Raw genomic sequence first — 72089 nt, forward strand, 5'->3', positions numbered from 1 at the left:
AGTTTTATCACAGCCTGATGCATGTCTATGGAGGGCAACATCCATCAGGGCTCTTTCTGTGCAAATCCAAAGACCCGCTGCCTCTGGATCACTGGAGTCAGATTGGACCAGGTATACACAGAGCCTTGATCAACACACACATCAGAGTGCCTTTGCTGAAAACTCAGTCAGCAGCTGTTCATGGAACTACCCCCATTAAACCTGATTATTCGAGAAAATAAAAGTGATTAAACTGTTTAAAAAAGGAAGAAGCTAGAAGTGTAATTTCCGACTGTTGCATTCAATGGCAGTCAAACGGCAAACCTAGTTTTATATAAAACACTCCTAGATTTGGTGGTGCACCACCTAGCAGTCCTTCCAATTTCAAAAAGTATGGTCAAAAATCATGAAAGAAAATGACAGGATTCCATACACACAGAGAACACAATAATCGACAGCCTCCTTAACACTAAAACTCAAACATATATTTGCATTATCGGTTTTGCTGCACGTGAGATAAAAATGCACTTACGTGTGATGAATCAGAGACAATTCCCATAGAAAACCTAGCCGGGACCCTTCGTATGTGATGAGGGAAAGACAGACGTTTCCTGATCTTGACCCTCGGGGAGGGGGATGTTCTGTGGGAGGATCACATGGAGGGGAGGGAGGTCAGGAGGAATGGGAAACCCCCTTTCATAACTTTACCAGGGATCCTACCACTCTAGTGGCCTATTGTAAAATTGAGATTGTGGAAAAGAGTAATTTGAACATTGGGGACTTCAAGTCCCACGATGCCCAAAGTACTTGGATGAAGAAGAGGGATGCAGAGGCATCAGACTGCAAGTTGCAGCCTATTAGTGTTAATGACCCATACCTGAGGGAGACTGGGAGGCATAAAAGCCCCCCTCTGGTGCAGGCCATGAAGAGTAGTAATGGGAGTGGTAGTAGGAGGTGGAGTGATTGCAGTACCTCCACATTACAGTTCAAGCTGAAGGAGAGCAGAGATACTGGAGCCACTGTCGTTTGTCGAACAGATACGGTTCTGAGAGGGTCTCTACCTTCAAGACCTTGGGCCTCATTACGAGTTTGGAGGTAGCCATGGTGCTATTAGCGCCATGGCTGCCGCCAAACCCGTGTCCGGGTAGTCGGAATGGGGACTTACCGGGTCATTCCAACCTTGGAGGACCCGGTAAATCCCTATTCAAAATACCCATTCCTATTCGAGGCCCCATAGGGCTTAATGGGAATGGGGAAGGAGCTAAGGGAGGCTGGTAAAACCAGCCGGCCTTAGTGGGATCCGCTAAGGGACCTCGTAATGCGGTGGTAGGGGGTTAATGGCACCGGCATCCTTACCGGTGCCGTTAACCCCTACCGCCGTACTCGTAATGAGGCCCCTTGATTTCAGAGGTTGCGCAGCAGGAAGTGCTGTTTAAAGAAGCTTTCCTCCCGAAGACCGTAGCTGCAGAGGTTGCACGGTGAGAAGCGTGAAGTTAAGAAGCTTTCCCCATTGTGAGTCGGGCCTCGGTGGCAGGCGAGCACTGGAGAGCCCTAGGAGTGAGGAGCGCTCCTTTTCTGACCTGTGTGGCCCGCAGAAAACAGAGAAAAGCAGGTTGCCAAGCAAAGCAGAAGAGGCAGAAGACCCGAAAGCAGCAGAGCAAGCGGGTGCGTACAAGAGAACCAGTGAGTTCCCTAGCATGTTTTGACCCCGTAACGCTCCCTGAACGCCCGCTGGCCAGGTCTTGGTACTTTGAATATACAACTGATGTAAAGAAAGTGAAGTAGCAGAATAATACACATTTTGCATACTGAACTGATATAAAGCAGTATAACAATCATTTTGAATACTGTGAGAAACCTGAGGTGTTTCTCCCAGGCTATTCCTGGGATCCTTTGTTCAGGTGCCCATGGGAGGGCCATCGCTTTTGGATCCCAACCCTGGTGGTGGACGAGCGAAGGAGGATCACCTCGGCAAGGGGTCCTTGGAGACTATGGGAAACACGCCCTCGAGCGAGACACACCCCAACCCGACATCCCTTCAGTTGTCATGGGATATTGTCAGCAGAGTCCCAATATACCCCATTACATTTATGTAAGAAAAAGGAGAAAACAACCAGGGAAATTAAAACCATCTATAAAATCCCAAGAACCCAATAGAAAATCCATTCACCCGCCACAATACATTTACCCCCTTCATCCTGACAAAAACCTTCATTGGTTTTCCATGATCTCTGGAAAAACCTACAACTCCCACAATCCCTACTTCCATTCTAGAAGTCCAACTCCTTGGACGAAGAGGATGCAGATGGGAGCCATGAGGATTACCCATAGGAATCAATGGGCACTGGATTCCTATGGGCAGTCTCCATGTTGTCCCGATAATGAGGTCAAGCAGAGTCAGGTAGGGAGGGACTACTACCCACACCTGACTCCAATTAAATCTAGCTGGGAGTATAAAAGCAGCAGCGAGAAACAACATTTTGAGCGAGCAGGGGATGCTGAAGGAACCGTGAAGACCAGACGGAAAAGTCAGCAGCTGGGAGAACCTTGGGAAGCCAGAAGGGGGATGGACTGCCAAGACACCGAAGCCTGTGTGTACAAAGGGAGCTACAGTGTGACAGGGGAGCCGTGTCCCAGGGAACCAAAACTCAAGCTATACTTTTCAGGTAGTGTATAAATCAGTATGTGCGCCCTGGGTGAGTTCCAGAAACCCAGGTAGTTGAGGGGCAGGTGCTGAGTCCCTGACCTGAAGTGAATCCCCATTGAGGACCCACTAACACCTTGTCACTGAGGGTAAAAGATGGAGGCCCTGTGACTCGAGGGAAGTTAAGGCATTATAACCTGTTGTGTCAAGAACTTTGTGTAAATCCCAAAAGTGCCTGTAACTGGCGAAGTGGGAACAAAACCTTGAATGTGCATTCTGAGACTTGTAGTCCAAAAGAGCAAAGCTGTTAGACAGAGTGGTCCGGCACCATGTGTGCACCCAATTTAAGGTCTCTGTAAGGTATCCAGCTGAGAAGTGGTAGAAGTGAAAGTTAAAGAATTGTAAATCGAAGTGGCCCTGCAACGGGTAAAGCAAAATTCTGTGCACAGTCGAAAGTATTTGATTCTTGTGTGAAAAGGGATCTGAGCCCGAAAGAGGGGGATCCATTGTCCGAGCCCGGATGAGGGAGACCAAATTGTAAACATTGTGTGAAAAGCGATCTGAGCCCGGACAAGGTGGATCCATGGTCCGAGCCCATATGAGGGAGACCAAGTTGTGAATTGTGAACATTGTAGAAAAGGGGTCTGAGCCCGGAAAAGGGGGACCCGTGGTCCCTGCCCGAATGAGGGAGACCAATCGTGAACTTATGAATGTGAGAATCTTGGCAAAGGAAAGGAACCTTTGTGTTTAGTTTGCTACATCAGACCCACTTCAGTAAGAGACTTTGAATGGCAAAGAGACTTTGGCACAGATGGTCCTGATACTGAGATATTGAACTGTACCAGTAACAAAAGGATCTACAAGTACCAGAAGTCACTGGGAAAGAAGGTAACACTGTGTGTTTTGATAAGTAAAGTGAACTTCTGTTTCAAGGCGGAGGAAGCCTGTATTCTGACAAAGGAAATCTCTGTTTGACAAGCAAAGTGAACTTTGTTTCAAGGATTAGGAAGCCTGTGTATTGACGAGAGACGTTTCTTTTGAGAATCCTTTTTGATTCTTAAAGACTTTGCCAGAGTGGTGTGAGACAAGCTGAACCTGTGAACTGTGTCCTTGTGCCGAGGAAGCCAGAGTGTGACCGAGGCTTGAGCATGCTGCCTTGTCCCGTGCTGAAAGTGTGGCAAACTGCTCAACTGTCCTGACATATTGTTTCTTGAACACTTTTCCTTTTTTTGCATACACTACTGTCCCACACCATTTGTATTTAGTAGTAAGGATTGGCAATAGGTTTAATATCATAGACCCTTTTATTTTGACAGACTCGACTAGGACTGCGTTATTATTATTTGATGGTTGTAGCTTGCTCCCATCCTTAGATTTAGTTTTAGATAGGTGTTTAACTAACCCTTTAAAGTTCAAGCTGATTGAAGAGATTTAGTTTTAGATAGGTGTTTAACTAACCCTTTAAAGTTCAATAAACACCCTTCAACTGTGTCCCATTTGTGTCGGTCTCCATTGATGATAGCAAGTCTTTCACTACAATACTGAGCCGATAGAAAGAAGATAAAGTGGCAGAATGAGAACTTGGTGAATAGACAATAATGGTGTCATTGTACTTCTAGAGGTCAGAATACTTGCCAAAGACAAAAAAAGGGCAATATTGCAAGAAGCCAATACAAACTAATATTGTCAAAGCCAAAAGAGGGCCATATCAAGGCAAGTGAATAAGAACCAACATTGCCAAAGCCAAGAGGGAGCAATTAAGAAGCAAGCTGTTTGTAGGCCACATTGCCATAGTGAGAAAAAAGCAACTGCGGGAACTGACCTGAACAAGTATTGTCTAAGCCAAATAAGAGCAGAGAAAGCGATTATAAGCACTTTAATACAAGAATTGGAAAACAAGAGCGGCAGGAGAGCTGCCCTCTGACAGAAAGTATTCCGGAGGAGAGGAGTGTGACCTGCATTGCATGTGACAATCATAAGGGTTGGACAAACAGCACCAATGTGTTTCATGTCTTCCCAGAAGAAGTGGTTAAATTGATGTTGTGGAAAGAGGACAGACTTTAAAAGTTGTTTGAAGCAAATTGTACCACAGAAGTACTTGTAGTAGCATTAGTAGTTTCATTAGTCCTGGCAGGCGAGTACACCAGAGCAAGGGACCTTGTAGTGATAGACCTGGCAGGTGAGTGGACCAGGTGGAAGGCATTAAAGTACAGCAGTGTGTTTAAAAGCATTAAAGAAGAAAAAGTGGCAAGACCACTAAAGTATGGCTCCACTAAGCTTCACGGCCAGCTCTATCCTGAGCCCTACCGGGTGGTTACACTATACTTAGGTGTGATAGAATGGATACCGGAGGTGGAGGTGTTGCTCTCATTTCTAAGGAATACCTTCTAATAAGACCATCCAGTCATTCTACAGATGGTTACTGTGAACGCCTTGCTATTAAACTTGCAACCTCCCCCTCATACTCCATCTCTCTGCATATTATCTATCATCAGCTAGGCCTAATAGCCATGTTCGAAGAAGACCCCATACACATCATGGGCGAAAACATTAAGCCAACTTCAAGATTCTTTCTTTTGGGGGATTTAAATCTTGGTTTACGTGACCCAGTTGACGCAGGAGCTACAGCAGTATCTAAGGCTCTCTCTGACCTTGGTTTTAAACACTGCGTATCCTCCCCAACCCACAACAAAGGCAGAACTTTGGATTGGGTTGCAGACCTGAGTAGCCAGATTTCCATCACAGCCAACACCTCTTGTCCATGGTCTGTCCATCATATCCTGGCCTTTAGCTTCCCGTCACTAAAACAAGCATCACCACCCACGCCCTCAATACCACCCTCCCTGGCTCGCAGTTCACAGAACATTTCCAAAGAGTCTATATCTCCCTTCCTCTCCCCCTTATATCGGGGACTCCCAGACACCTCTGACCCACAAGTACTAGCAGACATCTATGCAAGCACCCTAACCAAAGCAGTAAATACGATTGCCCCTCTCTTAACAAGAAAGGCCAAACGGGCAAACCACTCCAACCCTTGCTTCACCACAAACCTCCAAGCCTTGAGGGCCAAAAAGAGACAGGTAGAAGCCATCTTGAGGAAATACCCCACAGAACTCCCTAAAAGGGCCTTTAAGAAGATTGTGCAAGAATATAAACAGGCAATTATGGCAGCTAAAGCAGAAATCTACAACGCTAGAGAATTAGAGTCCCCAGCCACTCCCCCTACCGCCATAGATAAAGACGAGACATGGTGTGCCAGTATCCAGAATGCCATGCGTTCCAGAATAGTATTACTACAACAGAAAATAGAAACGAAATTAGCCATAGCATGCCTTCATAACCTCCCTTCCATCACAAAAGTTCACACCATACCACCATTCCAATGTAGAGAAATCTCAGAACTAGAAACAGACAAAATTCTCAAACCATCAAGATGTAAAGAGGATACCTGCCCAGCGACCACCATAAAAGAATGCTCAGAAGTCCCTTTCATTACAAAATATATTAACGCTTCCTTCTCCTCAAGTTCGGTCCCGGCCAGTTTAAAAGAATCCTGGTCCTCCCCCTCTTGAAGAAACCCCTTCTAGACCCAAAGAACTATGGCCCGATCACTACAGTACCATTCTTGCTAAAATTCCTGGATAGAGAAGCCTATAACCAGATGCAGATCTACCTGGAATCTAATCACATCTTAGGGACACAGCAATCAGGCTTCCGACCAGGCCACAGCACGGACCTCAAGATCCAAGTAGATTCCTTCAGAGACTAAGGCAAACCAGCTCTTCTCCTCCCACTAGCTCTATCAGCCACCTTTGGCCTATAGACCACAAAACCCTGTGCCACCACCTCACTAGTTCAGCTAACTTCTCTCAAGATGTGTCCGCTTGGGTATCCTCCTTCCTTGAAGACAGGTCCATGAGGTTTTTTTCAGACACCCCGAATGCTCCACCTATCCCAATCTTGTGCGGTGTTCCACAAGGTTCCAGCGTCTCCCCTTCCCTCCTCAACATTTTTACCAAACCCCTATTCATCCTCGGATGACATTGGTATCTCATATAGCAACTATGGCAATGACACCCACATCCTCACACCTCTATCAGGCTCCTACAAAGAAGACTACCATATTGCCAATAAAATCTACTCCATAATCCAGGCCTGGATGGCAACTAACCACCTCTACTTGAATGACGACAAAATGGAGATCCTGCTGGTCGACCCACCGGGTATGCTAAACATACTGAGCCCCCAATTCACCACCTTAACCATAGATGGAATCTGTATCCCGTTTTCAGCCTCTGTAAAAACACTAGGTGTCTACTTGGAATCCTCTCTCTCCCTCACTAAACAAGTGAGCGGTGTGGCCTCATCAACAGCATACACGACCAAGCTCATCAACGCAGCCAGACAATTCCAGACAATTCCTGACCCCAGAGAGCTGCCTGACTATTGCCAGAGCAGTCACAGATTCAAGGCTGCACTATTGCTATGCCCTTTTTGCTGGGACTAAACAGAACATCAACAAACTACATATAATCCAGAACAATGCCCTTTGGGCAGCACTGAACATTTAAAAAAGAGACCACATCACAGAGGCCAGGAAGAAGGTTCACTGGCTGCCAATCAGTATGGTCAAAAATCATGAAAGAAAATGACAGGATTCCATACACACAGAGAACACAATAATCGACAGCCTCCTTAACACTAAAACTCAAACATGTATTTGCATTATCGGTTTTGCTGCACGTGAGATAAAAATGCACTTACGTGTGATGAATCGGAGACAATTCCCATAGAAAACCTGGCCGGGACCCTTCGTATGTGATGAGGGAAAGACAGACGTTTCCTGATCTTGACCCTCGGGGAGGGGGATGTTCTGTGGGAGGATCACATGGAGGGGAGGGAGGTCAGGAGGAATGGGAAACCCCCTTTCATAACTTTACCAGGGATCCTACCACTCTAGTGGCCTATTGTAAAATTGAGATTGTGGAAAAGAGTAATTTGAACATTGGGGACTTCAAGTCCCACGGTGCCCAAAGTACTCGGATGAAGAAGAGGGATGCAGAGGCATCATACTGCAAGTTGCAGCCTATTAGTGTTAATGACCCATACCTGAGGGAGACTGGGAGGCATAAAAGCCCCCCTCTGGTGCAGGCCATGAAGAGTAGTAGTGGGAGTGGTAGTAGGAGGTGGAGTGATTGCAGTACCTCCACATTACAGTTCAAGCTGAAGGAGAGCAGAGATACTGGAGCCACTGTCGTTTGTCGAACAGATACGGTTCTGAGAGGGTCTCTACCTTCAAGACCTTGGGCCTCATTACGAGTTTGGAGGTAGCCATGGTGCTATTAGCGCCATGGCTGCCTCCAAACCCGTGTCCGGGTCCGGTATGGGGACTTACCGGGTCATTCCAACCTTGGAGGACCCGGTAAATCCCCATTCAAAATACCCATTCCTATTCGAGGCCCCATGGGGCTCAATGGGAATGGGGAAGGAGCTAAGGGAGGCTGGTAAAACCAGCCGGCCTTAGTGGGATCCGCTAAGGGACCTCGTAATGCGGTGGTAGGGTGTTAATGGCACCGGCATCCTTACCGGTGCCGTTAACCCCTACCGCCGTACTCGTAATGAGGCCCCTTGATTTCAGAGGTTGCGCAGCAGGAAGTGCTGTTTAAAGAAGCTTTCCTCCCGAAGACCGTAGCTGCAGAGGTTGCACGGTGAGAAGCGTGAAGTTAAGAAGCTTTCCCCATTGTGAGTCGGGCCTCGGTGGCAGGCGAGCACTGGAGAGCCCTAGGAGTGAGGAGCGCTCCTTTTCTGACCTGTGTGGCCCGCAGAAAACAGAGAAAAGCAGGTTGCCGAGCAAAGCAGAAGAGGCAGAAGACCCGGAAGCAGCAGAGCAAGCGGATGCGTACAAGAGAACCAGTGAGTCCCCTGGCATGTTTTGACCCCGTAACGCTCCCTGAACGCCCGCTGGCCAGGTCTTGGTACTTTGAATATAGAACTGATGTAAAGAAAGTGAAGTAGCAGAATAATACACATTTTGCATACTGAACTGATATAAAGCAGAATAACAATCATTTTGAATACTGTGAGAAACCTGAGGTGTTTCTCCCAGGCTATTCCTGGGATCCTTTGTTCAGGTGCCCATGGGAGGGCCATCGCTTTTGGATCCCAACCCTGGTAGTGGACGAGCGAAGGAGGATCACCTCGGCAAGGGGTCCTTGGAGACTATGGGAAACACGCCCTCGAGCGAGACACACCCAACCCGACATCCCCTCAGTTGTCATGGGATATTGTCAGCAGAGTCCCAATATACCCCATTACATTTATGTAAGAAAAAGGAGAAAACAACCAGGGAAATTAAAACCATCTATAAAATCCCAAGAACCCAATAGAAAATCCATTCACCCACCACAATACATTTACCCCCTTCATCCTGACAAAAAACTTCATTGGTTTTCCATGATCTCTGGAAAAACCTACAACTCCCACAATCCCTAATTCCATTCTAGAAGTCCAACTCCTTGGACGAAGAGGATGCAGATGGGAGCCATGAGGATTACCCATAGGAATCAATGGGCACTGGATTCCTATGGGCAGTCTCCATGTTGTCCCGATAATGAGGTCAAGCAGAGTCAGGCAGGGAGGGACTACTACCCACACCTGACTCCAATTAAATCTAGCTGGGAGTATAAAAGCAGCAGCGAGAAACAACATTTTGAGCGAGCAGGGGATGCTGAAGGAACCGTGAAGACCAGAAGGAAAAGTCAGCAGCTGGGAGAACCTTGGGAAGCCAGAAGGGGGATGGACTGCCAAGACACCGAAGCCTGTGTGTACAAAGGGAGCTACAGTGTGACAGGGGAGCCGTGTCCCAGGGAACCAAAACTCAAGCTATACTTTTCAGGTAGTATATAAATCAGTACTTGCGCCCTGGGTGAGTTCCAGAAACCCAGGTAGTTGAGGGGCAGGTGCTGAGTCCCTGACCTGAAGTGAATCCCCATTGAGGACCCACTAACACCTTGTCACTGAGGGTAAAAGATGGAGGCCCTGTGACTCGAGGGAAGTTAAGGCATTATAACCTGTTGTCTCAAGAACTTTGTGTAAATCCCCAAAGTGCCTGTAACTGGCGAAGTGGGAACAAAACCTTGAATGTGCATTCTGAGACTTGTAGTCCAAAAGAGCAAAGCTGTTAGACAGAGTGGTCCGGCACCATGTGTGCACCCAATTTAAGGTCTCTGTAAGGTATCCAGCTGAGAAGTGGTAGAAGTGAAAGTTAAAGAATTGTAAATCGAAGTGGCCCTGCAACGGGTAAAGCAAAATTCTGTGCACAGTCGAAAGTATTTGATTCTTGTGTGAAAAGGGATCTGAGCCCAAAAGAGGGGGATCCATTGTCCGAGCCCGGATGAGGGAGACCAAATTGTAAACATTGTGTGAAAAGCGATCTGAGCCCGGACAAGGTGGATCCATGGTCCGAGCCCATATGAGGGAGACCAAGTTGTGAATTGTGAACATTGTAGAAAAGGGGTCTGAGCCCAGAAAAGGGGGACCCGTGGTCCCTGCCCGAAGGAGGGAGACCAATCGTGAACTTATGAATGTGAGAATCTTGGCAAAGGAAAGGAACCTTTGTGTTTAGTTTGCTACATCAGACCCACTTCAGTAAGAGACTTTGAATGGCAAAGAGACTTTGGCACAGATGGTCCTGATACTGAGATATTGAACTGTACCAGTAACAAAAGGATCTACAAGTACCAGCAGTCACTGGGAAAGAAGGTAACACTGTGTGTTTTGATAAGTAAAGTGAACTTCTGTTTCAAGGCGGAGGAAGCCTGTATTCTGACAAAGGAAATCTGTGTTTGACAAGCAAAGTGAACTTTGTTTCAAGGATTAGGAAGCCTGTGTATTGACAAGAGACGTTTCTTTTGAGAATCCTTTTTTATTCTTAAAGACTTTGCCAGAGTGGTGTGAGACAAGCTGAACCTGTGAACTGTGTCCTTGTGCCGAGGAAGCCAGAGTGTGACCGAGGCTCGAGCATGCTGCCTTGTCCCGTGCTGAAAGTGTGGGGAAGGGAGGCAAACTGCTCAACTGTCCTGACATATTGTTTCTTGAACACTTTTCCTTTTTTTGCATACACTACTGTCCCACACCATTTGTATTTAGTAGTAAGGATTGGCAATAGGTTTAATAGCATAGACCCTTTTATTTTGACAGACTCGACTAGGACTGCGTTATTATCATTTGATGGTTGTAGCTTGCTCCCATCCTTAGATTTAGTTTTAGATAGGTGTTTAACTAACCCTTTAAAGTTCAATAAACACCCTTCAACTGTGTCCCATTTGTGTCGGTCTTCATTGATGATACCAAGTCTTTCCCTACAATACTGAGCCGATAGAAAGAAGATAAAGTGGCAGAATAAGAACTTGGTGAATAGACAATAATGGTGTCATTGTACTTCTAGGGGTCAGAATACTTGCCAAAGACAAAAAAAGGGCAATATTGCAAGAAGCCAATACAAGCCAAAAGAGGGCCATATCAAGGCAAGTGAATAAGAACCAACATTACCAAAGCCAAGAGGGAGCAATTAAGAAGCAAGCTGTTTATAGGCCACATTGCCATAGTGAGAAAAAAGCAACTGCGGGAACTGACCTGAACAAGTATTGTCTAAGCCAAATAAGAGCAGAGAAAGCGATTATCAGCACTTTAATACAAGAATTGGAAAACAAGAGCGGCAGGAGAGCTGCCCTCTGACAGAAAGTATTCCGGAGGAGAGGAGTGTGACCTGCATTGCATGTGACAATCATAAGGGTTGGACAAACAGCACCAATGTGTTTCATGTCTTCCCAGAAGAAGTGGTTAAATTGATGTTGTGGAAAGAGGACAGACTTTAAAAGTTGTTTGAAGCAAATTGTACCACAGAAGTACTTGTAGTAGCATTAGTAGTTTCATTAGTCCTGGCAGGCGAGTACACCAGAGCAAGGGACCTTGTAGTGATAGACCTGGCAGGTGAGTGGACCAGGTGGAAGGCATTAAAGTACGGCAGTGTGTTTAAAAGCATTAAAGAAGAAAAAGTGGCAAGATCACTAAAGTATGGCTCCACTAAGCTTCACGGCCAGCTCTATCCTGAGCCCTACCGGGTGGTTACACTATACTTAGGTGTGATAGAATGGATCCCGGAGGTGGAGGTGTTGCTCTCATTTCTAAGGAATACCTTCTAATAAGACCATCCAGTCATTCTACAGATGGTTACTGTGAACGCCTTGCCATTAAACTTGCAACCTCCCCCTCATACTCCATCTCTCTGCATATTATCTATCATCAGCTAGGCCTAATAGCCATGTTCGAAGAAGACCCCATACACATCATAGGCGAAAACATTAAGCCAACTTCAAGATTTGTTCTTTTGGGGGATTTAAATCTTGGTTTACGTGACCCAGTTGACGCAGGAGCTACAGCAGTATCTAAGGCTCTCTCTGACCTTGGTTTTAAACACTGCGTATCCTCCCCAACCCACAACAAAGGCAGAACTTTGGATTGGGTTGCAGACCTGAGTAGCCAGATTTCCATCACAGCTAACACCTCTTGTCCATGGTCTGTCCATCATATCCTGGCCTTTAGCTTCCCGTCACTAAAACAAGCATCACCACCCACGCCCTCAATACCACCCTCCCTGGCTCGCAGTTCACAGAACATTTCCAAAGAGTCTATATCTCCCTTCCTCTCCCCCTTATATCGGGGACTCCCAGACACCTCTGACCCACAAGTACTAGCAGACATCTATGCAAGCACCCTAACCAAAGCAGTAAATACGATTGCCCCTCTCTTAACAAGAAAGGCCAAACGGGCAAACCACTCCAACCCTTGCTTCACCACAAACCTCCAAGCCTTGAGGGCCAAAAAGAGACAGGTAGAAGCCATCTTGAGGAAATACCCCACAGAACTCCCTAAAAGGGCCTTTAAGAAGATTGTGCAAGAATATAAACAGGCAATTATGGCAGCTAAAGCAGAAATCTACAACGCTAGAGAATTAGAGTCCCCAGCCACTCCCCCTACCGCCATAGATAAAGACGAGACATGGTGTGCCAATATCCAGAATGCCATGCGTTCCAGAATAGTATTACTACAACAGAAAATAGAAACGAAATTAGCCATAGCATGCCTTCATAACCTCCCTTCCATCACAAAAGTTCACACCATACCACCATTCCAATGTAGAGAAATCTCAGAACTAGAAACAGACAAAATTCTCAAACCATCAAGCTGTAAAGAGGATACCTGCCCAGCGACCACCATAAAAGAATGCTCAGAAGTCCCTTTCATTACAAAATATATTAACTCTTCCTTCTCCTCAAGTTCGGTCCCGGCCAGTTTAAAAGATTCCTGGTCCTCCCCCTCTTGAAGAAACCCCTTCTAGACCCAAAGAACTATGGCCTGATCACTACAGTACCATTCTTGCTAAAATTCCTGGATAGAGAAGCCTATAACCAGATGCAGATCTACCTGGAATCTAATCACATCTTAGGGACACAGCAATCAGGCTTCCGACCAGGCCACAGCACGGACCTCAAGATCCAAGTAGATTCCTTCAGAGACTAAGGCACACCAGCTCTTCTCCTCCCACTAGCTCTATCAGCCACCTTTGGCCTATAGACCACAAAACCCTGTGCCACCACCTCACTAGTTCAGCTAACTTCTCTCAAGATGTGTCCGCTTGGATATCCTCCTTCCTTGAAGACAGGTCCATGAGGTTTCTTTCAGACACCCCGAATGCTCCACCTATCCCAATCTTGTGCGGTGTTCCACAAGGTTCCAGCGTCTCCCCTTCCCTCCTCAACATTTTTACCAAACCCCTATTCATCCTCGGATGACATTGGTATCTCATATAGCAACTATGGCAATGACACCCACATCCTCATACCTCTATCAGGCTCCTACAAAGAAGACTACCATATTGCCAATACAATCTACTCCATAATCCAGGCCTGGATGGCAACTAACCACCTCTACTTGAATGACGTCAAAATGGAGATTCTGCTGGTCGACCCACCGGGTATGCTAAACATACTGAGCCCCCAATTCACCACCTTAACCATAGATGGAATCTGTATCCCGTTTTCAGCCTCTGTAAAAACACTAGGTGTCTACTTGGAATCCTCTCTCTCCCTCACTAAACAAGTGAGCGGTGTGGCCTCATCAACAGCATACACGACCAAGCTCATCAACGCAGCCAGACAATTCCAGACAATTCCTGACCCCAGAGAGCTGCCTGACTATTGCCAGAGCAGTCACAGATTCAAGGCTGCACTATTGCTATGCCCTTTTTGCTGGGACTAAACAGAACATCAACAAACTACATATAATCCAGAACAATGCCCTTTGGGCAGCACTGAACATTTAAAAAAGAGACCACATCACAGAGGCCAGGAAGAAGGTTCACTGGCTGCCAATCAGTATGGTCAAAAATCATGAAAGAAAATGACAGGATTCCATACACACAGAGAACACAATAATCGACAGCCTCCTTAACACTAAAACTCAAACATGTATTTGCATTATCGGTTTTGCTGCACGTGAGATAAAAATGCACTTACGTGTGATGAATCGGAGACAATTCCCATAGAAAACCTGGCCGGGACCCTTCGTATGTGATGAGGGAAAGACAGACGTTTCCTGATCTTGACCCTCGGGGAGGGGGATGTTCTGTGGGAGGATCACATGGAGGGGAGGGAGGTCAGGAGGAATGGGAAACCCCCTTTCATAACTTTACCAGGGATCCTACCACTCTAGTGGCCTATTGTAAAATTGAGATTGTGGAAAAGAGTAATTTGAACATTGGGGACTTCAAGTCCCACGGTGCCCAAAGTACTCGGATGAAGAAGAGGGATGCAGAGGCATCAGACTGCAAGTTGCAGCCTATTAGTGTTAATGACCCATACCTGAGGGAGACTGGGAGGCATAAAAGCCCCCCTCTGGTGCAGGCCATGAAGAGTAGTAGTGGGAGTGGTAGTAGGAGGTGGAGTGATTGCAGTACCTCCACATTACAGTTCAAGCTGAAGGAGAGCAGAGAAACTGGAGCCACTGTCGTTTGTCGAACAGATACGGTTCTGAGAGGGTCTCTACCTTCAAGACCTTGGGCCTCATTACGAGTTTGGAGGTAGCCATGGTGCTATTAGCGCCATGGCTGCCTCCAAACCCGTGTCCGGGTCCGGTATGGGGACTTACCGGGTCATTCCAACCTTGGAGGACCCGGTAAATCCCCATTCAAAATACCCATTCCTATTCGAGGCCCCATAGGGCCCAATGGGAATGGGGAAGGAGCTAAGGGAGGCTGGTAAAACCAGCCGGCCTTAGTGGGATCCGCTAAGGGACCTCGTAATGCGGTGGTAGGGGGTTAATGGCACCGGCATCCTTACCGGTGCCGTTAACCCCTACCGCCGTACTCGTAATGAGGCCCCTTGATTTCAGAGGTTGCGCAGCAGGAAGTGCTGTTTAAAGAAGCTTTCCTCCCGAAGACCGTAGCTGCAGAGGTTGCACGGTGAGAAGCGTGAAGTTAAGAAGCTTTCCCCATTGTGAGTCGGGCCTCGGTGGCAGGCGAGCACTGGAGAGCCCTAGGAGTGAGGAGCGCTCCTTTTCTGACCTGTGTGGCCCGCAGAAAACAGAGAAAAGCAGGTTGCCGAGCAAAGCAGAAGAGGCAGAAGACCCGGAAGCAGCAGAGCAAGCGGATGCGTACAAGAGAACCAGTGAGTCCCCTGGCATGTTTTGACCCCGTAACGCTCCCTGAACGCCCGCTGGCCAGGTCTTGGTACTTTGAATATAGAACTGATGTAAAGAAAGTGAAGTAGCAGAATAATACACATTTTGCATACTGAACTGATATAAAGCAGAATAACAATCATTTTGAATACTGTGAGAAACCTGAGGTGTTTCTCCCAGGCTATTCCTGGGATCCTTTGTTCAGGTGCCCATGGGAGGGCCATCGCTTTTGGATCCCAACCCTGGTGGTGGACGAGCGAAGGAGGATCACCTCGGCAAGGGGTCCTTGGAGACTATGGGAAACACACCCTCGAGCGAGACACACCCCAACCCGACATCCCCTCAGTTGTCATGGGATATTGTCAGCAGAGTCCCAATATACCCCATTACATTTATGTAAGAAAAAGGAGAAAACAACCAGGGAAATTAAAACCATCTATAAAATCCCAAGAACCCAATAGAAAATCCATTCACCCACCACAATACATTTACCCCCTTCATCCTGACAAAAACCTTCATTGGTTTTCCATGATCTCTGGAAAAACCTACAACTCCCACAATCCCTACTTCCATTGTAGAAGTCCAACTCCTTGGACGAAGAGGATGCAGATGGGAGCCATGAGGATTACCCATAGGAATCAATGGGCACTGGATTCCTATGGGCAGTCTCCATGTTGTCCCGATAATGAGGTCAACCAGAGTCAGGCAGGGAGGGACTACTACCCACATGTAACGCTCACCTGAATCCCTCGGAGGCGCAGGTCTGGGCTGGGGGTTCTCGGAGTCTTCTAGGGTCACGCGCAGGCCTCGAATGCCACCCTGGAAAGGCCCTCTCCTCACTGAGATCTTGATCTGAAGGGTGAGGTGTCTGCAATTGTGAGAGCAAGGGGTTAATAGGATATATAAGCCTGACAGGCAAGCTGACTCCCCTTCCTGGTAATCCCCACGTAGTTCGTAGGCTAACTGTGCTCACCTTATATAGGTGAAAGCGGAGCTCTCCATCCTGCGTCTGTGCAGGGGCGCCGAAGCCAGTTACTTCACTGGTTGATTGTCCAGCCTCTTGGTTGCAGAGGATGAAGATTTGGAGCTAGGCCGTCGTTAGCAGCACGAACGGCGGTTGCTTGAATGGAGAGCGATGGAAATGCGAAGGTATTGCAGGCAAGTAAGTAAGAAATGTCAATTCGAAGTTTAAAGCACTTCGTTATGTCTCTTTTCCTTTTTCAGGTTGCAGATGTCGAGGAATGCGCCGAGGAGTGAGAAAGATGAGAGCTGCCCAAAACACGTGCGTATGGATGGAGATTTGTATTTCTTAATGATGTCCTTTTGTTTTACAGATGCGAGTAGCAGCGTTGGCGGAGGCGAGAAGAATGCAGCGCAGGTAGGAAAAGGTTCACGAAGGTTACTAACCAATGTCCTTGCTTCCACAGGGTGCCAAAAAATGGAGAGCTGCAGCCCGTGGCTTGAGATGCACCGATGGATTGGGTAAGTGCTGCGCTGGTTTTATCTCGTGCTAACCTGGTGTTCTTTTCCCTTCTCAGATGCTGCTGAAGACAAAGATGGTATTTCAGAAGGTAAGATTACGGATTTCTCTTCCCTAGATGCAGAAGTTGCAGATTCTCTGGAGCTGACACGGTGAGCGTCCTGCTGCTATTGCAGAATAACGCGAAGCACGTTGCTCTGATCGGGCGTGGTTTAAATAGCCTACTGGAGTGCTTAGGTGTCTCCTTCCACAGCAGCCTCGCCCAGGAAAGAAGTCCCAGCTTCCAGAATAGTTCCAGTATCCAGTCCCAGGGAGTGGTGCTGGCCACACCCAGAAGGTAAAGTAGTTCCAGCCATGGATGGATGAGGATTTCATCCTGCAGGTGAGTGAGCAGCATGGTCTGCAGCAGGTAGGTCCACCCAAGCATCCTTCCTTGCATCATGAGCCCGGCACGTCCTGTGCCGGGACTGGGTCCCCTTATGAGCCTGGCGCCACTGGCGCCAGGACAAGGTCCATAAGGCCCCTATGGGAGCCGATGGGAGCCTGGAAATGAAGTTGTGACCCGGCTTCCGAGGCAGTTGGGCTAAACCTGACTCCTTAGAGGCTGCGGTCATGACAGCATCCCCCCTCAAGGCCCCTCCCAAGCTTGTCTTTTCCGGAGGTTTTGGCTTGTTGGGAAAAGCCCGATGAAATTTTCGGACTAGACGAGGTGCATGTACATATTCTGAGGGTTCCCAAGATCTCTCCTGGGGTCCATATCCCTTCCAATCAATCAGGTAGTATAGTTTTGATTTGGAAATTTTGGAGTCCAAGATGTCTCGAATTTCAAATTCGGATTCTCCATCAACTTGGATTGGCTCAGGAGGTTTAGTCAAACGGGTTCCGGGTTGCACAGGTTTCAGGAGAGAAACATGGAAGACAGGATGTATCTTCATTTGAGTAGGTAATTCTAGTTTGACAGCCACTGGGTTAATCACGGCCGTGATTGAGTAGGGCCCTAAGTATCTTGGGTTGAAGGTGCGTGGCCCTTTTAAAGATAAATGTTTAGTGGACAGCCAGACTTGATCTCCTTTTTGATATTGAGGAGCCTCTTTTCGATGTTGGTCTGCTCCTTTTTTGTATGACTCTTTAGCTCGTTGAAGATGAGCTGTGGCTTCTTTAAATGCTTGAGTTATTGTCGAATGCAGATGGTCAACAGCAGGTGTTCCGAGAGCTTGAGGTGGGTCCAGATTTGAGGTTCGAGGATGACTTCCATTCAGCAGGAAAAAAGGGGTTTTTCCCGTCCCAGAATGGATTGAATTATTGTAAGCGTATTCAGCAATCCAAAGGACATCCTTCCAAGTACCCTCGGATTGATGCAACATGCAGCGCAGATATTGTTCTAGAGTTTGGTTGGTTCTCTCAGTCTGCCCATCGGTTTGAGGATGATGGCTGGTGGAAAGTCGTACATCAATTTGTGCTAAACGACAACAACTCCGCCAAAAATGGGAGATAAATTGGCTCCCTCGGTCAGAGATTAGTACTGAAGGGAAACCGTGTAACCGGACAATGTTTTCAAGAAATTCTCGGGCTAGAATGGAAGCTGTAGGTAAACCCTTCAGTGGGATAAAATGAGCCATTTTTGAAAAAAGGTCTACGATCACTAGAATTGTGTTGTATCCGGAGCAAGGGGGTAAATCCGTGATAAAATCCATCGAGAGCGTGTGCCAAGGGCCTGGTGGAATGTCTATTGGACGTAATAATCCTGCTGGTTTTTCCTTCTGACTCTTGTTTTGTGCGCAGATACCACAAGAAGCCACAAACTCCTTAACGTCTTTCCTCCAAGATGGCCACCAAAAATGCCTTTTAATTTTCTCTGAGGTTTTGGCAACTCCAGGATGTCCTTCCATTAGAGAATCATGGTAGCAGGTGATGACCTGTTTTTGTAAGTCCGCGCAGGGTAAGAATAGTCTTCCTTGGAAATACAATAGGTTCTGATCTATTGTAAAGTCCTTTCCTTTCAATTGCCAATTCGATGAATCTTCGGGAGTTATGAGCTTATTGACCCTTGCTTTAATCTCTTCGAGGGATAATGTGTTGATTACTCCTAGTATCTTTTGTTCAGGAATTATTGGCACCGGCTCCGGATTAGCTGTAAGTTCGTCTACCCCTATCCGGGAAAGGGCGTCTGCTTTTCCGTTCCTAACGCCTGGTCGAAATGTGATTACAAAATCGAATTCTGCGAAGAATAAAGCCCAGCGTAGTTGCCTCGAAGATTGAGCTTTAGCTGACTTCAGGTACTGGAGATTACGGTGATCCGTGATTACAGTTACTGTGTGCCGGGCTCCCAAAAGATAATGCCGCCAGGCCTTAAAGGCGGACTTAATTGCCAAGAGTTCTTTGTCCGTAATTGTGTAGTTGATTTCAGGAGCCGAAAATTTGCGAGACCAAAAGGCTACAGGGTGTAACTGGTGCGTTTCGGGGTCTCTTTGTGACAGCACCGCCCCCATTGCAAGACTGGAAGCGTCTGTCTCAACGATGTAGGGAAGTTCTGGACGGGGATGCCTTAAGACTGGAGCAGAGATAAATTTGGCTTTTAATTCTTGGAAGGCTTGTTCGGCTTCTGGAGTCCACTCGAATTTTTTATTCTTTTTCAGAAGAGCCGTGATAGGTTGGACTACCCGAGAGAATTCAGGAATGAACCTTCGGTAAAAATTAGCGAAGCCCAGCATGCTCTGCACACCTTTAACGGAAGTTGGGGAAGGCCATTTGGTGATAGCATCCACTTTTCTTGAGTCCATGTGAACTCCGTTGGGTGATAAGATGAACCCTAAAAATTCCACTTCCTTCGCGTGAAAGGTGCACTTCTCCAGTTTAGCAAACAAGCGGTGTTGGCGAAGTCTCTGTAAAACCGCTGTGACGTGTCTACGATGATCAGTTTCTGAGGCTGAGTATACCAGGATGTCGTCAATATAAACGACTACGCACACATCAATAAGTTCTCTGAGGACATCATTCATGAAATACTGGAAAGCGGCCGGTGCGTTACATAGTCCGAAGGGCATTACTTGATACTCAAATAATCCATATTTAGTGCGAAAGGCCGTCTTCCACTCGTCGCCCTCCTTAATGCGTACCAAATGGTAAGCTCCTCTGAGGTCTAACTTTGTGTATATGCAGGCGCCTTTTACCTGGTCCAATAATTCAGGAATCAATGGCAACGGGTATCGGTTTTTTACTGTAATCTGGTTCAGGGCGCGATAATCGATACACGTTCTTAGGTCACCTTCCTTTTTCGGGACGAAGAACAAAGCTGAGGAAGCCGGGGATTTCGAGGGGCGGATGAATCCGTTAGCCAAGTACTGGTCCAAGTATTGCCTGAGATGGAGGTTTTCTGGTTCAGTGAGGGCATATATTCTGCTGCACGGAGGGGTGGACCCAGGTATCAGGTCTATCTGGCAGTCGTATGACCGATGCGGTGGCAGGGTGTTGGCTTGATCTTTCTGAAAGACGTCGCTGAACTCTTGGTATTCCAGAGGTAATCGGGGGTCCTCGGAAGTGATGGCTGCTAGCTTGATTTCGGACTGAGGATAACAGGTTGAAGCGCATTCTGGAAACCGAATTACCTTGGCTCGCCAGTTTATCTGAGGATTGTGCTTTTCCAACCAAGGCATTCCCAGAATCACCTGAAACTGCGGGGCCTTGATTACATCAAACACGATCTTCTCCCGATGTCCGCCTTGACATAGCAACGTTACCTCCATGGTGGTATGAGAAACTGGTCCGGAAGCTATTTCAGTACCATCCACTGTAGTGATTACGTCCTTTACCATCTTGGGACATAGGGGAAGATCCATCCTGGTAGCCAAGTCGTGGTCCACATAATTACCGATTGCTCCGCTATCAATGTATACTTTGATAGCATGCATGCGATCTGGTCTATTGGGACTTATGAGGACCATAGGCATAACCAAATGCGAGGTCAAGGAACTGGTTTTAACGCTCGGCAAGCGGACCTCTACGCTTGTCGGGCGAGGTCGTTTCCCGATTCCAGTTTCTCAGCATTTTTATCAGAAGCTCCTACGGTCTTCTTGACCGGTTTCACTGAGCAATCACGAAGGAAATGTCCAGAATTCCCACAGTATAGGCACAGCTGTAATTGCCTTCTTCTTTCCCGTTCTTTCTGAGTTAATGGTCCTTTTACTACTCCTATTTGCATTGGTTCCACGGAGTCATTCCCTTTAGCGGAGCTCTGAGGTCTTGAAAGTACCCGGGTTTCAAATCTGGATCGATCGGACTTCCTGTTCTGTAGCCGATGATCTAATTGGACCACTAGGTCGATATAATCTGAACAGTCTTGCGGCGGATTAACCACCTGTGCTAAAACGTCTTTAAGTTCCCCACGTAGGCCTCTGTAGAAGAGCGTGATTCTCTTATCTTCAGGCCACCTGGTCTCAACCACCAGTCTATTAAAGGACGCTATGTAAGCCAGGAGATCCTGATTACCTTGTCTGAGTGACAGGAGTTCATTGTCCAAGGCCTGCCCCTGTGAATGTCTTGCGAACAACTTTTCCATACTGGTCTGAAAGTCTTGAAAGTGATAGAGGAGCGGGTCATCCTGTGTCACGAGAGGAATGGACCAATCTGCAGCACTACCGCTAAGATAGGAGAGTACAAACGCTACCTTGGCTTGGTCCGTTGGGAAAGCGGCGGGTCTACACAGAAAGTGCAAGCGGCATTGATTGATGAATACTGCATATCGCTTTGGATCTCCGGAAAAACGTTCGGGCGGGGCCAAAGGCACATTCCCTGGCAGATTAATTTGCACCGGATTACTTGAAGTTGTAGGCGTGCCGCCCCCTCCATAGAGAGGCAGTGGCGTCTGTCCCGCTTGAGCCTGTAGCAACTGTCTGGCCAGATCATCAGTCCGTTCCTTGGCCATGATCAACTCCCTTCGTAAGGCGTTTGTTTCTTGGCGAGATGCGTGTACTTCTGCCCTTAGTTCCCCAAGCATTTGAGCCAGTTGATCTGTGTCCGAGGTTTCCATTGCGCCTGGGTGGGAATATTGCGGTAGGCTTCGCGTTCTGTAACGCTCACCTGAATCCCTCGGAGGCGCAGGTCTGGGCTGGGGGTTCTCGGAGTCTTCTAGGGTCACGCGCAGGCCTCGAATGCCACCCTGGAAAGGCCCTCTCCTCACTGAGATCTTGATCTGAAGGGTGAGGTGTCTGCAATTGTGAGAGCAAGGGGTTAATAGGATATATAAGCCTGACAGGCAAGCTGACTCCCCTTCCTGGTAATCCCCACGTAGTTCGTAGGCTAACTGTGCTCACCTTATATAGGTGAAAGCGGAGCTCTCCATCCTGCGTCTGTGCAGGGGCGCCGAAGCCAGTTACTTCACTGGTTGATTGTCCAGCCTCTTGGTTGCAGAGGATGAAGATTTGGAGCTAGGCCGTCGTTAGCAGCACGAACGGCGGTTGCTTGAATGGAGAGCGATGGAAATGCGAAGGTATTGCAGGCAAGTAAGTAAGAAATGTCAATTCGAAGTTTAAAGCACTTCGTTATGTCTCTTTTCCTTTTTCAGGTTGCAGATGTCGAGGAATGCGCCGAGGAGTGAGAAAGATGAGAGCTGCCCAAAACACGTGCGTATGGATGGAGTTTTGTATTTCTTAATGATGTCCTTTTGTTTTACAGATGCGAGTAGCAGCGTTGGCGGAGGCGAGAAGAATGCAGCGCAGGTAGGAAAAGGTTCACGAAGGTTACTAACCAATGTCCTTGCTTCCACAGGGTGCCAAAAAATGGAGAGCTGCAGCCCGTGGCTTGAGATGCACCGATGGATTGGGTAAGTGCTGCGCTGGTTTTATCTCGTGCTAACCTGGTGTTCTTTTCCCTTCTCAGATGCTGCTGAAGACAAAGATGGTATTTCCGAAGGTAAGATTACGGATTTCTCTTCCCTAGATGCAGAAGTTCCAGATTCTCTGGAGCTGACACGGTGAGCGTCCTGCTGCTATTGCAGAATAACGCGAAGCACGTTGCTCTGATCGGGCGTGGTTTAAATAGCCTACTGGAGTGCTTAGGTGTCTCCTTCCACAGCAGCCTCGCCCAGGAAAGAAATCCCAGCTTCCAGAATAGTTCCAGTATCCAGTCCCAGGGAGTGGTGCTGGCCACACCCAGAAGGTAAAGTAGTTCCAGCCATGGATGGATGAGGATTTCATCCTGCAGGTGAGTGAGCAGCATGGTCTGCAGCAGGTAGGTCCACCCAAGCATCCTTCCTTGCATCATGAGCCCGGCACGTCCTGTGCCGGGACTGGGTCCCCTTATGAGCCTGGCGCCACTGGCGCCAGGACAAGGTCCATAAGGCCCCTATGGGAGCCGATGGGAGCCTGGAAATGAAGTTGTGACCCGGCTTCCGAGGCAGTTGGGCTAAACCTGACTCCTTAGAGACTGCGGTCATGACACCACACCTGACTCCAATTAAATCTAGCTGGGAGTATAAAAGCAGCAGCGAGAAACAACATTTTGAGCGAGCAGGGGATGCTGAAGGAACCGTGAAGACCAGAAGGAAAAGTCAGCAGCTGGGAGAACCTTGGGAAGCCAGAAGGGGGATGGACTGCCAAGACACCGAAGCCTGTGTGTACAAAGGGAGCTACAGTGTGACAGGGGAGCCGTGTCCCAGGGAACCAAAACTCAAGCTATACTTTTCAGGTAGTGTATAAATCAGTACTTGCGCCCTGGGTGAGTTCCAGAAACCCAGGTAGTTGAGGGGCAGGTGCTGAGTCCCTGACCTGAAGTGAATCCCCATTGAGGACCCACTAACACCTTGTCACTGAGGGTAAAAGATGGAGGCCCTGTGACTCGAGAGAAGTTAAGGCATTATAACCTGTTGTGTCAAGAACTTTGTGTAAATCCCAAAAGTGCCTGTAACTGGCGAAGTGGGAACAAAACCTTGAATGTGCATTCTGAGACTTGTAGTCCAAAAGAGCAAAGCTGTTAGACAGAGTGGTCCGGCACCATGTGTGCACCCAATTTAAGGTCTCTGTAAGGTATCCAGCTGAGAAGTGGTAGAAGTGAAAGTTAAAGAATTGTAAATCGAAGTGGCCCTGCAACGGGTAAAGCAAAATTCTGTGCACAGTCGAAAGTATTTGATTCTTGTGTGAAAAGGGATCTGAGCCCGAAAGAGGGGGATCCATTGTCCGAGCCCGGATGAGGGAGACCAAATTGTAAACATTGTGTGAAAAGCGATCTGAGCCCGGACAAGGTGGATCCATGGTCCGAGCCCATATGAGGGAGACCAAGTTGTGAATTGTGAACATTGTAGAAAAGGGGTCTGAGCCCGGAAAAGGGGGACCCGTGGTCCCTGCCCGAAGGAGGGAGACCAATCGTGAACTTATGAATGTGAGAATCTTGGCAAAGGAAAGGAACCTTTGTGTTTAGTTTGCTACATCAGACCCACTTCAGTAAGAGACTTTGAATGGCAAAGAGACTTTGGCACAGATGGTCCTTATACTGAGATATTGAACTGTACCAGTAACAAAAGGATCTACAAGTACCAGCAGTCACTGGGAAAGAAGGTAACACTGTGTGTTTTGATAAGTAAAGTGAACTTCTGTTTCAAGGCGGAGGAAGCCTGTATTCTGACAAAGGAAATCTGTGTTTGACAAGCAAAGTGAACTTTGTTTCAAGGATTAGGAAGCCTGTGTATTGACAAGAGACGTTTCTTTTGAGAATCCTTTTTTATTCTTAAAGACTTTGCCAGAGTGGTGTGAGACAAGCTGAACCTGTGAACTGTGTCCTTGTGCCGAGGAAGCCAGAGTGTGACCGAGGCTCGAGCATGCTGCCTTGTTCCGTGCTGAAAGTGTGGGGAAGGGAGGCAAACTGCTCAACTGTCCTGACATATTGTTTCTTGAACACTTTTCCTTTTTTTGCATACACTACTGTCCCACACCATTTGTATTTAGTAGTAAGGATTGGCAATAGGTTTAATAGCAGAGACCCTTTTATTTTGACAGACTCGACTAGGACTGCGTTATTATCATTTGATAGTTGTAGCTTGCTCCCATCCTTAGATTTAGTTTTAGATAGGTGTTTAACTAACCCTTTAAAGTTCAATAAACACCCTTCAACTGTGTCCCATTTGTGTCGGTCTTCATTGATGATACCAAGTCTTTCCCTACAATACTGAGCCGATAGAAAGAAGATAAAGTGGCAGAATAAGAACTTGGTGAATAGACAATAATGGTGTCATTGTACTTCTAGAGGTCAGAATACTTGCCAAAGACAAAAAAGGGCAATATTGCAAGAAGCCAATACAAGCCAAAAGAGGGCCATATCAAGGCAAGTGAATAAGAACCAACATTGCCAAAGCCAAGAGGGAGCAATTAAGAAGCAAGCTGTTTGTAGGCCACATTGCCATAGTGAGAAAAAAGCAACTGCGGGAACTGACCTGAACAAGTATTGTCTAAGCCAAATAAGAGCAGAGAAAGCGATTATCAGCACTTTAATACAAGAATTGGAAAACAAGAGCGGCAGGAGAGCTGCCCTCTGACAGAAAGTATTCCGGAGGAGAGGAGTGTGACCTGCATTGCATGTGACAATCATAAGGGTTGGACAAACAGCACCAATGTGTTTCATGTCTTCCCAGAAGAAGTGGTTAAATTGATGTTGTGGAAAGAGGACAGACTTTAAAAGTTGTTTGAAGCAAATTGTACCACAGAAGTACTTGTAGTAGCATTAGTAGTTTCATTAGTCCTGGCAGGCGAGTACACCAGAGCAAGGGACCTTGTAGTGATAGACCTGGCAGGTGAGTGGACCAGGTGGAAGGCATTAAAGTACGGCAGTGTGTTTAAAAGCATTAAAGAAGAAAAAGTGGCAAGACCACTAAAGTATGGCTCCACTAAGCTTCACGGCCACCGGAGGTGGAGGTGTTGCTCTCATTTCTAAGGAATACCTTCTAATAAGACCATCCAGTCATTCTACAGATGGTTACTGTGAACGCCTTGCCATTAAACTTGCAACCTCCCCCTCATACTCCATCTCTCTGCATATTATCTATCATCAGCTAGGCCTAATAGCCATGTTCGAAGAAGACCCCATACACATCATAGGCGAAAACATTAAGCCAACTTCAAGATTAGTTCTTTTGGGGGATTTCAATCTTGGTTTACGTGACCCAGTGGACGCAGGAGCTACAGCAGTATCTAAGGCTCTCTCTGACCTTGGTTTTAAACACTGCGTATCCTCCACAACACACAACAAAGGCAGAACTTTGGATTGGGTTTCAGACCTGAGTAGCCAGATTTCCATCGCAGCCAACACCTCTTGTCCATGGTCTGTCCATCATATCCTGGCCTTTAGCTTCCCGTCACTAAAACAAGCATCACCACCCACGCCCTCAATACCACCCTCCCTGGCTCGCAGTTCACGGAACATTTCCAAAGAGTCTATATCTCCCTTCCTCTCCCCCTTATATCGGGGACTCCCAGACACCTCTGACCCACAAGTACTAGCAGACATCTATGCAAGCACCCTAACCAAAGCAGTAAATACGGTTGCCCCTCTCTTAACAAGAAAGGCCAAACGGGCAAACCACTCCAACCCTTGCTTCACCACAAACCTCCAAGCCTTGAGGGCCAAAAAGAGACAGGTAGAAGCCATCTTGAGGAAATACCCCACAGAACTCCCTAAAAGGGCCTTTAAGAAGATTGTGCAAGAATATAAACAGGCAATTATGGCAGCTAAAGCAGAAATCTACAACGCTAGAGAATTAGAGTCCCCAGCCACTCCCCCTACCGCCATAGATAAAGACGAGACATGGTGTGCCAGTATCCAGAATGCCATGCGTTCCAGAATAGTATTACTACAACAGAAAATAGAAATGAAATTAGCCATAGCATGCCTTCATAACCTCCCTTCCATCACAAAAGTTCACACCATACCACCATTCCAATGTAGAGAAATCTCAGAACTAGAAACAGACAAAATTCTCAAACCATCAAGATTTAAAGAGGATACCTGCCCAGCGACCACCATAAAAGAATGCTCAGAAGTCCCTTTCATTACAAAATATATTAACGCTTCCTTCTCCTCGAGTTCGGTCCCGGCCAGTTTAAAAGAATCCTGGTCCTCCCCCTCTTGAAGAAACCCCTTCTAGACCCAAAGAACTATGGCCTGATCACTACAGTACCATTCTTGCTAAAATTCCTGGATAGAGAAGCCTATAACCAGATGCAGATCTACCACGAATCTAATCACATTTTAGGGACACAGCAATCAGGCTTCCGACCAGGCCACAGCACGGACCTCAAGATCCAAGTAGATTCCTTCAGAGACTAAGGCAAACCAGCTCTTCTCCTCCCACTAGCTCTATCAGCCACCTTTGGCCTATAGACCACAAAACCCTGTGCCACCACCTCACTAGTTCAGCTAACTTCTCTCAAGATGTGTCCGCTTGGATATCCTCCTTCCTTGAAGACAGGTCCATGAGGTTTTTTTCAGACACTCCGAATGCTCCACCTATCCCAATCTTGTGCGGTGTTCCACAAGGTTCCAGCGTCTCCCCTTCCCTCCTCAACATTTTTACCAAACCCCTATTCAACCTCGGATGACATCGGTATCTCATATAGCAACTATGGCAATGACACCCACATCCTCATACCTCTATCAGGCTCCTACAAAGAAGACTGCCATATTGCCAATAAAATCTACTCCATAATCCAGGCCTGGATGGCAACTAACCACCTCTACTTGAATGATGACAAAATGGAGATCCTGCTGGTCGACCCACGGGGTATGCTAAACATACTGAGCCCCCAATTCACCACCTTAACCATAGATGGAATCTGTATCCCGTTTTCAGCCTCTGTAAAAACACTAGGTGTCTACTTGGAATCCTCTCTCTCCCTCACTAAACAAGTGAGCGGTGTGGCCTCATCAACAGCATACACGACCAAGCTCATCAACGCAGCCAGACAATTCCAGACAATTCCTGACCCCAGAGAGCTGCCTGACTATTGCCAGAGCAGTCACAGATTCAAGGCTGCACTATTGCTATGCCCTTTTTGCTGGGACTAAACAGAACATCAACAAACTACAGATAATCCAGAACAATGCCCTTTGGGCAGCACTGAACATTTAAAAAAGAGACCACATCACAGAGGCCAGGAAGAAGGTTCACTGGCTGCCAATCAGGGAAAGGAACGTTTTCAAAATTCTGTCTATCACACATAAAGGTTTGGGTGACACAGCTCCGCAATACCTTTCTCAGGTAATCGAAAGGCCCAAGACAAACACATCGATAAGATCCTTCCATGCTCACTGCCTGATCCCTCCGAAAGTGCAAAGGGCCAACGGAGGTGGAGCAAGCTTCCCCGCAGTGGCAGTGAACGTCTGGAACTCCCTCCCCCTATAGCTCAGAGAAGAGGACTCCTACTGAACCTTCCGTAAGGCTTTTAAAACTTGGCTATTTGCCTGAACTGTCCCTAGGATATCACACATGCATCCAAATCCTTGGGTGGTATTAACCGGCATTTAGCCCCTTATGTCTGTTCTAGTGTGGTTGTTATTCAACGCTTGTAAGATGATGTTTCAAATATCTGGTTGCACATCGCCTTGATGCCTCTGGGCTTAGGTGCTTTAAAAATTGAAAAGAAATAATAATAATAATATTATGCAGTGTTGTGAAATCATCCCGACAAATTATTATTGATGATGCAAATACATTGTAACCTGTCTTGGAACATCCTGACAAAGGTATTTTTGTTAATAGAGACGAACTGTGGAAGTATACTTATTTTCAGAGAAAAAGTTATGTTGAACTATGCCACAAGTGGATGGAGAGGCAAAGACTTGTTGAATATTTTGAACTGTTGGTCAAGTCCAAGTGAAAGACTTGTTGGAGCAAGAAGAACTTTATTAGAACTTTGTTACAAGATGGAACTTTCCTATTTTGATCTGTTGATTGAAAATCCTGGTCTGGGGAATCGGAACTCACCCAGGTTACAAGGAGAAACAATTATCAGGTTATGAACATAACTGTTATTTCTGTTATATTTGAATTGCCATATATTACCCTGTTAAGTTTTTTGTATGTACAAGGGTGACGGGCAGAGTCCTTTTGTTACAGTGTTCCCTTTAGTTTGTTTTGATAGGCAGGGCAATCCTCTTCGGGGTAGGGATAGTGAGACGTTTGTCAAACCCTTTTGAGTTAATAAAATGGCATCTTATGAAAAACCATTATAAGTTGTCCGCCTCACATTTCTGAGCCCTCACATAAAGTTAGGACATTTAGTGCATGTATTTGCAGATCAAAATCTGCAATGTGTTTGTGTTTGTGTTGTCTTTTGTATTTTTCATGATAATTTGTTGAATTTGTTTCACTAAGATTGGTCATTTCTTGGTGGGAATATTTCGGATGCTTATATTATTTTGTATATTTGTTCGTTCTGCATATTGTGAAACATTGTTACTTTTGCTGATGTTATTTGTGTGTGGAAAATTAATAAAATGTTTTTTGCAACAACAAAAAAATCTGCAATGTAGCTGCATTTGTACACAGTATAAAGGATCATTGAAATGCTAATTGAACAACAAAATAAGTGAAGCTGCATTTTTGCAATTACAATAAAATAAATAAGTGAAAAAAATTAAAATTATAAAATACTATTATCACAACAGCAGTTAACATTGAAATTATAGTAACGAAAAATACATTTGTACTAGGCCTGTCAAAAAAAATATAGCTCCAAAGGGTCTTAGAGTTTTTATATAAAATGTCATTGGTTGGTAAGGATTCTAAAAGTAATCCCCACATTTCAATAAAAATTGTTACTACCTTCTTTTAGCATTATTTATACTATAATTGGATTCTACGCAAGTATGTACGCGCTAAATTGAATCTGGTGCCTACAATGGAGGTTTTAGGAGTACGATATGGTATTCAAAGGAAGTCGCAAACCTGCAGGTTATGTGGTGAATGCCATGTAGAAACTGCTAAGCACTGATTGCTATTTTGCAAAGCACGGACTAAAGGGCAAACATCTGCATTACTCGCAAGTGTCATAAACAATTTCCACTGGCACACAGGTACTGTTGGGGTTGAATATTTAATGGGGAACAATTTGATTTACCATCCTACTAAAATGTGGAATAATATCGAGAAATAGTTTTGAACTTTGATTGCCCTGCAATTCTTTTTTTTATTTTTTATTTTTTTATTTGTTTACGGTTTATACAAAGAAAACCTTTACACATTTATTATTTTTTCAAAACGGAGTGTAAACAATATTTGCGTACGAAATTTGCCAGACAGAAGTAAGAGTTATGAAACAATCCCTACCACCCAGGGGGACTAAAACAGAGTGACCTACCATAGAACAAACCAGGATGTTTAATTTAATTACCATTCCACAGTATTGAACATCTTTCTAAGACCTTTACTATTGCCACAGTAAGCATAACTTCTTGGCCACAGATGAGTCTATCCCAGAAGGTATCTTGTGTTAAATTTTCCTCTCTGGAGACGAATCTCCCAAGCAGCTGTAGTCTTGTGGCCCAGGTGCCCTCGCACTCTAATAACAGATGTCTAAGTGACTGTAGGTTCGGAGGGTCACAAAATGTGCAGAGTTTTATTGATTTGTCCCCCTGATTTCTTTGGGCCAAAATTTCCCCCGTGTGGGTCAGATTGAGTCTGAGCCTAAGAAAGTTATGTTGTATATTATAGTCTGGGAATTTTTGTAGGTAGCGAGGTAATGTCCCCACTTTCCTCTCAACTTCCTGACTCCCTCAATCGTTTCAATCCAGTCCCACATTTCCAACTCCTTTTTAACCTTCCAGGGGTTTTGGATGAGTGTTTCCATTGTTAGGTTCACCCGCAGCAGTATGCCTCCCACTTTTGCTCCCAAACCAGCCAACAGTTTCGATTTTGCCTTTTTTAGATGTTCATGAATATCGAAGTATGGAGATGTTTTGGCTGTGATTATGTCTCGAAACAGTGATAAAAGCTTCCAGTCCACCCGACAGCCCAAAGAAATCAGGCCCAGTTCGAATCTCAAGCTGGATAAAGGGGTACAGGAAGGAAGATGTAAAACTGATTTCCACAAGCGCCCCTCAATTGTATTCCATTCGTAGTTCCAGAGCAGGGGCTTGGCTTCCAAGCCATATAGGAGAACTGGAACTGCTTTACCAATATAAAATGTTATGAGTGGTAATATTGATAAATTGCAGAACTTCCTTCCCAGCTTCTTCCTCTGGGCCATGATTTTTACAGTTTTTCCCAGAATTACAGTTGTCACCTTACTCAAGGTTGGGGAGGCTACAATTTCATAACCCAGGTATATGAGCTCCTCTACCCTAGGAATTACCTTGGCATCCAGGGTCCAGGTCCTAGAGGGGAGCTTTTTCCTGGGATGTTTGTAAATAAGTATTTTAGATTTTGCTGGATTGATTATGAGGCTGTTTAAATTGGCATATTCGCTTAGTTTTAGCAGAAGCCGCTGGAGCCCAATCACGGAGCTGTCCAGCAGAACAATATCATCCGCATAAGCCAACCAGTGTACACTTCTTCCATTTATCTTGGGGGAAATCATTGATGCTGAGGCCAAAAAATCCCCAAGGTCTGACAGAAAAAGGTTAAAGAAGAAGGGGGCACATAGGCACCCTTGCCGGACTCCTTTTAAAACCTGTATTACCTCTGAGAGGTTACCAGCATCATCCAACCTTACCCTGATGGTGGTATTTTTATGGAGCTCTACAAGCATAGCCAATAAGGGAAATGGAATGCCCCATTTGTGGAGTTTCTGCCAAAGGAGTAACCTGTCCACCTGATCAAATGCTGTCCACCCAAGCTCCAAATAACGGTGTTTCCTCCTTCTCATTTGATCTTTCGCTAAGAAGGTTCAGTATGAGACCATTAAGACTGGTAGAGAGGCCCTTCCTGTACCCCATTTGATGCTTAGAGAGAATCAATTTGGAATCAGCCCAGGTTGTAAGTTCCCTCATTAGTAGGCGCATAAAGAGTTTACTGTCTATATCCAAAAGGGCGATTGGTCGATAGCTGGCAGGATTTAACCTATCGCCCCCTTAAAAAAAAGGAATAATTAATGCATTCTTCCATGATGGTGGGAAGATCCTGGTCTTTATAATTTCCTCAAAGAGGTGGAAAAACAATTTTTCCCACAATTTGGGCTAATTTTTTAGGACCTGATAGGTAAGACCGTTAGGTCCAGCTGCCTTTGACGTGGAGGCAGATAGAATGAGATCCTTTATGTCTTGCTGATTAAATTATAGGGCCCACTCGCATGACCTTCCAGTGAACTCTTTCGATCCTGGATGTTTAAAGTTCTTAGTTAAATAGTCAATCCATTTATGTTCCTGGACCAGATTACAGAGTGAACTATCCAAAAGATTAAGAGCAGCCCAAAAACCTCTGCAGTTGTTTGCATTAAGTAAATAAAACATTTTCTCCCCGTCATACTGTGGTTTTTGTGTTTATGATTCTTTAGCCAATTCTTATACGATTGTTTAGCCGTCTTAATTTTTTGCTTACTGTTCCCAGGATCTTCTCCTATTTTTTTCTTTAGGAGACGTATGGTTTGCCGAAGGATTCTCTTTTGTTTCTGAGTGTTTTCATCAAAGACATGTAGGTGTATTTGTTTTCCTGCGGCCTTTGTCTCATTTGGTGGACAGATTGACCAGATAAAGTTCCCAAATTTTTCAGGGTGAAATTCCCCAGACCACGCTGCTACTGGGACTGCTTCTAGCCGTTTGTTGAACTTTTCGCCTCCATGCTTATATTTAACTGCCCTCAGCTTACCTTTTAATCCTTCCAGATCCTGAGGACTTTGCTGGATCCGAACTTTCTGAAGTTCTTGGAATTGAAGTTCTAACCTAGCATGATCGCTCCCTCCTTCCCAGTTGAGGGTCAGCCTCGGTCCGAGGAGTGAGAGATCTGGGGTTACAAAAATGTAATCTAGTGTAGATTGCGAAGGGCCCTGTTACCAAGTCGGTTCTTCTGATTCATTCTCCATATTTTTCACATAGATTCTTTGCAAGTCCCAAGAAGAAAGGAAATGCCCCCAGTGTTTCGCTTTCCATAAAGACCTCGGTTTGCCTGATTCTGACCCTGCAGTTCCTGAGTTAATGTGGTCTGTATTAAAGTCCCCTGCGATTAATATGCGAGCTCCCTCATACTCTAACTTCACCATTAACAGCAGATTATGTAGGCTTTCTATGAACTCGTGGAGGTTAGTGCTGGCTGGATTCCAATAAATATTGATCAGCACTAAGGTTGTATTGGTATCACCCAGGTCTAACTCCACTTTGCAGGCTTGAATGCCTCCCAAATAATTACCCAGGGGGATCATTTCCTTAAAACTTGCATTTTTGAGTGCTATCAGAAGTCCACCTGCTGGTCTCCCTTTAGATCTTTGAAGAGCTCCCAGATTAAGAGTTGTGAAGCCCTCAATTTCTATCGAGTTAACAAGCCAGGTCTCCTGGAATAACAAAATATCATTGTTTTGTAATAGGTCCTTTTTTAATAGCCTTTTCTTTAGAAAGTTAGGACCTCTCGTGTTCCAGGAGACTAGTCTTAAGTTTTTCTGTCTAAAGACTATTTTGCTTCTCTCCGAACTTCTGGATGATTTGTGAAATAATCTCTGGGAGTTTTGTTATAAGGTTTTCATTCAGTTTGGGCCCAGATGACAAATTCATTAATGGCTCTTCCACTGAACCGACTGCACTCACGAGGTTAGGAGCATCCTCACTTGCGACTTGCATGCTAGACATGTCTTCCTGTTCCAGCTCAAAAACCAACAGGCCAGCTCGAGCCAATTCACTTCTATTACTAATGAGTGCCTGTTGGGCCATTCTAGAGTTCAGACCAACTTCCACAAAGAATCTGTCCACTGATGGAAATTTGACATACTCGATATCTTCTGTAGTGAAGAGAAACAGATTGTAATTTTTTTTAATTTCAGATAACACCACTGATCTACAAAGTGAGGTGTATCTGTTTGGTTTCTCAAATCTTAACCAGACCCTAGGGATTGCAAAGTTGGCCGGAGCTGGCTCTATTTTCCTTGCTGTTGTGGTATAGTGAAACTCATTAGACTCCTCTCGGTAATTGTGCTGTAGAGGCGGCTCTAAGTTCTTAAATTTCCCTGAGCCGTTCCAACACTCTACTTCATTAGCTATGGGTTGAATTGGAACTTCATCCAAGGAGCTTATTTGCTGAGCTGGAGCGGAAGCTAGTGGTAAAGTATCCTTTTTCACAGCTGCTTTTAAAAAGATGGGAGCCAGTCTGAGGTTATTATTGAGCTTTTTCTGTATGGCTACTCCAGTATTACTGTGATTTTTTTGGGCCTTGTTTTTTAAAAATATTGGGGCAAGCTTAATGTTCGTATAGTCCACTTTTGAGTTTTGATTACAAAGGACTCCACTCGGAGCCCAAGAGGACTCAGTTTGTGTTCCCATGTTTACAATCTGTGCCCCAGTATCAGTTTGAACCACCTTTGAGTTTGCTGGTGCATTTTTTTCCCCCAGTTTTATCAGATCCTCCTTTACTAGACCTGGATTTACCTTGGCTTGAGTTCTGAAATGCACCGGCTACTGGGGAGGCCTCCATTTCTAAATCTATGGGTTTATCCTCCAATACTATATTTTTTTCAAAAATGCATTTGTTCCAGACTTAGAAGTTTGTTTTTTTACATTTTTGGACTTTTTCAAAATTCTCTCTGGCTGTAAAGCAAGAAGAGGGATCCTGGAATTAGCCCCCTTATTCCTCTTATGGCGTATTCTTCTTTTGGGATTGAGGGGGCTACCAGGACTACAATTTACTTCTTCCTGTGGACAGTCCTGAGCATTTCTGGGAACCGTTTCCTGTGGTCTTCCAAGGTTCTCCTCTATTTCTTGCACATCAACATTAGCAAGTCTTCTAAATTCTTCTAAGACCGAGTCTGATAATGGAGTATCGTCAAAGCAATCAAATGGTCCTTCAGCGAGCTGTGATTGGTTCTGATTTGCAAAGCTTTGAATTTGTGCTGGAAGATTTTTTAGTAGCTCTTGTGTTGTGTGTTTGCTCTTTACATCTTCCTTCAATGAGTTTTGAATATAGGCGAGGTCCAATCCTTCTTTCACTACCTTTATATGTGACTCTTTTAAAGTTGGTATTAAAATTGTATTCATAATGTTAAGTGCCGTCATTGAGGAGTCGATCTTCGACACTTCACTTGAAAGTTCCAACAAATAGCCAGCCTGTACCTGTACTTCTGTTTTTAGTAATTCGAATACTGAAACCAAAGAGTTTAATACAAAACTCAATGCTGAAAGTGTATTCTCATTAGCTGCAGATGGCACCCTTACGGACGAAATAGTGGGCCCATTTTGTTCTAACTGTACCCCTTGTGCAAGAGCTCCATTATCTAGTGTGTTAGTTAAAGGTACTGTTGTTGAACCTGAAGAGTCTAACAAAAGAGAACCTAAATTGGCTTCATGGTTTAAGCTAGACAAATGGCCAGAAGAGGGCAACAGGTCCACCAGATCATTTGTGCTCTTGTTCCTTTTTCTAGCAAAATGATCTGCTCTGTATTTTGTTTGTAGTCAAAGTATATTCTAGTCCTCTTTTCCAACCTTCTTGGATTGTAGATGTGATTGGGTTAGTTTCAGTATTTTGCTGACAGGCTGAATGAATGAGGGCATGAGTGACGTGAGTTATTGGCTGAGATGTTATTACAACGGTCGAGGGAACCGCCACTGCAGAGCCCTCTTCAGCCAGATACGAACCGTCCGGGGCCGCCATATCCTCCACAAGGGGAGAGCTACGAAGTCGCATGAATGGTAGGACCTAATTAAATCTCACTGGAATAAGATGTTTCGAAACAATCCTTAAAGGAAGAATGATGTTATTCACTGATAAACTCCTCTACGGTGTAGCTATCAAAAAGTGTACCTTAGGGCGCCCCAGCGCCCAACAGCTGCACAACAGCCGATAGGGCTTGTCTCCGCCGGGCTTAACGCTGCTCGGGCGCTTCCACTCTCCTTTAATGCCCGTAGAATGATCACGTGCTTGGTCACGTGCTGCAGGGAAGACCCGCCTCCTCCAGGAAGCGGCACGGCAAGAGCTACGGCTCGCAATGCCGTGTGAAGCTGTTTTAAAATGCAAAACAATACGCCGCTCGGGCGCTTCCAATCTCCTTTAATGCCCGTAGAATGATCACGTGTTTGGTCACGTGCTGCAGGGAAGACCCGCCTCCTCCAGGAATTGGCACGCCAAGAGCTACGGCTTGCAATGCCGTGTGAAGCAGGGAAGTGGAAGAGTCAGCGCTTCACGTTCAGGCAACTTTTAAAATGCAAAACAATACGCCGCTCGGGCGCTTCCACTCTCCTTTAATGCCCGTAGAATGATCACGTGCTTGGTCACGTGCTGCAGGGAAGACCCGCCTCTTCCAGGAAGCGGCACGGCAAGAGCTACGGCTCGCAATGCCGTGTGAAGCTGGGAAGTGGAAGTGTCAGCGCTTCACGTTCAGGCAACTTTTAAAATGCAAAACAATACGCCACTGGGGCGCTTCCACTCTCCTTTAATGCCCGTAGAATGATCACGTGCTTGGTCACGTGCTGCAGGGAAGACCTGACTCCTCCAGGAAGCGGCACGGCAAGAGCTACGACCCGCAATGCCGTGTGAAGCTGGGAAGTGGAAGAGTCAGCGCTTCACGTTCAGGCAATTTTTAAAATGCAAAACAATCTGCAATTCTTTTAAGTATCGCTGAAGTGCTTTTTTTTTACTTTTATTGATTTGTAATGTGTGTAAGGTTGTAGAAGTATGACATTGACACAAATGTGGCCTGTTGATAGCTATAGACATTTATTGTTTAAAAGAAAAGGAAAAAGAAACCTAGCTATTCCTAACACGCAAAGGGGTTTCCCTGCCTCAACCAATAAGCTAGGGAGACTGTCAGAATGTCCGAACTCATAAATGTCCACCGTCATGACAAAACCTATTTCCGTCCCTTACATTAATCTACAGGGGTTATAGTTTCTTGAAGACAAATATGTATCAGGTAGAATATATCCCTTCCCCTAGTTTCTTTTAGTGTTCCAACCTTAAGTGAGAATGTTTTCCTTTCTCCTTTCAATGTCTTACAGAACTCAGGAGTAAGACTCCATACCTCTTGTTTTCTTCTTGGATTTTATATTTTGTTGTGGATCCCAGACCTTGTCTGGTTTGACTTGTACTTCTTCTGTTCAACACACAATCTTTGGCAAGTAGAGGGATGATCCTTCCCTGACTTCCTTGGGTTCTCTTCTTCTATGTGTTGTTTGACTACCTTCATAGGTGTGGGTCCTAGACTCAAACTTGCTTTCTTCTTGGTTCAGTCCACCTGGTTCCCTAACCTGCCAGGTGCTGTGACTATGATGAGGACTGATGAGGCTTGGATAACCTTTTTGGGTATGGGTTTCAGACTCACACATGCTTCCTTCTTGTATTGGTCCATCTGGTTTACTAGCCTTCCAGGTACTGAGACTATGATGATGGCTAAGGATGTTTTCCTTATCGCGGTCCCAGACCCTTGATTCCTGCTCTCCCACTTGTTCCCAACCAATGCAGTACTGCCTTTGGGTCCCTGTGCTTCCCTTGCACCTGCGTGCCTTTCTCCGCGGTCCGCAGTGGTCTTAGAGCTCCCAGGGTGTTTCTCGGGACTCTTCTGACCTGCTGTATGGCTGTGCGGCTGCCGTTTTCTTCTCTGCATGTGTCTGCTGACTACAGGGAATGCCAGGCGTTTCAACCTTCTCTCTGCTTCCCTCTTACCCAACCTCGAGGTCCGTTGAGGAAGGGCTCGGCATTAGGTTGAGTACTTCATCAATTTTCATGCAAACATCAGGTCCACGCCGATTAGACTGCTCTGCTTGGTGCTCCACATTCTTCTGCTCCTCTTTTTCGTCACAGTACTTCTAATGTTATACTTCTGCATGTTGTTCTGAATCTTCTTCGTCCGAGTTTGTCCATAAGAGTCATATGTATAATCCCTGTTCTTCTCTTCTTCTGTATGGGTTAGTGTTTTCAGGTATTCTACCTTACATGGGTACATTGAGCTTTGGGAAGCTGTGGTACCTGTCAGGTTACACCCACGGATTTCTCTTTGGTACCATTACAGACGGGCCCTGCCCCTCTCAAGATGGCACCCACTAAGGGGGCCCCATTACGAGTAGTGCGGTAAAAACAGGGTCATTACTGGCATGGCGGAACGAGCGTGCCCGTGCTCGTATGATGCCGCTAATAGCGGGTGATAACGAGTGTGCGAGCACGCGCAAACCCCCATGCCGGTAATGGCCATACCGGCATACCGAAAAAGGCCCTCCAACCCCCCGATAGCGCCATCACGGGACCCGCTGATACCGCCACCGCCTAGGAGGAACCCCTTAATACCGATCCGGTAATACCAACATGCTAATACCGGGCACGTAAAACTGGACCTGGAAATATTGTCATTGCGTCGGAACGGGAAATGGGCCGGCGGCCATCTTTCAAAACACAATCCATTGCAATCCTCTCAAACCACCAGTTGGTTCCTGGAGAGCTCTGTGGCAATACCTTGAGAATGTCTAAGGCTACCCGGAAGACCACCCCCCAGCTGCGGAAACAGCGTTTCTCCGACGCTGAATTGAATATGTTAGCGGACACTCTTGCTGCACATGCAGACCTCATAAAATCCCATGACATGAAGCGTGAGGTCCAGCAGAAGAAGAAGGACATCTGGCAGGAGGTAGCCTGCGAGGTGTCGGCTGTGGGGACCACCCCACGTACTGTCAAGGACTGCCGGAAGAGGTGGGACGACCTCCGCTTGAGGGTCCGCAACATCATGGCAAGCAACATGAGGGCGGCCATGGCCACAGGCGGGTGTTCCCACTCTCCTGAAAAAATGATGCCCTGGGAGGAGACCGCAAGCAGTTTCATAGATCCAGAGTCCATCGAGGGATTCGGTGAGATGGAGATGGGTGCAGCATCATCCCCAGAAGGAGGTGAGTGACCCTGCAGATCCCTGTAGGGGAAACCATGACATAGCTCAAGTGATGTGGAAGAGAGTCTAGGCAAGGCAATGCATGTCCCAACACCCACATTAACATATCCAAGTTCAGATTGCGGACCAAACCCTGCCAGAAAGAAATGCATGCTGAGTGCCAATCCCATAACCAACACACGGCCAACACACCTGGACCGTGCCCATGTAAAACATCACACAAACCCCAAATCAACGGCATGCCACCTGCCATGCAGTGAATGCCAAAATGCGTCCTCAGAACACCCTGTGTGACACACCTGTAAGACATGAATGCATGATTGAATGTATATTGAACAGGACCATTGTATGCTTCTGGCATGGAACACCATCACTGACGCCCTGCATCTCTTCTACCCCCCAGGCACCGATGAGGAAGATGCCAGGCAAGACAACACCACGAGGGCATCCACGTCCCACCCAAAGAAAAGGGCTACCGCCACCACCGCCTCCATGGCAGCCAAGCAGGCCACACCCACAGCCAGTGTGCCTGACCGAGGCAACACACAGCCAACAACACCTGCTGCCAGTGTGCCTGACACACTTCAGACCCAGCAATCCACACCCACACCAGTTGAAGGGGAGTTCCTACATGCACCAGCCACCACTGAGGATGACTTCGATGGCAATGTGGACCAGGAGGGAGTCACAGAAGTGACATGTCCACCCAGCCCAAACCCCATGCCCACCCCTCCACCCCATATCGAGCTCTCACCCACCTACAGCAGTGCTGATCCCTGCCTCCATGACTCGGACCTGAGCCCCTCTGAGTTGGACAGCACCGAAAATGCAGGCCCCGTGAGTGTGCCACCCACCACTCCAGCTCCCACCAACACCCTCGAGTCACGTCTGTCAAGGGTGGAGGCCCGACAGGAGGCCATGTTGGAGCTCCTGCGGCAGTACATTGCAGATGGAGAGGACACCAGATGGGGAATCGCCACTGCCATTGCAGGGACCACAGTGGCCATTACAGCAAACACAGCCGCTGTGAATGCGTCGGCTGTGCTGAGGAGGGACTGTCTGGGGGCAGTGACACAAGTACTAACTTCAATCCTGCTCCACATGCAGCGCCCACACCTTGCAGCAGGCGTGGAACCTGCCACCGACTCATCATCAGCCACCACACCTGCTTCCTCAGCCCCCACCAGCCCTGTGCACCAGACCCGAAGGAGTGCAAGGCACACAGAAATTCCACCCCCGGACAGCAAAAAGTCCCACAAGTAGTGTGGGCGGACAATGGGAGTGGGACACATGGTTGGCGGTGAAGGGGAGCATTTTGTGGAGTTCATTGGGGGGGTTAGGGAGTTTGTTGGGTGGGTTTGGGAGTTCAATGGTGGGTTTTGGAGTTTGTTGGGTGGGTTTGGGAGTTCAATGGTGGGTTCTGGAGTGTGTTGGGTGGGTTTGGGAGTTCACTGGGGGATCAGGGGGGGAGTGGTCACATTTTTCCTGTTTGAACTAATACACCCGTTGTGATTAAAAACATTCAATGGCTGGACATTTTTCATTTCATGTGTATTCATTTAATGTGTGACGGTGTTCAGTGCCCAACTCCCAACAATCCCTGTTTGCATGTCCACATGGACCCAGTGTGTCACTGAGACATGTCTATCATAGTCCCTGTGGTTCAGAGGTATTCGTGAATCAGTGCTTGGCGTACTGCATGGCCATCCCGTGCATCACATACTGCCAGGGGGGCTACTTCACCTCCCGCTCCATCCTCATCATCCTCAACCGGTGCATGCATGTCAATGTCAGGTGGCAGTGGTACAATCCTCCGGACGCACATGTTGTGCAGCATGACACAGGCCATGGTGATCTTTGCCACCTTCTCAGGCCTATAAAGGAGTTCCCCACCAGACCTTCTTAGACAGCGGAACCGCACCTTCAAGAGGCGAAATGTCTGCTCAATCACAACACGGGTACAAGTGTGAACACGATTGTACTCCTCTTCATGGCTGTTCTGCACAGGGGTAAGTAGCCACGGCCTCAAGGGATATCCTCCATCACCTGCAAGCAAATACAAATAGGTGTGTGTCACTCTGAGCAGCCACCTTCAGGGCGCACAGTCATGGCTGCAGCTATTTGGTGTGGACATGCACATGTCCCTGTACGTATGCAAGAATGTTACCTAGATGCATACTATACTGCTATGGGGTGTGGTAGTCTGGATGGCGTTCAATAGATGATGCAGGGTGAAATAATGCATGCTGAGGTGTTTATCCTCCCATTTATGCTGTGTATTATACACTGTGCATGGTCACACTAGCCACATTGGCACAGTTGCAATCCTGTTCAGTCATGCATTGCTTGACATACCGATGGTGGCCTGGTTGTACGTCTTGCTTGTTGTCATCGATATGCATAATTGGTAAAAATGTTTGCCACTGATGTGTCATGTTAGCTTTGGGAGATTCAGGTCAGGAGTGTCTAGCTCTGCATGCATTCTCCAATCACCATCAATTGCCACCCAGGTGGAGTATGCACCCCCCTTTCCCACCCAGGTGGAGTATGCATCCTCCCCTTTCCCACCCAGGTGGGGTATGCATCCCTACACATCAGTAGCCCAAAGCACTGCCATGGCCCACTCACACAACTCACCAAGCAGCCAGGCATGTAGTCCAGCATGTCGCTCCATGTGACAGGGTAGCGTGGCGATATGCAGCACCATGGCATCATGTGTTGATCCGGGAAATCAATCGCAGCAATGTGTGATGATCTTGTTGGAGTCACATACCATTTGCACATTGATGGAGTGGTATTGCTTGCGATTGGGGTTCACCGCCTCTATGCATGGGGGACTACCAATTCCACATGGGTACAGTCCAGGGCACCAACACAAATAGGCATGCCTGCCAGTGCATGGAAGCCTACTTTGGTGTCGGCTATCTCCTGGGCAGTCCGTGGTAGGGATATGTGGGTGCTTGCGTGCTTCAGGAGGGCATCCAGCACTTGGTTCAGCATTCGTGAAAATAGTGGTTGTGAAATGCCATGCAGCTGCCTAACTGTGTGTTGATAGGTGCCTGTGGCCAGGAAGTGTAGCACAGACACCACCTTTAGTAGCGGGGGGATGGCAGTGTGTATTTCTATGAGGCTGGCAATGTTGTTGTGTATCATGTCCACTATGGTGGTGATGGTGTCCCGGTCCAACCGGTACAGGGTGTGGATCTGTTCAGGGGTTAGGTTGAATGGCCTTGGTCTGATGCGAGGGATTGGTGGCTGCCTATGAGGCACTGCGCTGGTGGTAATTGCTGGTCCTGTCTCGCCCTCCTTCTCCTCCTGCGTCTCCTCTGTGCTGCCTGTTGTTGCTGCTGTAGTTGTTGTTGGAGTTGGTGTTGTTGCTGTAGTTGTAGCAGTATAGGCATGTCCTCCAGCCCCATGATTGCAACAGCTAGTGGTAGCATTTTGGTGTAGGAAGGGGTATGGTGTGTGGGTGTACTCATTTAATACTGGCCCAGCCTCCATTGAGTCCACCTGTGGTGATTGTGGTGATTGTGTGCACCTGTGGCAGTTGGCTTGATTGCTGATTGCTGTTTGCGGGTGGTCCGTGATGCCTGTATGGCCGGCATCGTGCAGCCCCTCATTACTGACTTCGGGATGCCGGTATTTGCATGTCCGCGTGGATTGTGATGTCCTCCTATTACTGGCATGCCGGTATTTGCTCCCGGAAGGGGCGCGTGTACGCACCCATGCCAGTATGAGGGGGCACGGTACCGGCGGTGCCGGTATTGGCGGGTTGGAATCCCACGGACACGTTAACGATGCCGCTATTACCATTCCGCCTTCCTTTTTCCATTACCTCCATTTGCGTAATGAGGCCCAGTGTCTCTATCACCTTTCTAAAATGGCGGCCAAGCATTTCCGGTTCTGGCCATAGCATTCTAACACTGCAGCGAGAAATGGCACCCAGAATACAAGAGGATGTATCTCCGGTAAGGCTGTGCATTACAACTTGCTTTCCCCCATTGCTGGATGCTCATTTAACTTTTCCTTGCTCGCGTTGGACTGTGCCTTCTTTCTTTAGTACTTCTCCTTTCTCCCATCATTCCGCTGCCTTCTTTAGTTCCTGCTCTTTACCTACTTTTGTCTCCTGCTTCCTGACTGCTACTGGCTCCTGCTCTGCTTATTCCTCCAAGAGCTGTACCTCGTCTGCTGATTAGCCTTGGAACAGAATCCAAATCTCCTAGTCTGCTGACCTGCCTATTGTATCTCTGTTCTACTGCGACTCACCGTCCATCTCGCAGTGTTTTTTTTTTCTCAGAAGGGGTTTTTTGCAAATTCAGGGGTCATCCTGAGGCAAAGCCCCCCTTGCCTTCCTGTGCAACCAGGGGGCAGGGTGGCTTCCCGACAGGATAGACCTTACCTCTTCCCCGAACGAAAACATCTACCCAAAAGAAAACATCAAAAATCTCAGGTGAGTCGCGAACCTGAGAGTTTGCAACACCCACAAAATGAAAATATTGCCCAATAAAAAGAACTTGTAGCCGTTGTTCAGAACCTGTCAGTGAAGGTACAATCACTGAAAGACGAGAACGGCTACCTGAGACAGGCCCTGACTACTCGAGATGCTCTACCTATGGGTTCCCTGACAGGAATCACCCCCGTAGAAAAGTTTAACAGAGACCCCAAAAAGCTGTGGGAATATTTAGATGCCTGTACTGTGGTGTTTTCTTCTCATCAAGTCCTACTAAGCTAAAATCGGGTTCATGATTACCCATATGACTTCCAGTGTTTTGGCTTGGGCTACCCCTTTGGTCGTGCGGGAGCATCCGCTTTTGAACAGCTATGATGGATTCATTGCCTCATTCAAGGCCTATTTTGATAGGCCAGACTTAACCTACTCTTAACACGAACAGCTGTTGGACTTTCAGCAAGGCAATATGGATATACTGACTTACACAACCCGTTTTAAGCAGCTTGCTATAGAAGCTGCATGGCCTGAGGATGCATGCTTTACTCTGTATCAGTGGGGACTGAGCGAGGAATTGAAAGAAGAGGTGGCTCGGACCCCTCGACCTGCCTCCTTTGCTCTGTTGGTGGCTTTAGTTCTACAGATTGATTTCCTCCGTCTTCAAGAAAGGAGGACGGAACGAAAGAAAACAAGTCCTCTTCCAACCCGTTTTTCACCTGTGATCAGCCCAGAACATCAGCAGCAGCTTCTACAGATCGCTCTAAACATATGCAAATAGGAGCAGCAAGAGGACCTTTATCTGCAGAAGAATGGTCACGCAGATGCTCCCAAGGTTTGTGTACGTATTGCGGATACTCCGTTCATCTACTACGCTCCGGCCCTCTGGCACCACCTATGAAACAGGGAAATGCCATCTCCTGCACTTAGTAGGGAATATGGTTCGGGAGACAGAAAAAAGTCCCTTGTTGAGAACACTCACTGAAATTCCTACACTACCTAATAATGGTGTTTCTGTGTTGGTGATACAAATAACCCTTTGGCATAACGACGATCAGGTATGGGTACCCACCATGATTGATTGTCAAGCTGCGGGTCTGTTTATGGACCGATCCTGAGCTTCCAGTAATGGAATTCCGTGTATTGCTAAAGAGTTAGCATTACGCATTGAAGGTGTGGACGGCTGGCCCTTGGAGAGCGGTCCTATAACTGAAAATACACTAGAAGTGAAGGTGCAGATCGCACAACATCGAGAGACTGTCTCATTCGATCTCATAAAAGTGGCACATAATCCCGTTATACTTGGTATCCCATGGCTAAATTTGCACAATCCTTACATTAATTACACCGCACAGACATTGTTTTTGGGCTCTGAGCATTGCGTAACATGTGGTACCACGACAGAAAAATGCCCCGAGCACTTAATCAAAGAACCCCTCCAGAAACATGCACTTAATGCAATATAACTGTGCACAGTTCCAGTTAAGTATTAATCATTCATTAAGGTGTTTCATAAAGATTCTGTGAAAACCTTGCTGCCTCACCTTCCAGAGGACTGTACCATCAAGCTTCTCCCAAACACTACACCTCCCTTCAGTAGAATGGTCATACTTTCTCTGACCGAGAAAGATGCTCTCAATGCTTATTTTGTGGAAAATCTAGCTAACGGATTGATCAAGGAATCCACTTCCCTGGGAGGGACCTCCTTGTTCTTTGTGGCAAAAAGAAATACTACTGAACTCCCCCCCTCTGCATAGACTACCACGGGCTAAACAACATCACATTGAAGCATAAGTTCCCTGTATAATTAATACCAGACATCCTGAGGCCGTCTGTGGTTACTGAATCTTCACCAAACTGGACCTCAGAGTATTGTGTCATGCCGTTCAGTCTCTCCAATGCCCCTGTGATGTTTCAGCGGTTTAATTACCATCTGTTATCACATCTGCTACACCATTCAGTTATTGCATACCTGGATGGCATCTTGATTTACTCTAAATATCCAGAAGAACATCAAAAACACGTTGAAGATGTTTTGCATCGCCTGGAAAAAAACTTTTAAGTGCCAAACCTGAAAAATGTTTGTTTGATGTCACAACAGTCCCACATTTGGGGTAAATCTTAGACCAGACTTCTCTAAAAAAGGATTGCCTTTAACTTCCTTGTTAAAAAAGAACCCTCCTTTCATATGGAGCAGTGAGACAGAGTATGCATTTCAATCCCTCAAACGAGCCTTCACTGTACAGAAGGATCCCTTACAAAGAGAGAGGATATTGCCAACCTCCACTTTCATATTGAGTATAGAGACAGCATTTCGCCAGTATCTTTCAAGATACTCCCCTGCCCATGCCTTTTTTGACATTTGAGGTTTAGTCACTGAGGACGGATTTCTGTTCAAAGACAGTTGCCTCTTTATTTAATTACAAAATGTACACCTGGTGTTACCTTCTCTTCACCACAGTATCCAAGTTGCAGGATATAGAGGGATCACCACCACTATTGAGAACATTACTCACCGGTTTTGGTGGCCTGAACTTCGAAAGGATGTTCAACATTTCATCTCTACCTGTTCTGTATGCACACGGACAAAAACCCCTAGACAAAAACCTGTGGGATCCCTACTACAAGCAGAAACCCTTAAGAGACTGTGGCAGATCATATCAAATGATTTCACTGCTGATCTTCCTCTCTCTGCGGGATGCACCGTTATCATGGTAACTGTAGACTCTTTCACTAAGATGGCTCATTTCACTCCCCTGGATAAACTACCCATTGCTTCTCAAATGGCGAATGTCTTTGTGAAAGAGATTTTCGACTGCATGGCCAACCTGAACGGATCATTTCTGACAGAGGACCACAATACACTGCCAGGTTTTGGGTTTCCCTCTGTAAACACCTAGGCATACAAAGAAATCTCACTTCTGGATACCATTCTGAATCCATTGGACATACAGAACGGGCCAATCAAACCCTTCAACAATACTTAGTGTTTTGTCACACATGCACAAGACGATTGGTTTCAGCTCTGGTCCACAGCGGAATTCTCTTACAATATTCATGCCACACCTCGACAGGCATGTGTCCATTTCAATGTGCCTATGGTTTTCATCCCAAATGTATACCTGACAAACTACCAACAAACACTACGTCTCCCTCTTTGGATTGATTTTTACAACACCTCCAGAAGACGCAACAATCAGCGGCAGGGCATTTAGCCAAGGCCAGATGGGACATTTAAATAAAAAAAATATGCAAACCACAAAAGGTCAGCAACCATTGCCTTTTAATATAGACATCAAGTCTGTCTTTCAGCTCACACATTACCTTCCCACCTTACACCTGGAAAATTTGCTGTGTGATACATCAGACCTTTTTCTGTTCAAAAGGTCATAAGTCCTGTTGCCTTTCGTCTCTTATTGCCCCCTTCTTTGAAACTCTTACATCCAGTGTTTCATTCATCCCAACTTAAGCATTACCAGTCTGATGATTCCATACATCCTGCTCCCTGGAGACCTCAGCCCGTGATTACCGGTCATCAAGAAGAATATGAAGTACACCAAATCTGAAACTCCAGGAAACAGCAGAAAGTTGCAATACCTTATTGACTGGAAAGGCTATGCTCCCCATGAAAGTACTCAAATGTACATGCTCCCCTTCTGTTACGCCTCTTTCACCTTCGTTATCCCGGTAAACCTGGTCCTTTTGGGCCTGGTTGGGGGCATGATGTCAGGTTACACCCACGGATTTCTCTTTAGTCTTGTCACAGGCGTGCTCTGCCCTTCTCAACATGGCGCCCGCACAGTGTCTCTACGACCTTTCCAAGATGGCAGACAAGCATTTCTTGTTCCGGCCATGGCGTTTGAACACTGCAGTGCAAAATTGCACCCACGCTATAAGGGTCTGTGTCTCCGGTAAGGCTGGGCATTGCAACTTGCTGCTTGACGCCCATTTCTCTTTTGCTTGCTCTCCTTCGACTGTGCCTTCTTTCTTTAGTACTTCTCCCTTTTCCATCGTTCCGCTGTCTTCTTTAGTTCCTGCTCCCTACCTGCCTTTGATTCCTGCTTCCTGACTGCTACTGGCTCCTGCTCTGCTTTTTCCTCCAAGATCTGTACCTCGTCTGCTGATTAGCCTTGGAACCGACTCTGAATTTTATGGTCTGCCGACCTGCCTATTCTTTCTCTGTTCTACTGCGACTCTCCGTCCATCTCGCAGTGTTTTTATTTTCCTGCAAGGGTTTTTTCCCCAACTCCCAGGGTCATCCTGAGGTGAAGCCCCTCTTGCCTTCCTATGCAACCCGGGAGCAGGGTGGCTTTCCGACAGGATAGAATTTACCTCTTCCCCAGGTGAAGCACGAACCTCAGTGTACCCTTCTCAGGATGAGAGGGGGTTTTGGGATATTGCATGCTCAATTGAGGGTCCTCCCTTGTCCCATAAGTGTTTCTCCATCCCCATTTGATCCACCCACGGTGTACCACCCCCAGGGTGACTATTGGACTGTGGCTGAACTGCCTTGGCCCCATGGGAAAGGTCCTCCCCTATGGAAGAAGGGACGACATCCAAAAATTCGTCACATGTGCTACATTTTAAAGCGTCTCCTAATTTGCATTTGAGAATTATATGATTTTATTGTAGTTATGAATGGATTGTTTGGATTCATATGATGGATTGTACATCACGTTTTTATTTACTGTACTGTACTAATAAATCCAATCTAATTATTATTTATAGTTGCAAAAGTCCCTCGAGTTTCAGGAAAAGTGCCATTGGTTGGTAAATAATTGTAAAACGAAATGAAAACCAATAATAGCTTCTCCTTATGTTTTAAGGCATTTTGTATTTTTGCATATTTGTAAGAAGTTGTAATTGATGGGGATTTTTTTTTTAAAAGAATTTCAAAAGGTGTTTCTAACTAATATTCATTCAATAACAAAGTTTAAAAATAATTCCAACATTACGTTATAGTTATTAAAAAAAATCATAAAATCTTTTTCTATAATTGTTGAAGTGGTTTGTCTCAGAAAAATAATAACTATACCTTTGATAATTTCATCTGGCTATTGCACATGTTTTGCTGTACAAAATTAAGTCCCAATTTATTTATTTTAAAAACTCAATAAATGCACAGCACAATGAGTTTTCTTCTTAGCAAATTAGTCAAAAACATCTCATGTTTGTTTGCACTATAATGGTATGAACACTGTTCTAAAAATACTGAGCACACAGGTTTAGGTCCTGTCTTCTTGTTTTTTCGTAAGTGTCCTCAGCAGCATAGCTCTTTAACGTTTCAGTTTTTTTAACGACTTTCTTCAAAATGTTCCATTTTTTTTATTGCACAAAACGTCAGGAAATAGGCAAACCTTTGGCACAATTTTGCAGAATTTGCCGACGCAACATTTCCAAATTTCTCCTAGGACTGATAACACCATAATAATATACCAACAAAAACATTAAATATTCCGTTTTACAATGATTGCATGCTGGAGGAAAAATAATATGTTAGGCTCAGATTTGTGGAGAAAGTTCAGAGGGTTTAGTATGCTTTGACATTTCCTATTTTTAAAAATTGTTTGACACCACCCATATTAATTAAAATGTCATAAATATGTAATTGCTAGACCATTGGATCAAATGAAGCTACATTAATTGAGCGTGGCGAATTGCAGAGAATGTAAATTATTATTTCTTATGAATTAAAAGCAATAAATCGCAGCCACTGTTTATAGAAGCTTTTACCACAAAGGTGCTTGAGACACAGACCGTGCGCAGGCCATCCAAATATGTGCAGTTTCTTCACGCCACAGTCTCTGTTAATCCTATCCTTTCAGCAAATATGGACTGTGTCCACAGTACTCCATTTCATGGGTATCACATAGGCCCAAGAAACATGGATCAAGGTGGGATGCCACAATTCGTGTTCATCAAACTGTTCCAGGAAATACAAAAGGGGGCCAGTTTTAGTACATTGAACTATTCCATTACACATCGACCTTGGTTGCAGGCCATAGGTACTTTTCAACAAGCAAATTCATATAACAAACATCACTGCTGCAAGCACCCATTCATTTTGGCCGGCAAACACTGACCACGTCCAAAAGCCATGTTTTACATTTTACATGCAGGTTAAACCAACAAGTACTATAATGACAATTCACAGTCTTTGATATTTACACAGTTGCATCAAACATTGGCCACTGCCGTAAACCTCCATTTGTTTTTATTGCATGTCTCCAAGAAACTATGGACTGTGGTTGCAGACTATAGCAAATGTTTCCCACACAGATTCATGAAATATAGACTGTGATCAAAGTTTATATTCTGTACTTACAGACTATTAAATACACACTGGCCATAGTCATCTGTCTGTATTTGCTGGGAATGCTTACCTATCATCTGTTCAAGGATCTTATTACCAGACCCATAAGGATCCCTGAATTTGAAGGACCAAAACGATTAGCTCCAAGCAGAACGGTTATGCTATGTCAGAACAGCAAACTTACAAGTTCAATAAAAATAACTTAAAGGAATTTGCCACCCCCACACATTTTCTCAATAAATCCTCAGAACACCTGCTCCGCACCTCATAGCAATGTATTATAAGTGTGTTTTTGCATGCAGCATCTCTTTCATTTTGATTCACTTATCACTGCCACTAACCCTTGTACACCACGGTCATCTTGTGGTAGCGGTGAGTCACACAAATGTGCGCCAACATAATAGTCTGCTCCGGCGGCACAAATCAGAGGAAGCTCCCCTGGTGTTGACACTCTTGATCGTCAGAGAAAAAAGTACTATTAACCTATATTCACAATTACATGTTACCGTGGGAAGGCGGACGACCCTTTCCCGAGAATGCATATCAACATTACCTTTCTCCATACATCTCTGAATCTGTTTTTTAGTAATATGATTTATAAAATAAAGAAAGCAGTCTACCCAGTAATTTAACCATTTGCTTCAACATGTCAATGTAGAAATACACCACTGTTACTAAAAAGCCGTCCAGAAAATGATAATTCTGCACACGAAAGAGATCATTTGTATAACATCCTTTAAATCCTCCAACCACGTTGATGTGAATAGCAACGTCTAATGGACAGATTTGCGTGGTGTGTTGGTGGCAATGTCTCTGAACGAGCAAAGTTGTTTTACATTCCAGATGTCGGTCATTATGGTATGCTTCATGGCATTTTGAAGCAAGATCAAAATTAGGTTATCTGCAAAACTGAAGGAACGAGAATACATTTTAATTCTTTAGTATGGCAACTCTGATGGCAGGGTGTGATATATTTTCAAATGTGTGTCTTCTAATAATGGTAAATTCTTCATTTGCATTTCATAGCAGAATTAGTATTGTGCCACTGTAAATAACAGTAACCATGTAGTAGCAAACTGATGTTCATGGATCCTTCGTTATCACTAAGTGCATGTGGCCTTAGTAAGGCATGTCACTGAATGTTCATTCAATGAAGAGCCTGTTTGGCAGTAGAGTACGACCATGGCGCGTGCAAGCCTGCAAACAATATCTGTTCAATAACATAATAGAGGTTAGCCCATGGAATCTTGCCTTGTCCCACATCCTTAAAAAATCATACACATCCCCTGTGACTGCTTAGTAGCTGCACAAGTTGCCCTATATAATGCTTGTAACCTGGAGCCAGACCTGATTTTCTCATTGCGTGCTGGGTCTTGTAGGCCAGAATGTACAATACAAAAGAAATGAAACTACAAGTAGGGGTGAGCAGGCTTATGATGAATTTTGTTTTGTCAGTAGTTAAGTGGTAGTCCCTGCAGGCATTTAAATACCCGGCAAAATACCCTGAAAGTGATTCTGCTCCTAAAGTGAGCCTGTGAAGTGATTGATGCAGAGGGGTCACTACATCAAATCGATATGCATTAAAAATCAAGCATACTTCATAATCCTGACATTTCTGTAGTCAAGATTCCTGATTTCTGAAGGGTATTTTTTATTTTTTATTATTTTGTTTGGCTGAAAAATTCAACCTTTCAAAATGTGTACTTTTAAACATATATAAATCCATTATTTACATCCAATAATATTAATAATTAACAATATACAAATGTTCATAAACAATAATAGGCATACAATCTTCACAAATCCAAAGTATTAAAATATACATCTGCAAACACAGTTCATTATTTGAAACAGTTCATAGTCAAACAATAATAGAAATAAATGGATTTGAGATATATAAAGGAATCACAGATTATAAGAAAGAAGAATTTTGTTCTTGGTATATTGGAAACAACACTCATTTCAGGATAGGTGAATAATTGCTGTTACTCAGTTTGTATTCAGACATAGTTCTCTTGGTATGACGGTTTTTATAAATTGAGTTAGAGCAATATGTATCACCGTTCTCGTGCTAGTAATCAAGGCATTCCAAGTTTCATCTGTGGTGCGGACACATGTAAATTGCATTAAGTTGCGAAAGTACTGTACTCGGAGTGGAAGAAGTGCTGAACATTCTACTACCAAATGTGATAAAGTCTACAACTGTTTTACATATTTGCAGAATCGACAGATATTTTGACTTTTGTGTATTAAGCCTCTTCTCGCCAAAATGTGATTACTTGGGCATAAATTCAGTCGGAGTCTTAACATTTCAGACCTAACGGAAGCTGAAGGACATTTAATAAGATAACTTTCCATTGTTCTAAAGTTCTTATGTGGGAACAATTGGAGATTGAAATCTACATATCGTGCGCAAAGGTTTTGTGTGATAATCCAATCATAATGATAGAGCTGGAGTTTGGCCTTCACAGGGTTGGTTAACAGTAAATCAATTGTTATGCCTGCATCAATAAGAGTGTTCAGGACACATTTAACCCATTTTCTAGGAAATGTAGCTTCCGAAGTCTGAATGTAAGCTGCGACAGAGCCTAAGATGTTTGCTAGAATAATTCCCAATAAACATTTTCTATACAGGTTACACATTTTCCAAAGCACTTGGCTAGACATGGAGATAAAACCCAATTCAAAGCGTAATAGACTTGTCGGAGTACAGGTAGGCAACCCAAAATTGTCTTCATCTAGGTAGTACAGTGTCATCTCAATATGATAGAATAGGGACCACTTTTTGAAGAAAAAAGGTTAAAATGTGAACCGTAGTACATTTTCCATATCTGTGCAGAATGATTTTTGCTTGCGAAGTCAATGATCTTATTTTAGCATCAAGAGTGGATTCATAGACCTAGTCAACCACAGACCCTGAGAAGGGTAATCCCAAATATTTATAATGGGATGCCACCGCAAGCTTTTTTCCTTGTAGCGATCATTGATAGTTTGACATTTTAGAGTTATTTTTTTCACAAACCAGTATTTGAGTTTTTTCAACATTAATAGTTAGGTTGTTATTGCCGACATATTCGTCCAGTTTATTCAGTAGATTTTACAGTCCCATTGGAGTTTGAGATAGTAGGACGAGATCGGCAGCATATAAAAGCCAAATAATCTTTTGAAGGCCTAGTTTGGGAGAATCAGTAATAACATCTTCAAAGGACATTCCCATGTCCAACAGAAAAAGGTTGAATAGAGTCAATGCAAGTATGCACCCTTGCTTTAGTCACCTCTGAGGTTTGATTTTAGCTCATAGAGTACCATCTAGCGAAAGTCTGACTTGTATAGTTGTATTTGTATGCAATTTTTTAATGACGGTTAGAAGAGACGAAGGACAATTATATCATTTAAGTTTACCAAATAAGAGTTCTCTGTCAACCGAGTCAAAGGCTACGCGGAAATCCACAAAAGCATATAGATGGAATGGTTTCGCTCAAAGTATTTGGATTTTAACATATTTAGGGTGATCATGTTGAGTGAGATGCCTAGCCCAGAGACAAAACCAGATTGTATAGGGTCTCTTTTACACTCTCTCAAGGTCCAGGAATTTAGTTCTTGTAATAAAATACGACTATACATTTTTCAAGGGGCGTCCAATAAAGCAATAGGTCTGTAACTCTCAGGCAAACAGCCGTCACCTTTCTTATGAATAGGGACAATTATGGAATGTTTCCATGAAGGTGGTATATTTTGGGTTATGTTGATTTGTTCAAATATTTGTTGTAAAATTGTAGACCAGATTTGAGGATGCTGTTTGAAAGTTTTATTAGAAAGGCCATCAGGGCCCGGTGCTCTTGATTGACTTATTGTGTTGATGAAGTATAGTATGGCAGTCTTTATCATATTAATAAAGAAAGGGCTATCAGAATGGGTCTTGTGTACTTTGTCTATGATACTTGGGCTGGCATAGATCTTTGTGAAATGGCTAATCCACACAGACTCAGGAACGCAATGTATTTGAGACATTGTCTGAGGAGTAGCTAGAACACTATTCAACGCTTTCCAGATATGGGCAGTGTTGTTATCGCTTGTAGCTATTAGCATAGTCTCACCATCTTTTTGCAATAATTTGATTCTGTGCCAACGCCACCAGTTTCTGTAGGTTGTCTTAGCCTTAATTAATGCTTTGGATCTTGTGGTTATTGGCAATTTCATGGCTTCTCGCTTTTGGAAACGAAAAGCAGTTTTCATATTTTTGGCCTCAGTGTCAAAGGTATGGTTTTGATGTGAGTAAGATAAATGATTGTTGCTTCCCACAACAAATTGTTGCATAAGATCATAGTATGGAATATTGCAAGATGGTTGAGTTGCTCGCGAATTAATGAAAGCAGAGTGTAAAGATTGCTCAAATTGGGTTAATGTTTTTTTCTGACCATTTTATTCGATTCAATCGCCCGTTGACAAACATCGTTCCTTTTGTAAAATAGGTAGCTTGAGCTGTTTGGTGCAAAGCAACAGTCCACTTAAAGGTAAGCATTTGATGGTCACTGTCCACCATGGATTTGATTTGAAAGGAATTTGTTTTCGAGAATAGTTTGTTATCAACATAGATATAATCAACTGTAGCTTTATTACAACCCTGTGTCCATGTGTGTTTCAAGTCACTATTATCGAGACTACTGCCCTTAAGCATGCAAAATTCCCTAGAAGCCATCAGCTGGTCCCATTGTATAAGTCCTAAGAGTTCATGACTGTTCTTTTGTTTAAAGCAGTGCAAGTTAAGATCTCCAGCTACAAAAGTATGTACAATTTCAGGCACCAATACAATGTAGTCCAACAGGGTGGAAACATCCAACAAGAACCTCTGTTCGTCAATGCCCTTGGGTTTCCAGTATAGGTTAACTAGTGCATACAGGTCAGTGTCAATCGATACAATAGTTGTGAGTATGGATTCGGAGCAAGTGTGAAGATTATGCTAATGTTTGAGCTATATCTGGAACCAGTTAAGTGGCCAGACATAGGGCGACTGTTATCTCCCTTAAGAGCAGGGGTAAAATGAAACGCATGGTCATTCCAAATGGGCGCTGTGATAAGCCAAGTCTCTTGTAATAAAATCAGATCATAGCAGTCCAATTTACAATTTTCATTATTGATCAGATGATGGTGACCACATGTATTCCAAGATGCTAGAGTTATGAAGCGATATTTTCCACCTGTATGCTGTAGTTAACTTCTGGAACTGCAATTAAAGCTGCATTTCGAACTAGATTGTTCTGAATTTCTAACTGTGGAGAGCTTGGCAAGCTCCTTTAAGGTTGCAACTATCTACAAACCCGCTTTTGGTTGTTCATTGCTTGCATTGAAAGGTCCCACCAAAATCAAAAAACCCAGAGTAAGGAGCTGATCTTTAGCTTCCCAAATAAGATTCCGAACAACTCGAGAGCTCAGCCCCAAACAAGCCGTGCTGAATGTGGAGTCATTAAAGAATTCAACTTGTTCTATGTCCGCAGTACTTATGTCTTCCAACAGAGGGATGACGGAAAATAGTTCCAAAACACTATGGCCCTCATTACGACCCAGGCGCTAATGGTTTAACGGCGCCGTAAAAGGCGGCGGCGGCGCCGTTAAACCATTAGCGCCTGATTACAAGGTCCCTTTGCGGGACCCGTACTTAACGGCTGGTGTAGACAAGCCGTTCAAGTGGGTGCCGCAAAGGGACCTTGGCGATAATTACGGCAACCGCTATTAGCGGTGCCGTAATTATCGCCTTCCCCATTCCCATTATGCCCTATGGGGCAAAAATGGGAATGGGGAAGGGCAAATGATGAATGGGGAATTACCGCCCCCGCCAACCTTGTGATGGGGGCGGTAATTCGGCCATCCACCATGGCGGAGACCAGCATGGACCATGGTGCTAGTAGCACCATGGTCCAACGCCAGGGTCGTAATGAGGACCTATGTCTGTTTCGGACATTCTGCGGGCAGGGCAGGGGTCGACAGCCAAGGATTAATGCAGAAGAATTCTTGTTACGATCTTTCAAATTTGAAATTCGTTTTAGGTTTTGATTTATTTTTTGGGTATTGGAAGCTGTTACAGCTAATGCCTTGTTTTGATTTGGTGGTAAGAGAGATTGTAGCAATAAGGCTTTCTCAGCGTCATGTTTAGATTGTGGAAGTTGAGACACTGATTCCGACCCACTATTACTGAGATGTACTTTTAATGATGGTTTGCTAGTTGCATCAGATCGGCCATCCGGCAAAAGAACTTCATTTGGGGTCTCACAATCCGCCGCAGGCGGACAAGCGTTAGAAATAAGAGCTGGTGCCTGTAGCAGAGGGGCAGTGGGAAATCTACACATGTAAGCATCGACTTCTCTCCTTATCTCCTGTCTTCTTATATCTTGTGCTGCTTGATCATTAACAGCAAATATAGAAACTTTAGTATTCTTGGATTCTAAAGTTGGTCGCAGATTTTTATGACTCTGAACTGCATCAACTAAATTATCCAACAGAGCATGATCAGTGTCAACAGGTAAAGAAGCTTTTGCATTCTTGGATTCTAGAGTTGATCGCAGGTTTCCATGACCTTGAACTGCATCAACTAAATTATCCAGCGGTGCATAGTGCATTATTGTCGGGGTAGTGATATTTACAGTAGCAAGTTTCAATTTACGAGCTTGGTTCAGTTGGATGTATTTCTTAGTTACAGCCATAGAAGCTAAATGAGTATTCTTTGGAGGGACAGTCAGTGTTTTGATAAATTGTTTCATTGCAGCTGTCGTAGTGGCTTTACTCATTTTTATGTTTTTTGTTTTTTTTCCGAATAGGAACAGTAATTTTCTTGTTTAAGGGTGCCTTTTTGCAAAAAATGGTACATGGTTCTTGTTCTGATGATTTAGTATGCGTGCTATGTGGTGCTTCATCTAGTTTACATTTGCAAGGTAATTGTTCAGTAATAATGTTGCCGATATAAGGTAATAAAGATGTTAGAGCAATATTGTCAGCAATATTTATATTCGTTTTCAACGGCAGACATGGAACCAAAGAGTTCATAGGAGAGGAGCCTTTTTCCAACAATAAGAGGGAAATATTAGCAAAGGCGCCAGATGCGAAAGATTTTTTGGGCGATGTGCTTTTATCTACTAATGTGGTAAGCACATTGTTACACATAGTCTGTTCAAGTAAATGGGCACCTTTTTGTTCCACATATTTGTCCTGTTTCATTTGCCACGCAATAACAGACGCTAATTGTAAACTTTGAGCATTTAATTTAGCATTCGATGTATCAAAAGTTGAGTGATAATCTTCATTGTTAGATTAATTGCTTCCAATGCTAGTTCAACCACCTTTGGAATGCCTTGGATATTTCGTCTGCTTTCTGTCATATTGATTTTCCGTGTGGTGGGAGCTAAAAAGGAAGAAGTCTTGGGCGAGAAAGACAGGTTTTCAATAGTCTCCTGTACAGTGAAGTTAGACCCAGGCGACTCTAGATCGATGACAGCAAAGTCATCGGAAACTGCAGAGTTTTTATCCTGACTTGCTATGGTTAAAGGAGCTAAAGAGTCCCCCCTCAAGACCGTACTATCAGAAAGGGAGATGTTAATAGTAGTGACCAGAACAGACTTACTTTTTGCATCCATATTAGTATGAGAATGACAAGGTGCAGCGTCGCTATTTGCTGGAGGCAAGTGACTGTCACTTTTAGAAGCATGCAATTTCACTGCAGGGTCAGGATAAAAGAACCGTATATCACGTGCAGGAGTATCTTTGGTATTAGAGGTGCGTCTTGTCACCAGCTTCCTAGCTTTGGAGCGAGCATTCGGGGTGGAGCACACTTGTCGTTGCATGAGCACAGTAGATGCAGTCACTTTGGGCTGTTTGCAAATGTCAGCACCCCCACCTTCACATTGGAAGGTGGCATATCTGTGCGAAGCGTCCAGAGGCTCTGTTTCATTTCGTAGCTTAGCGCGCTTTGTTAATAACAAATGAAGCACAACACAATATATACACGATGAGCACAACAGACAAAAGAATTCAATGCACCAACTGCAAAAAGCTCCGAACCCCAAACTTTTTCCAATAATCAGAACGAAAGTACCGTAAACAAGGAGGCCCGCTCCGCCAGCGTCGCCGCGGCAAAACGGTACTTCCTCGGTACATCGCCCAGGTGAGCACGCACTGGTGCGCGCGCGCGCGCGCCAGATTAAATAGGCTTGCGGCAAAGAAAGGGGCGGAGCCTAACATTTGAATGATAATAGCCTAGTTAAAGGCTTTCCTTAATCTAAAAATGGACAAAAGAAACGTGAAATTAGTACCAGAGAAGTCCACAATAGTCCACAAGAAGCAAGATAGTCCTTGAAGCTGTGCAGTAGTATAGTACTGTGTTAAGCAGCAGGTCATGTTCTCAATCCAACAGGGTATGCGGCAAAGCAGTACTTCCTCTGTACTTCGATCAGGTGCGCCTGACGGTTATTTGTAACCTGCCACATACAGTTTGGACTATGTTAAGTTACAAATTCACTAGTCACTAAAATAGGAATGTTAATCAAGCAGAATGTAACAAAGGCATGAATTCTCAAAAGCGCTATGTCTTAAGGGCTTTGTAAAAATGTAAGAAACTCTCTAGTTTTCATACATTGACTGGGAATAAGCTCCATAGTCGTGGAGTGGCAACAGCCACTTCCTGACTTGGTACAGTCCTTACAAGAAGACACGCTTTTTGTTCATCTGCGCGATCGTGCGCTTTTTCCGCACAATTGTCCGGGCGCCTGGTCCAAGGTTGTCCAGCCCAGGGGGCAGGGAAGAACTGTTGGTTCCCGGGGATCTTCACATCAAGTGCCTGACCATGGTACAGAGCGCTAATCTCGTTGTCTCGTCTGACTGACTTGCAGTGAACTGGTGTTGCATTGATTTATATGTTATTTGCGTATCTTAGTTCTGCAGGGCTTGTGTGCTAACATCAACAGTTTAATATGGCGAGTCATGGGTGGGCTGAAGGGGTGGAGATCTGGCTCTTGGGCTCTGTGGGTGGTCTGGCTCTGCGCTCCCAAACCACTTGAGGTGTAGGGTACTTTTTTTGTTGGTATTAGTACTCTAGTTCCCATTTTGGTGGGTTTTTAGAGCTGTGAGTTTTCCAACAAAATGTCACTTGGCTTTTACTTGTTTGGTGTTGGGTATGGGTGGCTCCTCTGGGGTCTAGAGGTTGTTGGCCCTGGGTTATTCCCATTAACAGCTTCTTGTACAATTCGCCTGCAGGGACATGTATGGAAATGGTAAATTACACCTTTATGGTCCAGGGCATATACACCCGGCCAAAAGGAAGTCTTTATTGGACAAATTCCGATCTCTGGGGGTTGCAATAGTATTGCTTAAAGAAACTCATTTGCTTGCAAAGGATGAAACAAGGCTTTATAGCAGGTACTTTCCAAAGCCCTTCTTTGCCTCCTGTTTGTCCAAAAAGAGAGGCACAGCGATCCTGCTCCCTAGCGCTATTCCTTTCATAATATCAGGGTGTTAAGGGATCGACATGGTAGATTTCTCTTGGTAAAGGGACATGAAAGGAGGCAAAGGGAGGCGGGCTAAGTAATTTTCCAAATCTCTGTATTAGACGAGCCCGCCCGGAGACTCCTCTACTTCAGCTATTCTCAACGGTCCGGCGTCTGTCACGCGATTTCCGGATTCAAACCATAACAAGGACATCTCGTGACATACGCAGGACCACGGGCCATAACTACAATTCTCTACATATCTCCCCCCTTACAAAACAAAAGAACAACCAAAAAGGATAAACACAAACTGAAACAAAAATTCCTACATAATAACCTGAAAACAAAACACAATTAATTGCACAAATATACATAATAATCAGACATGCAATTTAGCACTCATATGCAATTTAGCAGTAATTTACATAATCATCTAACCATGCTGGTTTAGACCTCATCCTTTGAGCACCCACAACCTCTCTATTGTCTTTGTCTTTTGTGATATGTCCACTTGTCTGCATGGTCCCTCCACTCAATCCCCCAATTCCCTTGAAACCACCTTCACACATACCACCACTCTGTGAGTCTTTCTGTTACCTACTCTAACCATTCACACCAATTGCTTTCTCTTCCCTACTCTCACCATTCACACCAATTGCTTTAGCAATTCTTCCTTTGGACCACACTTCTCCTCCTTCCAGGATAACTACACTTCTCCTTACAACAACTATTTTCTTCGGGCCAAGAAACTTACTGTAACGCTCACCTGATTCCCGCAGAGGCGCCGGTCTTGACTGGGTGAATGCCGTATCTTCAAAGGTGATGTGTAACACACGGTTGGCTCTTTGGGCTGGACCTCTGTGCACTGTATGTCTGACTCGAAGAGTAAGATGTCTGCAGATAGAAAATATGGGATTAATGAACTGGGGTTATTGGGTGCCTTTCTCCTCCTCCCTTTCTCTTCTCCTGTAGAACCCCAAAGGTTAACGCCCTCACCTTAGGTAAGTGAACGCCGAGCTCTCCATCTGCCTCGGGGCAGGGTGCCGTAACCAGTTTCTTCACTGGATAAGGGTGCAGGCCTCTTGACCTCAGAGGACTGCTGTCCGTCGTTAACTGCACGAACGGTAAGTTCTGGGCACTTCAAATGTCTTAAAAGTCTTTTGTAATGATATCTCTTGTTTTGCAGGGTTCCGGCGATGGCGGATGGCGGGCTGATGAGAGTTGAGGATCGAACCCGCGTGAGGAATAGAAGCGCCTGGAAGCACGTAAGTAAGCGCTTGTAGCCTGCTTCACGTTGCGCACTAACTTTCCCTTTTATCTTGCAGGTACAAGTTCGGAGCTTTAGAGAAGCTGAAGGGTGCTGGAATACCCACTGGATTCGGCGTGGGAAGGAGTAATGGCACGTGAGTAATAAAGTTGCCCAATGTCTTTAAACGCACCTTCTTTTGTCTTTCAGATGCGGGATGCAGCGCCGAAGGCCTCCGGAGCGTGCGAAGAGCTGGTAAGCTTTTGTCTTTCAGATGCCGGAATGCAGTGCGAAGACCTCCGGAGCATGCGAAGAGTAGGTAAGCCTTTGTCTTTCAGATGCCGGAATGCAGCGCGAGGCGTTGGTGACAGCCGATGGACCAGGTAAGAGATGCGCTGCCACTGAAGACCGTAGTGCTAACCTGTTCTTTCTTTGTCTTTACAGGTGCTGCTGAAGACTGGATTCCAGGATGGTAAGCCTTTGTTCCCTTAGGCCCAGGATCAGAAGCAGAAGACACGATGAGCGTTCTGCTGCAGAGAATGCAGAATAACGCAAAGCAAGATTCATCCATCGGGTGTGGTTTAAATAGCCTCCTGTAGTGCTTAGGTGTCTCCTTCCACAGCCTCGCCTAGGTGAGAAAAGAGTTCCTGCTTTCCAGAAGAGTTCCAGTGTTCTGAACCTAGGGAGTGGCTCCTGCCCCACCCAACAGGAAAAGTAGTCCCAAACAGAAGAGGATCAGGGGCTCAACTGGCAGGTAAGTAAGCAGCATGGTCTGCTGCAGGTAAGTCCACCCAAGCATTATGAGCCCGGCGCTTCCAGCGCTGGGACTGGGCATCTTTATGAGCCTGGTGCCACTGGCGCCAGGACAGGGTCCAAAAGGTCCCAATTGGGACTGGCTGGCACTCGGAACCGGGGTTATGGGTCTGCTTCCAAGGGAGTCGGGCAAGTCCTGATCTTTTGGAAGCAGAGATCATGACAGCACCCCCCCTCAAGGCCCCTCCCAAACCGGGCTTCTCCGGGGGTTTGGGCTTGTTAGGAAATGTTCGATTAAATCTTTTGATTAGACGAGGGGCGTGGACATATTCTGCAGGTTCCCAGGATCTTTCTTGGGGACCGTAGCCTTTCCAGTCAATCAGGTAAAATAGTTTAGATTTGGAGATCTTGGAATCCAGGATGCTTTTGACTTCAAACTCGAGTTCTCCATCAACTAGAATAGGTTTTGGAGATTTAGTTAGTCGGGTTTGAGGTTGCACGGATTTTAATAGAGAGACGTGGAAGACCGGATGTATCTTCATGTGAGGGGGCAAGTCCAACTTGACCGCTACTGGATTTACTATGGTAGTGATGGAATAGGGACCAAGGTATCTTGGGTTGAATGTGCGTGGTCCTTTTAGAGGTAGATATTTGGTGGATAACCAGACTTGATCTCCTACTTGATATTGGGGGGCTTCCTTCCAATGTTGGTCTGCTCCTTTCTTGTATTGTTCTTTAGCCCTTTGAAGGTGAGAAACAGCTTCCTTAAAGGCTTGAGTGATTGTAGAATGCAGGTGGTCTACTGCTGGTGTTCCAAGATCTTGGAGTGGATCCAACTCTGAGGTTCGAGGGTGATTACCGTATAAAAGAAAAAATGGGGTCTTCCCAGTTCCCGAGTGGACAGAGTTATTGTAGGCATATTCGGCTATCCAAAGGATGTCTTTCCAAGTTTTTTCAGTTTGTTGTAGCATGCAGCGCAAATACTGTTTCAGAGTTTGATTGGTCCTCTCGGTTTGTCCGTCGGTTTGAGGGTGGTGGCTGGTCGAAAGCCTCACATCAATTTGAGCCGACCGACAGCAACTTCGCCAAAAATGAGAAATAAATTGACTACCTCGATCCGAAATGAGAACTGAAGGTAAACCGTGCAGTCGGACGATGTTTTCGAGAAATTCTCGGGCCAGAGTTGCTGCTGTTGGTAAGCCTTTGAGTGGAATGAAATGCGCCATCTTGGAGAATAGGTCCACGATTACTAGGATCGTATTGTATCCGGAGCATGGAGGTAGATCGGTGATTAAGTCCATAGAAAGCGTATGCCAAGGGCGAGGTGGGATGTCAATAGGGCGTAAGAGGCCGGCTGGTTGTTTCTTTTGACTCTTGTTTTGGGCGCATACTCCACAGGACATTATAAAGTCTCTGATATCTTTTTTCCAAGACGGCCACCAGAAGTAGCGCTTGATCTTTTCCGAGGTCTTGGTCATACCGGGATGTCCTTCCATTAAAGAATTGTGATAACAAGAGATTACCTTTTTCTGTAAATCTGTGCTGGGCAGGTATAACCGTTCTTGGAAATATAATAGGTTGTCCTTCACCGTAAAGTCCTTTCCCTGCAGATGCCAATTCTGTATGTCTGCTGGAGTTACCAGTAGCCTGGCTTTATCCTTAACTTCCTCTATGGATTGTGTGGCGATTACACCTAGAATTCTTTGTTCGGGAATGATAGGTACAGGTTTAGGATTGATCAAATGTTCTTCCACTCCCATCCGAGAAAGGGCATCAGCTTTACCGTTTTTTGTACCAGGTCGATAGGTAATTATGAAGTCAAACTCGGCAAAGAATAGTACCCAACGGAGCTGCCTAGAGGATTGAGCTTTTGCGGTTTTCAAATATTGCAGGTTTCGGTGATCTGTAATCACAGTAACGGTGTGTCGGGCCCCCAGAAGATAATGCTGCCAAGCCTTAAAGGCGGACTTGATAGCTAGAAGTTCCTTATCAGTAATAGTGTAATTGATTTCAGGAGGCGAGAATTTGCGGGACCAAAATGCCACGGGATGCAACTGATTGGTTACTGGGTCCTTTTGTGATAGAACTGCCCCCATGGCAAGGCTCGAAGCATCAGTTTCAACGATGTAGGGGAGTTCTGGGCGAGGATGTTTTAAGATCGGTGCAGAGATAAATCTAGTCTTCAAATTCTGGAAAGCTTGTTCCGCCTCGGTAGACCATTCAAAACGTTTGTTTTTCTTTAACAAGGCGGTGATGGGCTGGACTATTCGAGAGAATTCGGGGATAAACCTGCGGTAAAAGTTAGCGAAGCCTAACATGCTTTGAACACCTTTTACCGAGGATGGCGATGGCCATTTCAGAATTGCATCGACCTTCTTTGAATCCATACGCACTCCGCTAGGTGATAATATGAATCCCAAGAATTCAACTTCAGTCACGTTGAAAACACATTTTTCCAACTTAGCGAAAAGTTTGTGTTGACGCAATCTCTCGAGGACCATTTTCACATGTTTCCGATGTTCACTTTCCGATGAAGAATAAACGAGGATGTCATCAATGTAAACAACAACACACACATCTATGAGCTCTCTGAGGACATCGTTCATAAAATATTGAAAGGCGGCCGGGGCATTGCAAAGTCCGAAGGGCATGACCTGATATTCAAATAGCCCATACTTGGTGCGAAAGGCCGTCTTCCATTCATCGCCCTCTTTTACTCGTACCAAGTGGTAGGCTCCTCTAAGATCCAGCTTTGTATATATGCTTGCTTTTCTGACTTGGTCCAGGAGTTCAGGGATCAAAGGTAACGGATATCTATTCTTAACGGTGATCTGGTTCAGGGCGCGATAATCTATACAAGTTCTAAGGTCCCCTTCTTTTTTTGGAACGAAGAACAAAGCTGAGGAAGCAGGGGACTTGGAAGGACGAATAAACCCATTCGCTAGGTATTGATCCAGGTATTGTCGGAGGTGAAGATTCTCAGGCTCGGTGAGGGCATAAATTCTACTACAAGGAGGAGTAGATCCAGGTATCAGGTCTATCTGGCAGTCATAAGACCTATGAGGAGGTAGAGAGTTAGCCTGATCCTTCCGGAAAACATCTTGGAATTCTAGGTATTCAGGAGGTAACTGGGGAGCCTCCGAGGAAATTGCTGCCAGTGCAACACCAGGTCGAGGGTGACACGTAGAGACACATTCTGGAAACTGAACCGTTCTTGCTCGCCAGTCGATCTGAGGATTGTGCTTCTCTAACCAAGGAATTCCTAGAATAATCTGGAACTGAGGGGCCTTGATCACATCGAACACGATCTTCTCATGGTGTCCATCTTGACTTACTAGCGTCACTTCTTGGGTGGTATGCGTTACTGGTCCGGAGGCTAGCTCCGTACCATCCACCGTATTAATGACGTCCTTTACAGCCTTTGGACAAAGAGTCAGATTCATCCTCAAAACCATTTCATGATCCACATAATTGCCGATGGCACCGCTGTCGACGTAAGCTTCAATCGCATGTAATCGATCCGGATGTTCAGGGCTAATGAGGACCATAGGTATCACGAAATAAGAGGTCACAGAACTGGTTTTAACGCTCGGCAAGAGGACCTCTATTCTTGTCGGGCGAGGTCGTTTCCCTGCTCAGAGTTTGTGACCCTGGTAACTGCAGCTCCTACTGCCTTCTTGGCTGGTTTCACTGGACAGTCTCGAAGAAAGTGCCCCGAGTTTCCGCAATAGAGGCATAATTGCAGCTGTTTTCTCCTTTCCCGCTCCTTTTGTGTTAGTGGTCCTTTCAGGCCCCCTATTTGCATGGGTTCCCCGGGGTCTACTCCTTTGGTAGCAGTTGGTGGTTTGGAAAATACTCGAGCATCAAACTTGGAACGATCGGCCTTCCTGTTCTGCAGTCTGTGGTCAATTTGAACGACTAAGTCAATATAGTCCGAACAGTCTTGCGGGGGATTCACTACTTGGGCTAACACATCTTTGAGCTCTCCACGTAGACCTCTATAAAACAGCGTAATCCTTTTGTCCTCAGGCCATCGAGTTTCCACTATCAGTCTGTTGAAAGACGCAATATAAGCCAAAAGGTCTTGATTACCCTGTCGCAATGAAAGGAGCTCATTGTCCAAGGCCTGCCCCTGTGAATGTCTTGCAAACAGTTTTTCCATACTGAGCTGAAAAGCTTGAAAATCATGGAGAACCGGATCATCTTGATTAACTAGAGGGATCGACCAGTCTGCCGCATTGCCACTAAGGTACGAAAGCACGAAAGCTACCTTAGCTTGATCAGTTGGAAAGGCTGCTGGCCGGCATAAGAAGTGCAACCGGCACTGATTAATAAATACTGCAAACCTCTTTGGGTCACCAGAAAATCGTTCGGGTGGAGCCAGAGGTACATTCCCAGGTAGGTTGATCTGCACTGGGTTCGTAGAAGATGTTGAAGGAAGATTTGCCCCTGATGCGGGTAACGGAGTTTGTCCGGCTTGTGACTGTAGCAATTGTCTAGCGAGATCGTCTGTTCGCTCTTTGGAAATAATCAGTTCCCTTCTTAGAGCATTCGTTTCCTGACGGGCTGCATGCACTTCTGCTCTTAGTTCCCCAAGTAACTGGGCTAGCCGGTCGGTATCCGAGGTTTCCATAGCGCCTGGGTGGGAGTTTTGCAGTCGGCTTTGCGTTCTGTAACGCTCACCTGATTCCCGCAGAGGCGCCGGTCTTGACTGGGTGAATGCCGTATCTTCAAAGGTGATGTGTAACACACGGTTGGCTCTTTGGGCTGGACCTCTGCGCACTGTATGTCTGACTCGAAGAGTAAGATGTCTGCAGATAGAAAATATGGGATTAATGAACTGGGGTTATTGGGTGCCTCTCTCCTCCTCCCTTTCTCTTCTCCTGTAGAACCCCAAAGGTTAACGCCCTCACGTTAGGTAAGTGAACGCCGAGCTCTCCATCTGCCTCAGGGCAGAGTGCCGTAACCAGTTTCTTCACTGGATAAGGGTGCAGGCCTCTTGACCTCAGAGGACTGCTGTCCGTCGTTAACTGCACGAACGGTAAATTCTGGGCACTTCAAATGTCTTAAAAGTCTTTTGTAATGATATCTCTTGTTTTGCAGGGTTCCGGCGATGGCGGATGGCGGGCTGATGAGAGTTGAGGATCGAACCCGCGTGAGGAATAGAAGCGCCTGGAAGCACGTAAGTAAGCGCTTGTAGCCTGCTTCACGATGCGCACTAACTGTCCCTTTTATCTTGCAGGTACAAGTTCGGAGCTTTAGAGAAGCTGAAGGGTGCTGGAATACCCACTGGATTCGGCGTGGGAAGGAGTAATGGCACGTGAGTAATAAAGTTGCCCAATGTCTTTAAACGCACCTTCTTTTGTCTTTCAGATGCGGGATGCAGCGCCGAAGGCCTCCGGAGCGTGCGAAGAGCTGGTAAGCTTTTGTCTTTCAGATGCCGGAATGCAGTGCGAAGACCTCCGGAGCATGCGAAGAGTAGGTAAGCCTTTGTCTTTCAGATGCCGGAATGCAGCGCGAGGCGTTGGTGACAGCCGATGGACCAGGTAAGAGATGCGCTGCCACTGAAGACCGTAGTGCTAACCTGTTCTTTCTTTGTCTTTACAGGTGCTGCTGAAGACTGGATTCCAGGATGGTAAGCCTTTGTTCCCTTAGGCCCAGGATCAGAAGCAGAAGACACAATGAGCGTTCTGCTGCAGAGAATGCAGAATAACGCAAAGCAAGGTTCATCCATCGGGTGTGGTTTAAATAGCCTCCTGTAGTGCTTAGGTGTCTCCTTCCACAGCCTCGCCTAGGTGAGAAAAGAGTTCCTGCTTTCCAGAAGAGTTCCAGTGTTCTGAACCAAGGGAGTGGCTCCTGCCCCACCCAACAGGAAAAGTAGTCCCAAACAGAAGAGGATCAGGGGCTCAACTGGCAGGTAAGTAAGCAGCATGGTCTGCTGCAGGTAAGTCCACCCAAGCATTATGAGCCCGGCGCTTCCAGCGCTGGGACTGGGCATCTTTATGAGCCTGGTGCCACTGGCGCCAGGACAGGGTCCAAAAGGTCCCAATTGGGACTGGCTGGCACTCGGAACCGGGGTTATGGGTCTGCTTCCAAGGGAGTCGGGCAAGTCCTGATCTTTTGGAAGCAGAGATCATGACACTTACTCTCAACACACTTGTTTACAGACCTGGGATTTTTGACATAGACCAAATCCCCCACCTTCCCTTCTCGACCTTTCAAACTTTCTCTTCTGTCAAACTGCTCTTTATTCCTTTCTTGTCCCAGAGCGATGAGTCTCATAATCTCTTTTCTGTCTACTTGAACAACATTCGCCATACCTAACCATCCTGGACAAAGTTTTGTCCAAGGTTCTCTCCGCTTGAGGGAGACAAAAGGAGAGACACCCGTAATTGAATGCGGCGTGGTCACATAGTTCCATGTTAAAAGGTTTAATACCTCTCTCCATGGTTGGTTTAACCACATTGCCATTTGTAATCCCCCTTTCAAATATCTGTTAATTCTCTCTACCAGGCCGTTTGCTCTAGGATGATATAAAGCAGTTCTAGTATGTTCTATACCATAACTTTTAAAGAACTTCCTCATTGCCTCTGATACAAACTGTACCCCATTATCAGGCACCAATTGCGATGGTACTCCCTCTTTGAGAAAAATTCTTTCTAGGAACAAAATCAAATCCTTAACTGCTTCCCATTCTATCCACTTAGAATGATAATCCACCACAACAAACACAAATCTCAAACCATCACCTAAACCTGCAATAGGGCCCATAATATCTACTGCCAATTTCTTCTACGGCTGGCTTGGTACTTTGTTGGGGATCATTGGAGTCTCTCTAATGACCTTGCTTTTATCACACGACTGACATCACATACAATCCTTTACATGTCTTTCTGCCATCTTATCTATTCCTGGCCACCAGTAGCTTTATCTTAATTTTCTTTTCATGGCCCCTTCCGCTAGATGCCCCTGATGTGCCAGTTCCACTAAAATGGCCCTAAGTATTTCCGGAGGAACTACATATCGTCCCCTTCTTAACTTGCCTTCATAGATATTTAAATCCTCCTTGATTTCCCACCACACATCAAAACCTCTATCAAGCACTTTCTTACCTGGCCATCCACATATAGTTCACTCTTTGATCAATTTAAGGTCTTTATCAGAACATTCCACTTGTAACCACTTCTCCTGTCCCACAGCACTCTCAACCTCTGCCACCACAAACTCTTCCTCCTCTTCAGTCTTAGATTCTTCTTCCTTTCTTACTGGTAATCTGGACAGACAATCTGCTACCACATTTTTTTCCCAGGTAGATGGCTTACATCAAAGTTATAGATTTGGAGGCCTAAACCCCACCAACTTATCCAAAAGCCCACCTACCACTCTCAAATAATTGTACCATGGGTTTATGGTCAGACCTTACAATGAACCTCTTCCCCCACAAAAAATATTTAAAATGGTTGATCGCCCAAAACATTGCTAAAGTTTAACGTTCAATAACTGAGTAATTACACTCTGCTTCCCTCAGAACTCTTGAAGCAAACGCTATAACTCTTTCTGTGTTATCCTTATCATATGATGAGTTCAGGGAGCTGGTGAGTGCGGGGAGCTGATGAGTGCGGGGAGCTGATGAGTGCGGGGAGCTGATGAGTGCCGGGAACGGATGGGTGCCGGGAACGGATGGGTGCCGGGAACGGATGGGTGCCAGGAACGGATGGGTGCCGTGAACGGATGGAAGCCGGGAGCGAGTACATACAGCGGAATGGAGCGCATAGAACTGCGCAACGTACATAGTACGGTTTGGAATGCAAGGAACATCTGAAAAAGCATGTAACTCACCATATCATACCCCACGCTTACTCTCTTCTTTTCACCACCACTCAACTAGAACACAGAGATACTATGACACCATTCGGTATAACTGTTCACATACTAACATCTTCCGCTCACTCCCCATCATTCTAAGTAAACACTGCTGGTTACACACCCCCCAGCCAAGCGCTCTCCTCAGGCCTAACGCAGCCACAGTCGGTCTGGATAAATCCTGCCAGAACGAACACATACCTCTGATCTCAACCACCACACCTACCGCTAAGAAGCAGCTTTTTCACAAATACCACACCAGCGGCACACATACCCGGTGCGCACGCACACCTTTGACTCTCCCTACTCTCTCTACTGACCTGAACTTCGGTTCCCAAGGGCGTTCAACCTACCAGCGCCTTCAGACCATACCAATGGTATATAAGGCGCTATATAAATGCAAAATAACATAACATAACTTAACATTTTGACCCAAAGTTGCACCCAAACCCAACACACTTGCATCTACTACTAGAACACTTTTGTCTGTGGGATTAAACTTCCCAATTGAAGGTGCTTTACTCACTCCTTCCTTAATTTTGACAAACGCCTCCCTGCACTCTGGAGTCCATACACATTTTGAGCCCTTTTTCAGTAGTATTCTCAAGGGTGTAGATATCATTGCGAAATCCTTCACAAATTTATGATAATATTCCGCCAACCCTAAGAAGGATCTCACTTGATCTTTATCAATTGGCAATGGAGCACTCTTCACAGCCTCTACCAAACATCTCTTCGGCCTCACACCTTCCTTACTAATCACATGTCCCAGATAATCCACACTCTTTACTCCAATTTTGCATTTGCTCCTAATCACTGTCAAACCCGCTTCATTCAATCTACTTAAGACTTGTTCAAGAATCATATCATGCTCACATTCCGAGTCAGCATAGATTAACATATCATCCTGGAACACCACAATATTGCTTAACCCTTACATTATGGTCTCCATTACTCTTTGGAGCACTGCCGCTGCCGATGCTAGGCCAAACGGCATTCTGCAATACTTGAAAGTTCCTAATGTGATTACAAATGCAGTTAGATGTTGGCACTCTTCCTTTAGTGGCACTTGGTGATATGCCTGAGAGATCTATCACTGAGAATATTTTCGCATTGTTCAATGTCGACAACTTTTCCCCAATTATGGGTAGCGGATGTCTGTCTATTAAGATGTTCCTGTTTAAGTCTCTTAAGCCAACGCAAAGCTTATCTCCCCATTGGGCTTCGCAGCTACCACCACTGGTGACAACCACTCTGAACTCTCAATTATCTCTATAATCCCCCTTTGTAATAGTCCTTCAATTTCCAGCTTCACCTTGTCACTAAGATTCTGTGGTACTGGTCTCACTTTGTGTATATTTGGGAAGGCTCCAGCTTTCAGGCGAATCTCATGTTCAAATCCTTTTAACATTCCCAACTCTTCCGTAAATACCATTGGAAACCCTTTTTCCCACTTGTCCACCTCTGCAACTGTGACCGGATTCTCAGCATTCGCCTGTATTCTGATTCCTAACTTTCGTTGTTCGCTCCATCCTAGTATAGATGAGCCTTCTTGTGTGACATAAACATCTTATTAACAACTTCTGCCTTTATATTTTATCGATGCGTGAAACTTCCCAAGAACTTCAATCTTTACATTACCATAGGCATATGGCTCTATTTTATGCTCCTTTAATTGTTTCACATTTCCTTGTACACATCCTTCAAAAGTTCTTTTTGACAATAATGTCCAAGGAGAACAACTGTCCACTTTCATCGTGACAACTCTCCCGTTTATCAAAAATACATCTGTCGGCCCATTTCCCTTATATGAGAGTTCTGACACCTCACACATGCTTCCCTTGATTAATTTGCAGTATCGCAAAACGTTCCTCTTGTTCTGGCACTCTTCCTCCACTCTCTACGTTCTCCACATGTCCTGATTCACGGCAAACCCTTGTGAAGGGCCCCCTTTTTTTGCATTTCAAACATGTGATATTCTTCGCAGGACAAAACATGCTCATGGAGATGTGACGGTTGCTACCACACTTGTAATATTTCATTTCTTTATTCATGCTTAGTTTCTTTACCCCCTTTATTGCAGCCACATCACTTCCTTGTTTATCTCCTTTCATAGTTGACATATATTTGTTTGTCTGCTCCATGCTCCTAGCCGTTTCCACCGCTAATTCTAATGGCATATCCTTGAACAATAATCTTTCTTGTATTTTAGGATTATTGGGGCAACAAACCAACTGGTCACGTATAAGTGAATCTGTGAGCGGCCCAAAATCGCAAGTATGACTTAGAGTCCTTAACACAGCAATAAAGTTTTCCACCAGCTCTTGTGGTTCTTGTGACCTCTGGAAAAATGTGTGCCTCTCAAAAGTGGTGTTCTTTTTAGCCTCAAAATGTATTTCTAATGTCTTCTCTACCACAGTATATTGGTCAGTATCTCCTTGGCCTTCTTGTGGGGGCTCTGGCAACCCGTCGTAGACACTACGACCCTCTGTGCCCAAATTATGCAACAGTATTACTTTTTTCCTTGCTGGGGCACATTTCTCCCCTCCTATGGCAATTAAATATGTATCAAATAATCTCTTCCACCTATCCCACCTAATTGTTGGTGTCCCGGGCTCTGATTAGAAAGGTAGGACATACTTGCTGCAGCCATGCCTGCTTAAACTTCACACCTTTGTATAACACTAGTATGAATATTCACAAACTTGTACTGGAGTGTATTTATTCTCCAATCTTGGGGATCTAATGTCCTAATTGAGTCCACTGTGGCTCTAAATCTGTTCAATCTGGTTCACAGGATCCCTTCTATGCCTGTTTCCTTCAATTTTTGACTTTGATAGTCTCTGCTTTCCAAAACAGGCTTACAGGCCCCCCTCCCTGTTCCTGTTTAATTCCTTGTAAGGATTGTCTACAGTTTGTAGGGCTTGTTTCTCCAAATTCTTTCTGGGTCGCCAATCAGAAAAGTAACAGTTTGCTGCCAATCAACAGGCAGCCCCTTCCCGTGTCTAACACTACACGGAAGAAGCAATATATGTGCTGCCACTCATTGGTTGTTTCCTTTCCTTCCTCCGTCGCCTCCTCACCTCAGTGGTTAGCTGTGACTTCCGTTTCAGCTGTCCGGAGGGGTAGGGTTCAAAGCGCTCTACTCTCAAGTGCTCCGATTGGGCCAGCAGCAT

This window comes from Ambystoma mexicanum, chromosome 2q (genome assembly GCF_040938575.1).
Source record: "Ambystoma mexicanum isolate Mex_15411 chromosome 2q, UKY_AmexF1_1, whole genome shotgun sequence".
Classification (NCBI taxonomy): Eukaryota; Metazoa; Chordata; class Amphibia; order Caudata; family Ambystomatidae; genus Ambystoma; species Ambystoma mexicanum.